This window comes from Coptis chinensis, chromosome 5 (genome assembly GCF_015680905.1).
Source record: "Coptis chinensis isolate HL-2020 chromosome 5, ASM1568090v1, whole genome shotgun sequence".
In the NCBI taxonomy this organism is placed as follows: Eukaryota; Viridiplantae; Streptophyta; class Magnoliopsida; order Ranunculales; family Ranunculaceae; genus Coptis; species Coptis chinensis.
In genome coordinates, this window is record NC_141460.1 from 74,387,450 (window position 1) to 74,448,397 (window position 60,948).

A 60,948-nucleotide genomic window follows, 5' to 3' on the forward strand; every position below is an offset into this window, starting at 1 on the left:
TGAGCAAATAGGGAGATTTCAATTTGCCTACTCGATAGTGGAGAGTGGGTTCCTGAAAACCTTACTATCATATAGTGTAGAGATTATAGGAACACTAGCTTCCTGGCACGTGTGCAGTGGCAGAACAAAAAGTTAAAATTCGGTCAGTGGCATTATTGCAAATTATTGTAAAACCGAGGGCAATGTCTTAATTTCGGTCAAATGGTGTGTAGGGTAGAAGAAAAAGTTAAATTTCGATCAGTGGCAATATCATAATTGTTTGTAAAATTGAAGGCAATGTGCTAAAATGAAGAAGAAACGTTTGAATTTCACTGTAGAAATTGACAATTTTACCCCTCCATAATATATGTTATTACACAATACTAATTTGAACGAAATCGTAATAATGGAACCCATTTAGGGATATAATCAGAAAACGACATTGTTCACGAAGTCATTCTCTTTAAAGTGGTAAGATAATTTGAAATAGGAGCATAATTGAAATACTAAATGAAATTTGTTTGAAAATTTTATGGTTCTAATAAATTTGGTTTATATCTTATTATATTATTAGTTGATGCCTGTGCCAGTCGGCACTCAAGACGCAATGCTTTTACTTGTACTTCTTTTTCATGAAATAACTCATTTGCATAGTGAACGATTTTGATTTTGTATAGGTAAGTGTAGAAAATCAAGTCGCTGGACTTGTGCTTTTCTGTTAAGAATGCTCACTTTTTAGTTTGTACTGAGCCTTAAGCTTACACAGGTTAGGCAGACAGAAAGATCAAGCAGACCAAAAGGTTAAAATATCAGGGTGAAAAAGTTTAATTGTCCAGCTATTTCCCCAACATGCAGACCTGGCATATCTTTCTAGGCATCCGAATATGAAATGTTGTGAAGAAAAGGAAATATAATCAACTGATAAAGCAACTAATTAAGCTCAAACCCCAATTCATTTATTTTTTTTTTGGCTCCCAGGGTGTTTTATAAGAAAGCTTCAATGAATAATACATATAATCTTTCAACGTTCACTTTAATAACCCAAGACTTTAAAAAAAAGTTCAAATGATAAAAAGAGTTTTCTCCATTCCAGTTTGATGCAGCCAACCTGCATAGAATTATCACCGCAAATAAAAACCTTAAGCATAATGTAGGTACCCTCATATTCAACAGCACACTAAATACACAAAACTACCTGAAACATGCTACTTGCCTGTACTTTTCAAGCAAGGTAGCTAGAATTTCTTACCTAGTTTGCTTGTGAGCGAGCAATGTCCAGTTGTACGGATGAAATGAATAAAGTTGATTCCTAACAATCTCACAAACTATATGCACGGTCTCAGGTTTGGCCTGCCAATCAACCCAATATACACATATGCAGTTTTATTAGACAAACATTATCTTGTGAACATCAAAGGAAGAAAAAGAAGTAAGAAAAATCGCAAAGTAAATTATTTACCGAGTAAGACACGCAGAAACCAGTGCTCCTTAGAGAAAGAAAACTCTTACTTTTCTAACCTGCATGAGTAAGCTTTACAGTGGATGTCCTCCCATTTACCTGGACACATTTTCAGGTTCACGACTTCATTATGTTGTCCTCCATGCATTTTTAGGTTTAGAACTTGAGACACATTTCAAAAGTTATATTCAAACAAACATTTTATGCATAATTTTTATTCCCATGCTTGTGATCAGGGGTGGGCGAGTGGCTCAAGATAATTTGCAGTACCACGCGAAAACAAAAAAAGCTTGGTTCCACTTCAATGTCTCAACAAAGAAAAGACATGCATAAATTTCTTTACACATTGACTGAGAATCATATGTGAGCAACTTATACCCAAATAGAGAAACGAAGCACTTGAAATAAACTTACAATAAAGCTTGGTTCCACTTCAATGGAGTTGTAGGAAAACCACTATCTCTTTTTCAATAGCCTTTTAGCACACCAAATATATGTACGTCAGATGTCCACTCAAGAGTCTTTATCTGTCTTCAACTGTGATGTTATATGAAAAAACTACTTTACGACAACTTTAGAGATATGCATGACATGTTACCACTGTGAAGAAAAATGTAGCGGATGCATACTTTAGCATTGTTCTCCAATTCAAAGGATCCTGCCAAGGGGGGTTCCCCCCTTTCCTTTTCCTGCAACATTTTCAACATGGTAAAGTTAGAATAAAATATTAACAAAGTGTTATATGTTTGGAGAAACAAAGTTAGCATTTTCTAACACAACTTGCTCGAGAATTGAACTGAATTGCAACCCAAGCTCAATGTTATACATTAACAAAGTGAACATTCTATGATTGGATAACAGAGGATAGCATAACATAGAGGTAGATAACAACTACCCACGCATCAATTTCATCAGAATTTCCACTAAGCACATCACAATTTGGAGCAACTGTTGTGATACATCACGTCTATAACACGTATAATCAAGAAGTGGAAGGGTGTCAATAGGGAGGCACAGATCAAAGCTTGTTGGTTGAAACCAATAGGTGAAAGATTAGTGATCAAAACACAAAGCTACTCATGAATCAAAATATGTCAAATCTATGTTTAAGGATGCGTCAAGTAGCCCCTTAACAATAAAACTTCTAAACATTTTCAAATTAGAACAATCACTTAACAAATCACAATATGCAAGCAGTACAATGTATCAACTAACACTAAGAAAAACAATCTAAAGTTAACAAATCTCAGATATGGTAGAACATCCTTCTTAATACCAATGCAAAGATCCAAACAAAATAACCAAATAATACAACAATAATTCAAACAAAAGATGTAAAATTTCAACCATTTTCAAATAACTCACATCAAAACACCCAAATCTAACAATGAAACAGCAACCAGCTCATTTTAATCCAACCAATCAAACATTAAACAACAAAAACCAAGCTAAATTACAATCTAATCCAAATTTCCAATATCAAATCAGATCCAAATAGAGATTGTAATCGTACCTCTAAAATGCCGAAATAATTATATTTCAAATTCATGATCAAATTAGATCCGGTTTAAGAAGAGAGAGAATTGATAGTGGGAAATTGAAAGATGAAAAATAAAATAATGAATAGAGAATCGAGGTGAATGCCAAAATCACAATCAGCTTCTTCTTCTCCCAAGTTTGGTGAGTGAATTTGAAAAAGATTTAAAAAAAAAAAAATGAAATTTAAACTAACATCTAGCTCGAACTTGCGACCCGATGGAAACTAAGAGCATCTCTAGGTGGTGGTAGTATACTCTTCAAATTTGGAGAATCTAGTCGCAAATTTTGACCAACTCTAAGTGGTCGCAAATATCGACCGCAAAACTAATTGTAGACCCCACCACGTGCGCCATTAGTAATGTCGTGCACCAATACCACTGTCGCGCGTCATTACTAATATCGCGTGCTATCGAGTAAAACGTCGGGAATTTCACAAATTGCTTCATTCTCACCCAACACTCCAAAACTATCTCCACAACCATTTTATTTTACATGACTTCTTCTTCATCATTGCAAAAAAACTAGCCAGCATACTGACGTTGGCGAATCAACTCAACAATCATGTTATTTTGATACACTCGATCAAGAGAGGTGCAAATTGAGGTGCCAAATTTGCACCTCAAGAAAATACCTTGCGTTATCATGCAAGTATCTGAATGGAAGGTGTCCTAAAGCACCACATTGCCAAGGTTATATGCTCATACATAGCATTTGTAACGAAGATGGTGAAGAAGTAAGATTTTTGAAATGCATGTATAATATATGTCCTGGTATGGAATATATATATATGGAGACAATTTGTTGATATGTACGTGTTGTGGCGAGAATAATCATTGGTATAGGTATTGCCCCTATGCACAGATACTATGCCCAAATGGTTGTGATGGTGTTAGAGAGCTGAAAAAGTTCGCGAACCTTGAAAGAAAAGGTCTTGATCTATTGAAGTGTTTAGTGTGTGGAAAATGTGAGTGGTTGGGTGCTGTAATGGAAAAGGGTAAGAGTGGTTAATCATTTTATTTTCTATAACTATGTAACGTAATATGTTTTTTTAATATGAATAAACTTTTATTTTATATAAATATATGTTAGTTTAAATTAAAATATATATATATAATAAAATAAAAATTGATTAACATTGTTTATTGATGATTAATAATAAATATGCATCTACAAAATTAAATTAAATTACAACAATCAACGTCAATCACCCCTAATGCTCCATAGATGCTTGACAAGGTCGTTTTTAAGTCTATCATGTATAGTCTTTGATTGAACTCGTAGAGTCCCCTCAATGTAGTGTTCCCGAGTAGGTAAGATCTATGGTTGCCCTTCTGGATTAGGAATGTACCTCCTCATTTCATAATTTTTATTCTTAGCTCCGATTATCATATTGTGCAATATGATATATGCTCTCATAACAGTACCCATTGTCTCCACATGCCATAATTTGCAAGGTTTTGCTAAAATTCCAAATTTAGATTGCAAAACCCCAAAAGCTCTTTCAATATCTTTCCTTGCAGCTTCTTGCATCGTTGCGGGCAACTTCGTCTTTAGAGTATTAGGGTTTTAAATTGTTTGTATAAATGCTGCATAGTTAGGATAGATACCATCAGCTAAATAATAACCCATATTATAGCTATGCTGATTTACATCAAAATAAACAGGTGGAGAAGTACCGTTGATCACGTGCTCAAATACCGGTGAGTTGTCCAACACGTTGATGTCATTGTGTGACCCTGGCATCCCAAAGAAAGAATGCCATATCCATAGGTCTTCAGTTGCAACAGCTTCAAGAATAACAGATGGTTTTCCAGAACGACCACTGTAAGCACCTCACCATCTAGTTGGACAATTATGTCATTCCCAGTGCATACAATCAATGTTTCCCAACATACACGGTCATCCACATATGGTAGAATGTGCAAGCAAGCTTTCTGTATCTGCAATATTTGGCCTTCACAAGTAAACTGAACCGTACAATTTGATAATTGCATCACTGATAAAACGCTTTTTACACACGTTATTTGGTTTTCAGTTACTTATTTCCTTAAGTCCGAGGTCCACAGTCCAAAGTCCGAGGTCCACAGTCCAAGTCCAAGTCCAAAGTCCAACGTCCGTGATAAATGACGTTTTAGTCAAGTTACCTTACTCACGTGGGATTGGTAGGATAGGTCGAGTAAGGGATCGTCCAAACCTTAGGGCTCGATCGGATAGGTTCACAACTGGAGTTACACTTTAAGTGAGTAGGATTTTAGGTTTCTTTTTAGTTGGTTTTAATTAAATTAACGGTAATGTAAATTACTACGGTGATTAAATATAGGTAAACGAAATATAGAGAAACAGGGAGAGAGTTAATCATGCTCATGCAAGAATCATTTTTCAACAGTTTTTATTACCAAATCACTACATCTCTAGTTCGTCTCGTTTCGGAGACGACGTCGAGTATTGATCCCTAGTGCATGCCCACATCTCTAGGTCGCGATTGCACTAGCATAAGGAGTTTTAATAATACCGTATCTACGGTATATTATCTCCGCCCCGCACAAGTTCACATCAATTTGGGCCGAATTGGAGAGTCGACACACGTAGAGTCGCGTGCGAGACATTTTAGGTCGTCTTGAGACCGTTTCGAGCATCACACTCCAACTTTCAGATCCTCGATCATTTTGGGACCGGATGTTAATTCTATGCCTAATTCTAAGTAGTGATTCTAGAATATTAACGAAGTCAATCCGGATTTTCACACGAAGCAAAGATAACCCTCCCCGGAGGGGAATTAGCTCATCATCATAGCAGAATAATAAAACTTGTCTTTGTATACATTAAGTAAATAAATGCAGGGGACAGAAATTAACAAGAAAAGAAATGATCATTATTAAGGGTAAAATAACTTCACGTATTAAGTCTGCTTTGAAATAAAATGGCGAAGGTAAGTCATCGGAAGAAAGAAAACTAAAACGTAGCTAAAAAGCATTAAATATCGAAGACCTTATAATGAAGGCGAACCCTCATATATATAAGCGGATGTCCCTTCACATGAATTCCTAACAATTAAATCAGGTTTGTTTGTTTCTTATTTGAAACGTTCAAAACTTTGAGAATCAAAGTTTTGTTTCACCTGTATTTAAAGTTTTGTCCTTTAGCTGTTTAAGATTTTGTTTCGTAGCTTATTTCAATTCAAACCACCTGGTTTGAATTGGTACGTGTCTTCTCTCTTGCCAGGTGGTATCAAATTTAAACCATCCTTTGCCACCTACCTATGCTGACTTATCATGCCTTCTGGGCCCGCAGAGGGTGTCCACTTAGTGTGTCCAGTGGCGGCGCTGATTTTGGCATTTTTACGACTTTTTGTCCTTGCGCAGAGTTCATCGCCCGGGTCGCTATAGCAGCTTCACTAGCCAACGCGTCGGCACCTAGATTTATCCGATTTGAGCCGGAAGTTTCCGCCTCTTTATATGTGGGCCCGCGATCGCGACCGGTTCTCGTTCTTTTGGAAACTTCGGCTCTAGTCGGGCTTTTGTTGGCTTTTACGGGGATTGAGCGGAAATTCCAAATATTCCCGTGATTCTTGTACTTGGCGGCTTCACTAGCCAACATCGGCACCTAGATTTATCCGATTTGAGCATCGGAAGTTTCACTCGCTTCTTTATATGTGGGCCCGCTTGATCGGGTTCTCGTTTTTTGGGAACCGGCTCTAGTCGGGCTTTGTTGGGCTTCCGCGGGGATCGAGTGTGAATTCCCAATATTCCCAGTATTCTTGTACTTGGCGCCTTCACTAGCCAACGTCGGCACCTAGATTTATCCGATTTGAGCATCGGAAATTCTTTCGCTTCTTCATATGTGGGCCCCGTTCAGACCGGGTTCTCGTTCTTTTGGAAACTTCGGCTTCCGGGTCGAGTGGGAAACTCCAAATGTTCCCGTATTCTCGTACTTTGATGTATGTTTATCACTATCTTCATTTTAATTGCGAAACCTGCAAAAAACGAAAATATAATTAGTACATGATTATTAAACACATAATCGACCAAAATGCTATGTCCCTCGGGGTTTAATATTACAGTTTTGGGTGCTTATCACACCACCCCAAACAAAGACACTTTGCTTGTCCTCAAGCAAAGAAGAGACATTAAAACGATAAGTGATAAAAAATGTGTTGTCCTAAGCTAAATCTCATTTCGCAGAGTGCGGTTGCATTGACCGTATGCAACAAGGCCTTGAACCACTAGGAATTTCCTAGTAGACGAGTTATAGCCTCGTGAGAATTTTCCAGAGAAGATACTCACAAACTTCATTTATACTACAACGACTCAGTAACAAATGCTTGTTTCCTTAATTAGTCTCAAATATTTAGACATCTCACTAGCAAGGGAAACAAGGATTTTATTCTTTCGAAATTCAAGTTAATATACATACAATAATCGAAACATCTACGTATGAGTATGCATGCAGTGATCTAATAATTAAATGTACGAAAGCGGGGCCGTTTCGGATCCTTTGGATAGCGTCCTTAAGTAGGTTCTCGGTGTATGTGTCGAAACACAATTTCTCTCTTATTTTTCTACTCAAGCTTTGCTATCTCCAAATTAATGCGGTGGGCACACGTTTCCTCACATACTCAATGACAGTCAGAGGAGCCGAGGTCGAGAAGTCACAACTACTACTTATTATCACACTATCCTATTCCTAATTGAGCTAGAGGTCTTTATTAGGTGTTATGGGGCTTAGGTGGTAGTGTAAAAGAAACTGGAATGGAAAATTCAAAAAATGATAAGTATGAGAGAATAAGGTCTTCGAGATATTTATACTAGAGAAATCTTTTTTTTCTTTCTTGCTTCTAACATGGTTTCCACACTTGGATTTTTCAAGCTTTTGTATTCCCTTTTTATTTGATCTTTGGGGGAAATTCTAACCTTGATATTTCTTTTGATTTTTGGAAACATATTTCTATTTTCTTTTTTTTCTTTTCTTAAGCGCAGTAACCGATTTTGATTTGTGACAAGGTTTTTCTCTTCATTTTTCTCGCAGACTTCATCCTATTTCTCATACTCATCATCTAGGTAGGCTTATTTATTTGTAGTTACTAGATGGGTAATGATTTTATTGGTGAAGTAGAAAGGATTAATGAAAGGTTCAGTGGGCTTAATTAAAAAAAAAAAAAAATTAAGTCGCGAATTTTTGGCTATATCGATCCAAAGAAGGCCTAAATTTCGCCTAGATTTGGGTAGTGATCAAGTAAGTAGGCGTGTGAACTTCTCTATGAGGAAGAACTACTCCTCCGTGGTCATTACTCATATATCATACATTTTGAGGCTTTTGGTTAGATTCTTACGGGGATATGGAAACTTACTTGTCTAACCGTGGGTCCTTAAACTTCATCTTTGTGTACATTTAATGATAGTCAGTGCATGAATGCTCATGAAAAGATGTAAAAACTATTGCATACGTATTAAATTAAGTTTCTAAGAACAAGTCCTAATTTTGATGCTAGGGTGAGATTTCTAAATATTTTTCATCATAGAAGGAGAAACGAGAATTTGTCACTAAATACGTTTATTTAGACATTAAGTAACTATGTACAACTATGCATGCCTAATTTTTGCAAAAGGTTCTCACCACCCCCAAACAGTCGGACACTGTGTCCTCAAAGTGTTTAGAGGAAGAAAGATTATACCTGAGAGTCTTTGGGCAAAAATAAAGCTGACGTCATCCACATAAATTTATTGTACCACACTATATATTATACATCATAAAAGTAGAAGCACACTGTTAGAGTAGCACACTGTTAGGTCACTTATTTATTTCACATCAAAACATAAAACAAATATGTACAAGCATCAACTCACATTGCCCCAACCTTGAACTGGGGGATAGTCCTTCCTTGCCTCGTCCCTGTAGAAATGCCATTCCTTCGCATCCCGCCAATCTATCATAGCTTTCCAGACTTCACTCCACTTCCTTTCTTTGCATTGTCTAGATGAGCTATCATTTTTTTCATCATTAGGGGAAAGAACGAACTTTCTTAAGATACCTTGCCGGGCGTGTCCATGTCCGAAATCGCAAGGAACGAATTATCTTGTTTCTTTGGACACATAAAGTCGACCTTTACCGGTCTTGAAAGGTGGCTGCAAACTCAGGAAGTGCGTCCTCACTATCCCGCATCTTTATGCTTGAATCGGCGGGGTGATATAGTCTTGCCGAAAAGACCGAGCCTTCTTAAGATTCTCAATTACTAGTTTGTAATGTCGAAGGTGGTGCGTTCTTTGGGCCAATGCATGGAATGTCTTACACGCTTCCTTTGATGCCGTGGAAAAATGCCAATCTCCCATGATGTTCGGAAGAATAAATAACATGGCGGTCCCACATTCATGGTCATACTGGCTAGTGGAATAGTGAATTCTGGCCATCGGCCAGCTTCGGCACGTTCTTTGACGTGGGCAAGGCCATCGCCATAGCGGGCAGCAAAATCCTCCCTGGGGAGTATGTCTGCTCCGGGTGTAGAATGAGAGAGTTCCACCCACTTTGAGTGATGTAGTCTCTGAAAAGATGTCCATATGTCGGAGAATTCAACAATGAATGGAAGGATTGTTCTGGAATCATCTTTGGAGCTTCCATTGTGTGAAAAAAATGTGACCTGTTTAGACAAGGATAAACAAATATTAGAGCATGATGAGAATAATTACGTAAAAACAATTTACCATACGAAAATTAAAAAATAATATAAAATTGCAAAATTTTAAATGGTTTCATTGGCCCAAGTAACGGCGAGGATCCTGTTGTGGAAGGGATCCGTTTATAAGATTTTCTATGCCGTCAATCCTTGCAACAGCCTGTTGCAACATTTTGCTTTCTGTCTGGTAAATCTTGGCGTGGTTTTCCATTATGAGAGTGTGATTTGCCAAGAACTGGTTGTGGCTGTGCAAAAATTGTGCTTGTTCCTCTTCGTTTATTGTCCGCAGGTCCTGAAATTCAAGAAGGCTGGTGATAATAATGTTCTGACGTTTGAATAATGTCATCAGTCCTTGTTGAATTAAGCGAAGCCCTTCCATTGGATTAAATACGTTGCATAATGCATTTTCAGTAAAATGTTGTCGATTGGAACAATCGTCGTTTGGTCTGTGATCGACATGGTTCTTTGCAACGTCGGGGTTCGAATCCGTTTCTACATACTGAGTGAATGGTAAGAATGTTAGCTGTTCGAAGAGGTGTATGAGGAGAACTGCTAGAAAAACCCCAATGTATCATGATAAGTGTTACAATGGTTGGTAAAGGAGCTGCCTTTTTCCGCACGTCGCGATCGCGATTCCAGAGAAATTTAATAATGCCAAAATCATTGCAGTTAGTCCGGAAACACCCGTGAGTAAATGGAGGAGTGGTTTGGTTATTTCCGGAAGTCTTAGATGTGCCTAGGACATTATGAGCTACCCATTGGATCACAGATAATTGGTTCTTTTGTAAAGATCGCTGATAAACAATACAGTTTTTCGGTTGTATTCGGCCGTGGAAGGATAGTTGCAAACATCGGATGCGGATATTATCGAAAAGGTGAATCGAAGGTGTACTCCTTGGTTTGTAATAGGAATTTGAAGTACCTCAGAGATGATTTCCATAGTTAATTCATGCTCGCATCCGTTAGCACGGACAAAAGAATTGTCCGTTTTGGAAATAACCGCTTTTATAAAATAACAAGACCAATTCTCCGGAATAAAATGTTTGCTTATGGTGTAAAAGAGGGTACCATCCTCGGCGTAATATTTCGAGTGTCAAAAAGGATGAAAAAGACCATTTTGAAAATTTTCCATAAAATTTTGCTCGAAAAACCTAAACTTCGAGTGAGGGCCATTAAAGATGGAGTGGTGAAAAATTATTTTGGAAAAAGGAAAGTTAAATATTTTGAGGTGTCTATCCTTGGTATAAATAGCCACCCATCCGAAAATGTAAAAGATACGTTTCGAGGTGTCACAGGGTAGTTAGACCACGTGTATCTTCTAAGATGTGCGCAAAAGTGGATGAAGTGTAGATGAGAAGAATGGGGCATGTGACAAGGAGTGCCTTTTTTTTTTTTTTTTTTTTTTTTTTTTTTTTTTTTTTTTTTAAGGGTAAAATAGAAGGACAAGGAAAATGTAGATATACTATCACAATAGGATGTAAGAACGTACAATGGTATGGAAACACAACATAATGTTACGATGACTTAACTACAAACCTAAATATTAGATAGAATTATATGCCACATTAACAACATGACTATAACAAAAACCGAAAGCATGAAAACTTGAGTAGCATATTCAAGTCCGCCGCTACTCAAACTTTTCTAGTGCATCCATGAATCTTGAACTTGGAGTGATCTAAAAACGTTTTTTAGAATAAGAAGTGTAGAGGGAAGAATAAGAAATGAGTTAATAGGGAGGAAGAGTTGAACTTATTTATAGGAAGAAAATTTCCGTTTTCTCAACCGTTTTCAACCGTTTTTTAGATGTGGTTCATGACCGTTTTCTGACCGTTTTTTTAGATGTGGTTCATGACCGTTTTCTGACCGTTTTTTAGATGCGTTTTCATTATCGGTTTATGAACATTTTATAAAACGTTAGTTTACGTTAAAATTTGTTGTTTAAGTATGACATTTAAAATATATTTATATATATAATTTATTATTACCAATATATGTTCCTACCTATATACTAAAATATTAGATATAGCTAATATGTTAAGATAGAAATATTTAGGAACCATGTACTATTAAGCTAGAAAATTCAAACACGTAAATAAAGTATCTAATAAAAATATTATACAAGACCGTAGAATAAAAACTAGCTACCGATGATCCTCTCGGTGTCAGAAGAGTCCTCGAGGGGCTGCGAAGAAGAACCAGAGTCTGCGACGCCGCGGCAAAGACGAGCTCCCGTGGAGGCTAACCGCTCCTGGATATCACCAAGAGTATCCATCACCCGAGCCGGAATCGATCTTTGGCTCGCCATGAACATTATTTGAAACTAGTTCCGCGAGTAAGCATCTTTAATCTGAAATGTAGTCATGGAGGCTCTCATTTCTGTTGGAATTCACCCATCCGCTCCTCATCATCGACCTTTCGGCGAAAGTGGTCATATCGGTCCTTAACTCGCCCAAGGTGCGCGCCTCATCGATACCGGGCGAAAGTGTACATGTCTCTCGGACCAATCGTTCACCGCACGTAGGGCCTCTATGGGTTGGGTGATCTTACTCATGGCGCTCTCATCAAAGTATGGTGGGTGAGAGGATCCTACGCTTAGCGTGCTTTCGGCAGCCCTAGGTGCCGTGGGTTCCCAAGGGTCTTGTATGCATTTCTTAAAGACAAAGATATTCTCATATTGTGGTATGGGGAGTAGTGGGGTGGCGGATATAAATCCCAGATTAATCATGACTTGCGTTACTAGAGCGGCAAGGGGGCTGACCTAAGAGTGGCATGTGTGATAATATCAAAAGAAAGGTAACGATGCGAAGTTACCCTTTCGGCTCTGAAGGATCAAGAAGGTGGAGGAAGGTCTTGTTGATGTCGGAAGGCTTCGAGGTGCCAATGACGTTGATCCCCACCATTGAGTCAGCGCTAGCTGGTTACGCCGCGACCGTGCCGATACGCCGCGCATTTCCGTCGATGTTGTACTCTCCCTCGATAAGCGTGTCGAGCATTAGGTCGTAAGTCCGTGGGTACCGGAGTTTCTTCTGCCGAAGTCGACCGTGGTCGACCCGATTGGAATGCCCGTGATCGGGAGAGCAACACCGGTGTGACTTCGTGTCGCACACCCTCGACGGTGACCCAAAAATGGTCGCCATTAAAGCTCCCATTGTCGTAGAATTTCATCACCAAATCCTTGGAATAAAGCCCTCCATTTGTATATAACAAACTCTCCCATCCTCTAGAGTGAATTTCATGATCAAAGAATGGAGCAAACATCCCGTTTTCAAACAAATTTCCAAAAAAAATTTCCACACAAATCCGTCTGTTTCCAGCCATTGCTGATCTAAGAGGGAGGATGGCTATGGATTATTGATGAGGGGGAGAATTGGGATGATCTGACGGAAGGAAATTTTGATCGGAGCTGTGAGGGTCTCGCGCGAGACCTGGTTTTAGTGTGGGCCTTGTCTCGCGAGGACCGATTCGAGAGGGGCAAGATCCGGTTTTGAGGAAGACGAATCGTGGATTTGTGACGCGTGTGATCGGGTATTTCGGGTTTAAATGGACTGAGAAATCGATTTTTGGGTTGGGCCAAAAATTTTCTCGAAGCCCAAATCAAGCCTAAAGCCCGATTTAACCCTAAAAATCTAAATGCGCATTACCACGACTTTCGTTTGGACTCGAATTGGACGAATGAGATATCGAAATGATCGGCACAAAAAATTCTATCCAATTGTATGAGTCATTCTTGAAAGTCACATTTTTTATTTTTTTTTTTTTTAGAGAAGGAAAGTGTAAGGGTTTTATTTACATACAAGGGAAATATCGTGAAAAACATGAATGTCTAGGTGGGAGTCACCATCTTAAATCATAGACAAATGTCATGTCGGCTCGAGGCGAACCCAATCCAGCCGGTGTGGCTTCACCTCTATGTATTATGGGGTTAAGGGGCGGGGACGGTACCATCCTGGACCGTGCGCGCTACGGTCTATTAAAATTGCCCTTTTTACATACGGCTATCCTCAAACCGCCCCAAGGGACTCAAAGTAACCAATTCTAGGGTTGGTCTGGTGGAATCCATTGCCCGTTTGTGTTCCAAGTATGCAACATCTGAGGTTTGACACGCATCCCTTGTGCAAAACTTAATGCAAAGGGAAAAAGGTAACAAAATAAACATATTTACAAGGTGAGTCTTTTAACGTCAGATCCTCAAGACGAATTGAGTCTTTTAACGTCAGATTCTCAAGACGAATCGAGTCTTTTAACGTCAGATTCTCAAGACGAATCGAGTCTTTTATCGTCAGATTCTCAAGACGAATCCCAACCTGTGGGAGAAACGGCGCGGCGACGGAGATTATCCTGCGCAGCTGGTGTTAGACAAAAGTATACCTTAAACTGGCTAGTATCGGATAGGAAGTCAGAGCCTAGACAGAAGGGTGTTTGGCAATGCATACACCAGCCCATCCTTCGCGCACGTCGTTTACGAGCAAAAGAACTACGACCATTCCCTATTCGTGATGAGTGAGACTTACACCAAATGATTAGCTGAAGTTCGCGAGGTAGAGAGTAGAAAAGGGAAGAAAAGGAAGGAGGTGAAATTTTAGGTACCCATCGTTTCGAAAAGCACGCGTTTGCTTTCGTGTTGCAGAATACATTTATACTCCGTTCTGTAAAAGAGTTTTCGTGGACTAAGGTTCCGGCGCTTGCAACCACACACTTCAAAGAACTTTGGAGATCATAAGATAGAAGATGGCCCGGCTACCAAAATGGCGTACTCTCTATAGAAACAAGATTGAGCGCCAAACTAAAACATCTAGTCCGGTGGTATCTTTGGATTCTCGAAGAAGAGTCCGTTCAACATCGGTGTAATTGCGTGGTAATGTTTTAGGCGTTGTCCATTGACTTGAAATTCACTGTTATCTTTTGGATTAAGCAAAGAGATTGCCCCATAATGTTTCACAGCGGTGACACAATGAAAGGGCGGACCATCGTGTTTTCAATTTACGGGGAAAGATGTGTAACTGGAGTTGACAAGAAAACTTTTTGGCCAATTTTGAAATCCTACGCAAAATGTGCTTGTCGTGCACTCTTTTCATATTAGCTTTTGTAGGATTTCGAGAGATCATAAGCATCACTCGAATCTCCTCTAGCTCATTTAATTGCAGTTTTCGGCTTCGCTGCCTCGATGATATTGTAATTGAGGCTTTTGATGGCCCAAAAAGCACGGTGCTCAAGTTCATTTGGAAGATGACAAGGTTTTCCAAAAACAATGCGGTAAGGAGACATCCCTATAGGTGTCTTAAATGTTGCTCGGTATGCCCACAAGGCATCCGATAAGCGGAGAGACCCGATCCTTTCTTGATGGGTTGGCAGTTTTTCCGAATAGACTTTTATCTCTGTTGGAGACTTCCACTTGGCCACTCGTTTGTGGGTGGTATGGAGTAGCAACCTTGTGAGTAACTCCATATTTCTTCATTAAAACCCAAAAATTTTGTTACAAAATGTGTACCCCATCATCGATGATAGCTTTGGGAACACCAAAAGCGAGAAAATGTTTTCTTTTACAAATCTCACAAATGTCTTATGGTCATTCGAAGGCGACATGTGAGTGCCTCAATCCATTTGGACACATAGTCTACAGCGACTAAAATGTATAGAAAACCTTGAGAAATAGGGAAGGGTCCCATAAAATCAATGCCCCAAACATCAAAAATTTCCACAATCAAGATAGGATTTAGGGGCATCATATTTCGTTTGGTAATTCGACCTAGGTGTTGACAACGAATGCAAGCTACGCAATGTTCGTGTGCATCGCTAAAAAGGGTAGGCCAGTAAAAACCACATTGTAACACCTTGGCCTCAGTTTTCTTTCCACTGAAATGACCTCCGCAAAGATTGTTCATGGCAAAGGATAATCGTCGGTGTGTTCCCAGTCGGGAATGCAGCGACGAATGAGTTGGTCGGAACAATACTTAAAGAGGTAGGGTTCATCCCAGAAATAATATTTTACAGTGGATAAGAACTTTTTATGATCGGGGCGACCAAAAGGAGGGACTTCCTCGGTAACTAGGTAGTTAACGATATCCGCGTACCATGGAGATGAAAATAGAGTACAAGTATTCCGTCTAGGAAGGAGTCACCGATAGCTTGAGAATCACTATCGATGTCACCAACCCGGTCTTGATAAATGGTCGGCTCACGACATTTTCGGTTCCTTTCTTGTCTTTGATTTCGGGGTGAATTCTTGTAAGAGAAGGATCCAAGCGTAACAATCGTTGTTTCGCGTCCTTTTCGCGAGTAAGTACCGAATTGCGGCCGATTATATACTATGGTCGATGTTCCAACTAGGTAGGGCTTAAACTTATCCAAAGCATAGACAACAGCTAGGAACTCTTTCTCGGTTGTGTGGTATAATTACGTTGAAGCGTCGTTAAGAGTTTTACTAAGCGTAATAAATGACAACGGGTTTGTCGTCGTCGCGTCGTTTGCCCTAGCACGGCACCAATAGCAAAGTCGCTAGCGTCACACATCAGTTCGAATGGTTGAGACCAATCAGGGGGTTGAATAATAGGAGCGGTAGTCAGAGCGGTTTTTAGTGTATCAAAAGCTTGTTTGCAATTGAAATTGAAGTCGAATACTGCATCCTTAAGCAGGAGATTGGTTAAGGGTCGAGCAACTTTAGAGAAATCCTGAATGAATCTCCTGTAAAACCCAGCGTGGCCTAAAAAGGCACGGATATCCCGAACTGTGCGTGGGAAGGGTAGCGAAGAAATCTTAACAATTTTAGCTTTATCAACCTCTATCCCGTCTTTTGAAACAATATGACCTAGAACAAGTCCTTTGGTAACCATGAAATGACACTTCTCCCAATTGAGTACCAGATTTTTCTCCTCGCAACGCGTTAAGACTTTGGAAAGGTTGGATAAACAGTCGTTAAAGGAATTTCCGTAAATGGAAAAGTCGTCCATGAAGACTTCCATATAACGTTCCACCATATCACTAAAAATGTGAAGCATGCAGCGTTGGAAAGTGCCTGGGGCATTACAAAGACCAAAAGGCATTCGTCTGTAAGCAAAGGTTCCAAAGGGACACGTGAAAGTTGTCTTTTCTTGATCGGCGGGATCGATGACAATTTGGAAGTATCCGGAATAGCCATCAAGAAAACAGTAGTAAGCATGACCGGCTAAACGTTCTAGCATCTGGTCAATGAATGGGAGAGGAAAATGATCTTTACGGGTTCTGGCATTAAGTTTGCGATAGTCAATGCAAATTCTCCATTTCAAAGGAATGCGAGTGGAGATGCATTCACCATTTTCATTTTGCACAACTTGAATGCGGACTTTTGGGAACAACGTGATTGGGAGGACTAACCTGGGCCACTATCCGAGATAGGGTATATGATACCCGCGATCAAGTAAACGTAGAACTTCCTCTCTTTTTTGCTAAAGGTAATTGATTAATAAAAGAATAATGGTTACATGGAATCGAAAGTGACAAGACAGAAAAGAAAAAGGAATACAAGGTCATTACTAGATTATGTTTATCTAGTTAACAAAGCGATAATATGTAGTATAGTGGTTCTCATTTTTTTTTCATGAAAGAGGGTCTAGATGCCCACCATATACTATCTCCCTCGAGATAGAGCAGCCCCTGTTTATGAAAACCGTCCTTTCATAACCTCCCAAATTAGTCTCTCTCCAAGATGGAGTGACATTTATCCATTGCGCTTTTGTCCATAAGAGATTTCCATATTTCCTTCACTCTCCAATGCATTTTGTTATTCTGGAAAGCGTGAACAACAGATGAGGAGTCGTGATTCCACCCAAATATATCTCCATCCCAATTCGAAGCTTGCTTTACGTACCGCACAATTGCCATTGTTTACGCCATGTAGTTTGTGGGCGTACCCATTCCTCCAAATTGCTCCCGTGAATTCTCCTTTGTAGTTGAACACAAACCCCCATCCCGATCATCTGGGTTTCCCCTTGAGCACCCATCAAGTATTTATCTTGAGAAACCCGGAGGGGTAAGAGCAAAAGCATTCAAGATTTTGGGACTCTTCAAGTTTGTCTTTGGAGCTTGAAATGTCCGAGAATCCGGAGATCATGTACTGAATTTTCCATATGTCCCGAGGACTTATGATGAGCTCTTATATGATTCCTCCCCGACGAGGGAAGCACACTTGTGGATAGCTTGAAACTCTATATCGTACATGACTTTGTTTCTATTTTTCCACAAACTTCCTTCTCTCACTACTTCCTTCATAGCGGGATTAAGCCGGCGTTGTGGTTCTCGTGATGTCTTTGTGCCGTCATCAAGATGTATACGATGCGTGCATATGCTAGGGTCTATTCCCTTGATATCATCTAAGGACCATCCGATAGCGGGCGGTGTTCACTGAATGACATGAATCAAAGCGTGTCTCTTTCGATGCGTGGTCAAATGAGCAGAAATTATTATAGGGTGACTACCATCGGAATCGAGATATGCGTACTTCAAATCAGGGGTAGAGGTTTTAAATCCGGAGTTGGAGGATTGGGGATCAAGGATTCGTGAGGGATCATCTCTTCAATGGGAAAAGTGAATCCGGTCCTTCGAATTAGTTTGCAATCGAAGCATTAGGGTCAAATAGTGAATGCCGACTCTAATAATGCATGGACATCCCTTATAATGAAGTCATCGTCAAACTCGGATTATCAAAGAAAGAAATTGGTGTATCTCGTGCGGGGAAAAGAGTTTGTGAAATAATCATGCTCCGGACTATCAACCAAGCTAATCTAAGCCCTCCATTATAGGATCGGAAACTGTTTCATTAATTTGAACACGTTGAGTTAAATGAAAGGGTTCGAAAAGACAATGTCATTGAACCGTCCCGACAATTTATGAGAGCGTTGGCAGTTGCAAGGAAAGGACGTCCCAAGATGATAGGGATGGAGTCACAGGCTACTTCAGTATCTAGAATGACAAAATCAACTGGGTAGTAAAAATCTTGGACCTTTACTATAACGTTCTCTACTATGCCTTTTGGGTACTTGATGGAGCGATCCGCGAGTTGCAGAGTCATATTGGTAGGTTTCAATTCATGAAGACCTAACTGCTTAAATAAGTAGTAGGGAAGTAGGTTAACACTGGCACCTAGGTCTAAAAAAAGCGATAGCGGTATACTTGTCATGGCGTGCATACGTGCGGTTAATTGGTCGACACAGGTCTGTGCTTTACCACACCATTGGTAGTGGTAATCGGTGGAAACCGCTTTCGATGAGGAGCGCTGTTGAGGTACATTCGTGCGTCGTTTGGTGGTGCACATGTCCTTCAAAAACTTGGCATGCTTGGGCAAATGCTTTAGCGCATCTAGGAAAGGTAAGTTTATGGTCAAATTTTGAAGGTTTCACGGATCTCATCAAAATGTTAGGTCATGTTTGTTCTTTACCAAAGCGGGCAGGAGCGAGACTTTTTGGGAATCGGCATATAAGGATCGGTGGTGTCTTTTCCTAGGGGCGTAGGTGTAGATTTTGATGGCACAACTTCGTCCGTTATAGGTTGCGAGGTAGGAGTTGGAAGGGCGTTAGTAATCGTGGCTTCCGTCGATTCCTCGTCGGCATCGATATATTATTGTCGATGGTTCGGCGAAGCGAAGAGTGGTAATGGCATTTACCTCACCACGGCTTGGATTACTAGGTCACGGTGCATTGTTGAGTTCAAAGGCGGTGTTTGTAGGCTTAGGGTTTGGAAGCTGCTTGGCGGGGAACACGCCCTTTTGACTTTTATCCTGAGCTAACAGCTGAAGAGACTGTTGGATAGAAGCTAGGATCTGATTCTGTTGATTCATGTATGTCAGGAAAGTTTCAGCCGTTTTATCGGCTGTGGATTGTGCTAAGGGAGCAGCAGGAACTAGTTCTCGGTTATTATTCACGGTTTGATTTTGGTAGCCATATCCTTGGTTAGCGGGAACAAGGTTGCGGTTGTTTTGGTATCCCATATTTGCGTTGTTGGGAAAATTACTTTGCCCTTGCTGAAATTGTGGCGGATTTCCTTGACGATAGGAATTGTAGTTCGTGGGTGGGTGATGCAGAACGTTGTTGCCACGAAGTAGCTTGTTGTTGGACGGGGAGGTGCCCAAGCTAAATTCGGATGTTGTCGCCAAAGGTGCGTTAGGGATGTTGAAAGCACAAACCTCTTGAAGGTTGGGGAGGACACTTTCGTATACCAAAGGACAATAAGAATCGGCGCTTTCGGGACTTAAGCAAAGAGGGCATGGGAAGCGTTGGCGGCCATGACTGTTTGGGTTTTGTTCATTTACTTGTACCGAAAGAGCATCAACCTTTTTGTTTAGGGACTCGATTAGAGTTTTAATTCGGATCGGGTTTGACCTCGAACATAGGCGTAACTTTGGTAGGAGTGTCTTTAGAAGACCTAGAAGAATCGGTGTTTCCCCGATGGGTGCCATTGAGGTCTGTCTCTCAAAGAAAAGTGTATGCTTGATGGCGACCTTGTCCATGAAACAACCGCCGTTCATGATATCTAATGTTTCCTTTTGATGGTCGAGAGACCATTAAAGAATGAACGGACTAATACTGGCGGTGTCGAGTTGATGATGGGGACATTAGAAGTAGATCGATAAATCTGCTCCACGCTTCCGAAAAGGATTCACGGGGGTCTTTGGCGAAAAGAATTGAATCTTTTGAAGCATTTCTGTAGTTTTCTTCGAGTATAGAACTTTATCATGAATGCTTGAACAAGTTTGGCCCATGTGTCAATGGATTGCGGGCTTGACCGGCGAGCCAAACTGAAGCTTTATCGACTAAGGTGAAGGGAAACAACCAAAAGCAAGACTTGTTCGTTGGTAGCGGTCGGATGGCGAAAAGTGGTGACTACTTGTTGCATCCGGCGAAGATGATTATCTTGTTTTTCATGGTCTAAACCATGGTAAGCGGTAACAAACCGAAAATGTTTGGCGGAATCTGAAAATCACCTACAATGCGATCGAGTTTAATACAGAAGCGAGGTCCTTCTGTAAAGGCGATATAGAAATCGAAAAGGGTTCTCATTTGTGAGATTTTCTTCACCATAATTAAAGGAGATAATGGAAAGCGGAGATGTTTGACGAGGTTGATTTTACGGAGGAGGAGGAACTATGCCTAGGAGATAACATAAGCAGTTGTTTCTTGTATTTTCGACGATGATATGTAAGTTCTAATTCCTTATGTTTACGGACCGTAGTCTCATACAAATATGAATTTTAATTTGGTGCTCATAAGGAGCGAATAATGGTGGAGTTTTTAGAAGTTAGGAAGGAGGAAGTTAAAGCACGTCTTCACGAAACATTGCTAACTTTCGAGCAAGGAAGCTAGGATAGCGTGTGAATATTCAGCAACCCGAGGTTACACGAGAGAATTGAGGGAGGTTGTTCGTGCTAGCACGTTCCTTAATTAGGCAACCTCATTTTTTTTTTCAGTTTCCTAGGCAGCGATGGAATAGGATGATGATTTATGATGGTGTATTATGCGGGGTGTTATTAAGATGATTTAGATGAAATTTTTAATTACTATGATTTTAATTTTTTTTTTAATTTTTTTATTTTTTTTTTAATTTTTTTTTATTTTAATTTCGTGATTAGTGTATTATGGAGACTTGATTACGAAATATGCCATTAAAAGCGATAGATGCCAAAATAGAACTAACTAACATATACTAGTTTACTGAGAAAGTCTACCCATGCAAATCTATATTACCTATCGTGCAACTATGTGTGAGTTAGGGGAATGTCAAAACGAACTCATGCAATTGAATACGCGTATGTGAATTGATGTAACATACACATACAAAAATATTCTAAGCAAGTGGTTTGGTGCTACGATATATCAAAATATATACGAATCATATTAATTGTGTTACGTGAATATGTGATGGCGAACCACCTTTACATGCCGCGAGTTCTCATTCAACATACAAATATCACGAGGTAAAACAGGTTATAGCAAATAATATCCTCGACAAAGTTTGAGGAGTTTAAGAGTTTGAAACACGGCGCCCCGCGATTCCTCGTATAGCGATCGACTACTCCCAAGCTTATGCTTACTAGAAAAACAGGGACCAAAGAGCCCAAAAGAGTCTTGAAAAGGAAAGTGGCACGTGCACGAAAACCGAAGTGTTGATACTCGAGGTTAGTTTGGCGTGCTTACTAATTGGTCTCGTCGAGAGACTCTTTTGTGCGTTTAGTACTTCAAATTCCTCTGAGTACTTAGGCTGTGCTAATGAAAATAAACAAAACTTGGCTCCACGGTTATTTGTTAGTAGAAAAAAATTACGGTAAAAGAGTTAGTATTGTAAATGTAAAATGAAAATTAAAAAGATGATGAGTAAAGGGAGGGTTTTATGGATGTATTCCGGTTATTACGTTAAGTCGAGTCCTTGATTGTCTTGTGGCGCCATTTGATAAAATGCTTTTTACACACGTTATTTGGTTTTCAGTTACTTATTTCCTTAAGTCCGAGGTCCACAGTCCAAAGTCCGAGGTCCACAGTCCAAGTCCAAGTCCAAAGTCCAACGTCCGTATAGTAAATGCGTTTTAGTCAAGTTACCTTACTCACGTGGGATTGGTAGGATAGGTCGAGTAAGGGATCGTCCAAACCTTAGGGCTCGGATAGGTTCACAACTGGAGTTACACTTTAAGTGAGTAGGATTTTAGGTTTCTTTTTAGTTGGTTTTAATTAAATTAACGGTAATGTAAATTACTACGGTGATTAAATATAGGTAAACAAAATGTAGAAGCGAGGGAGAGAGTTAATCATGCTCATGCAAGAATCATTTTTCAACAGTTTTTATTACCAAATCACTACATCTCTAGTTCGTCTCGTTTCGGAGACGACGTCGAGTATTGATCCCTAGTGCATGCCCACATCTCTAGGTCGCATTTCACTAGCATAAGGAGTTTTAATAATACCGCATCTCTGGTATATTATCTCCGCTCCCGCACAAGTTCACATCGGTTGGGCTAATTGGAGAGTCATTTCGACACTGAGAGAGTCGCTACGAGACATTTTTTCGGTGCGAGAAGGCTGATATGGAGCATCTCGATCTAACTTTGATCTCGATCATTTTGGGACCGGATGTTAATTCTATGCCTAATTCTAAGTAGTGATTCTAGAATATTAACGAAGTCAATCCGGATTTTCACACACGCAAACATAACCCTCCCAATTTGGGGGGAATTAGCTCATCATCATAGCAGGAATAATAAAACTTCTTTGTATACATTAAGTAAATAAATGCGGGACGAAATTAACAAGAAAAGAAATGATGTTATTAAGGGTAAAAATAACTTCATCGTATTAATTTCTTTGAAATAAAATGGCGTATGAAGGTAATCTTGAAGAAAGAAAACTAAACGTAGCTAAAGCATTAATATCTTTGAAGACCTTATAATGGGCGCGAACCCCCATATATATAGGCGGATGTCCCTTCCGTGAATTCTAACAATATATTAAATCAGGTTTGTTTGTTTCTTATTTGAAACGTTCAAAACTTTGAGAATCAAAGTTTTGTTTCACCTATTTAAAGTTTTGTCCTTTATTTGTTTAAGATTTTGTTTTAGTAGCTTATTTCAATTCAAACCACCTGGTTTGAATTGGTACGTGTCTTCTCTCTTGCCAGGTGGTATCAAATTTAAACCATCCTTTGCCACCTACCTATGCTGACTTATCATGCCTTCTGGGCCCGCAGAGGGTGTCCACTTAGTGTGTCCATTGCATACCGATTTTGGCATTTTCGACTTTTGTCCTTAGCAGAGTTAAGTTCATCGAATTATTTATAGCGGCTTTCACTAGCCAACGTCGGCACCTAGATTTATCCGATTTGAGCTTCGGAAGTTTCCTGCCTCTTTATATGTGGGCCCGTCCTGCACTGGTTCTGTTCTTTTGGAAACTTCGGCTCTAGTCGGGCTTTTGTTGGGCTTTACGGGGATTGGCGGGAATTCCAAATATTCCCGTATTCTTGTACTTGGCAGCTTCACTAGCCAACGTCGGCACCTAGATTTATCCGATTTGAGCTTCGGAAGTTTCCTGCTTCTTTATATGTGGGCCCGTTCTTATTTGGTTACGTTCTTTTGGGAACTTCGGCTCTAGTCGGGCTTTGTTGGGCTTCGCGGGGGATTGAGTGTGAATTCCCAATATTCAGTATTCTTGTACTTGGCGGCTTCACTAGCCAACGCGTCGGCACCTAGATTTATCCGATTTGAGCATCGAAATTTCTTCGCTTCTTCATATGTGGGCCGTTCGCCGGTTACGTTTCTTTTGGAAACCCGGCTTCGCGGGGGTCGAGTGGGAAACTCAAATGTTCCCGTATTCACGTACTTTGATGTATGTTTATCACTATCTTCATTTTAATGCGGAAACCCGCAAAAGTACGAAAATATAATTAGTACATGATTATTAAACACATAATCGACCAAAATGCTATGTCCCTCGGGGTTTAATATTACAGTTTTGGGTGCTTATCAATCACAAAAATGCATCATCGCCTGGTTTCCACTTTGCTCAGAAATGTATCATTGATCGTCAATTTGATCAACCACCGTACCATAACCAAGAATACGCAAAGCTGCAGCCACCTTGACCAGAGGATCTATACCAGGTTTACCAGCATTGTTAAATTTAGGCTGAAAGTACTTAAAATAAGTCTGAATATCATTGAAGATGTGAGGGAATAAAGATTTTTTCAAACAAAAGCGTCGTTTGAAATCCTCTTTCAGAAAAACAGGACGATTGACGAAGTAGTTGGCCTTCAAGATTTTCAAAGTCAAAGCATAGTTTTTATGTTTCACTTTTCGACCCTTCTTTAAACCACCATGTGGTGCCTTCGGAGCATGTACTTGTGCTTGTGCAAGTACAGTCAAATGGTGCTTCATAAGGGGAATGGCGGTAACAAATTCTTCATCAAGACTATCTGCCGAGTCTTCCGCTGGAGAAGATGAAGATGAAGACGACGATGAAGATGAAGATGAAGATTGAAGGGGGAAAATCTCATACACTTCATGATCCATTTTTTGGCAATGTGTGTGTGTTGTTTGTTAAGAATTGATGTGAAATGGTTGAGTTTTTTTATAAGAATGTTTAAGTTGAGGGTATGTAAAATAAATAAGGAGATGAGTGTAGATATATGGATGTAGAATTCCGGCCGTTTTTTGCCCATTTTTTTTCCGTTGGAGTACGCGACATTGGCAATGGCGCGCGACAATACCACTGGTCGTGGTGCTGATCAAAGTTAAAAAAAAAATCGGTGACATTTGCAATGGCGCGCGACATTACCACTGTCGCTCCACATCCGCATCCAAATTGCCAAATTTGCGGACAAGAATGTGGCTGGACAGATGATGCGACCGAATTTGCTTCTACCTAGAGTTGGAATTACGAAATATTTCGAGTTTTGGAAGCAAATATGAAGAATTTGAGAGATGATACTACCACCTATAGATGCTCTAAACTCGTAAAAACCAAGTGGGATCCGTTCGCGGCCATCAGTGTCCCATTTCAAAATTATAATTGGAACTTGTATCTTGAGGTTAATCGACTACTCAATAGCCGTTAGATGGTGCTCAAAAAACCTTGGAAGGGGTAACACAACTGGTCTGGCCTTGGGTTTTCTCTCCAATGGTTACTAGTTCGATTCCCCTCAAGGCCACTGGCGAGGCAGTACCCGGTCAAATTTCCAACTAGGGCCCCGGGATTAGTCGAGGTGCGCGTAAGCTGGCCTAGACACTCGGTTAGCGGAAAAAAAGGATGGTGCTCAAAATGATCCGGACCGTCTTTATTATAATTTTGTCCTGTAGCGAAAAAAAATCATATCTTATTAGATAGATACACATAAATTGCAAGATATACCACATAAGAGATTATCTGATTGCTCAAAATCAAATGCACGTATATATTACATATGTCATTCTTATAGTTGAAAGCTGAATTTCAGAAATACTCTTTACAGCATAGTACAAAATATCAAGATATGACAAAATATCGATCCCTAATTTATGGATATGTATCGTGGATATATCCCCCTCTTTGGGGATATTTGACATTGTTTCATATGCAAATATCGTGGATATATCCAAAATATTGATAAATATCGTAGATATTATAGATATTTTTTTATATATCATGATATATAATTTATATTTATTTGAAATATAATGGTAAATATTAAATAAAATTATTACATACACAAATTATCACCAAATATCCACAAATATCGCAATATATCATAAAATATCAATAATATCGTCAAAATATCACCGATATTTGTAGTTGTAAATATCTCTAAATATATCACAATATTTACTTATCTTTTGTTGAAATCTTGATATATATCGCGATATTTTGTACTATGCTTTACAGTATAAAAGTATTAGTGAATTACAAACTCAAAATCTTCACGGTAAAACAGTCTCAAGTCTTTCAAGAAACAATGAACAATGATCAAGACTAATAATGTATTTGATCCCGTTGACAAACATTATCCCAATACCACTATATTGTGTCACAATACCACTATATTGTGGATCTAGCACACTGGCATTTTGGGGGCATTTAGCCAATTAGTCGTTGACGCAACAAGTGAATCAATACACCAACTTCAAATAAAGCCTAAAACCTCCACGTTTGAAACTTCAAGCCTAAAAGTTCAAAATCTAGCATTACAAAATAATTAATTTATGTAAGGGAAGGATCTTCAAACAATTTCAACCAATCTGGTTAGGGTGGACTGATAAAAGTGGGTAGGGACACTTGTTTCTAGTTGGTATCCTCCAATATCCTAATTTATGCGCATAATGAAGTGTTTTGTTTTTTTAAATTCATTTTGAGAAAAAGTGAAAGACATTCCTTGGAAAGTAAGAGAGTTATATTTTGTATACTACATATATAAGGAAGAAACCAGGGCTAACCAGCACCAAAAGAAAGGGATGAATATTAAAGTATCACAGGCATTCCATGTATCATGGATACTGTTTAAATTCAATCAATTCCATGACATTTAAATTTCATGTATGAGTCACACTTTACTCGAGCAAATCCCATTAGCTACTACTTCAAGATGATTTATTGGTGTGAATCAAATGATGTACCAAAGCAAATCCATAAGCAAAACGCATGTAGATGTATGTAGTAAACCTACAAACTATGCCACCTAAAGCAATTACAGACAGTATACTTATAAATGCTACAATTGTCTATTCTGTATATATATATTATAGCTCCACCCTCTTCAATTGAGGAAGCGTTTCTAGGGTGTCCACGTGTCATGGCTAATTAAGAAAAAGTAGGAAATAAAATAGGAAACAAATATTTATTTTTATCCTTAGATATATATTATAGTTATATCTTCACCCATCTATTTTTTGGCAAAGACTCCAGTTTTTTCTAAACTCTATTATTAATTATAAAAAAGTATGATATAAATAAGGAAACAATCCCAAGAGTTTCACAGAGTCTCTAACTTTTCCTAAATACTATAGCTAATTACGAAAAAACAACCCCATCTAGAGTTTCACAGTCTCTAACTTTTCCTAAACAATATAGCTAATTAAAAGGAAAAAAATTAGACAAAAAACTAAATTGCTAAAAACAATAGTTTCCACCGAATACGATTTTCCTAAAACCCTTTCGATTTGATGCGCCATCCACTGTGGGATTTAGATATTTATTCATAGTTAAGAATTCCAAAAATCACAATTCTGACCACAATAATTATGACATATTCCAATTCCTTAAATATATATTATAGTTATACCCTCACCAATCTATTTTTTGGAGCACTCGGAGAGACTCCGGTTTTTTCTTAACTTTATTATTAATTATAAAAAATGTATGATATAAATAAGGAAACAATCCCATTTAGAGTTTCACAGAGTCTCTAACTTTTCCTAAACACTATAGCTAAATACTAACGAAAAAAAAAAATCTCATCTAGAGTTTCACAGAGTCTCCAATTTTTCCTAAACAATATAGCTAATTACAAAAAAAAATATGAGACAAACAATTAAATTGCTAAAAACAATAGTTTCTACCGAAAACAATTTTCCTAAAAGCTTTTTGATTTGATGCGTCATCCACTGTGGGATTTAGACATTTATTCATAGTTAAGGATTCCAAAAATCACAATTCTGGCCACAATAATTATGACATATTCCAATTAAATTTATGAATTTATAATTTTTCAACACTATAATATAATTTTTCAACTCTATAATGTTATATATTCAGCGGAATAACGAGATTAAGTTAAAGTGGACATTGGATTTAAATAAATTATATACCAAATCAAAACAAATTACATGTGAAAAATTAAATTATACAAAAATAACATCACAAAATATATAATAGAAAATGAAAAAAAAATAACGGCAAAACAATAATGACAAATATTTTAAAATATATATATAATACTGAATGAAAATAACTTCAAAGAACAATTAATGGGGAACCGAAAACTGGATACAAATACATCGAACTAAACCTCAAATAATATTTAACATGAAATCGGAAACTGGATGCAAATACAAGTATTAAACTAATCTTAAAAAGTAATTAATAGAAAATTGGAATATGGATACAACTGCATTAAACTAACCTCAAAGAATAATTATCGGGAAATCAAAACTCGGATGCAAATACATCAAACTAACATAAAAAAATAATTGTCGGAAAATCAGAAATTGGATGCAAATACATTGAATTACCCTCAAAGATTTAATTAATGGGAAATCGGAAATTAGATGCAACTCTATTGAACTAACCTCAAAGAAAAATTAATTGTAAATTGGAAACATGATGCAAATGCGTAGAACTAATCTTAAAGAATAATTAAGATTAATCGGAAAATCGGAAACCGGATGCAACTGCACTGAACTAATCTCAAAAAATAAACTGGATGCAAATATATTGAACTAATCTCAAGAATAATTAACGAAAAATCGGAAACTAGATGCAAATTCATTGAACTAACTTCAAACAATAGTTAACAGGAAATCGAAAACTAGATGTAAATGCAACATTATCAAATAATAAACGAAAAATCGAAAATCGGAAACTGGATGCAAATGCATTAAACTAATCTCACATAATAATTAACGGAAAATCAGAAACTGGATGCAAATGCATTGAACTTACTTTAAAGAAATAATTAACAGAAAATTGGAAACTGGATGCAGCTGTATTGAACTAACCTCAAAAACTAAATAATGAGAATCAGAAATCGGATGCACTTGCATTGAACTAGCCTCAAAATATAAATAACGGAAAATTAGAAACTGGATGCAAATGCATTGAACTAACCTCAAAACATAGTTGGGTTATATGTTGTGGGAATGTCTCGATAAGTACAGTTTTGCATTTAAAATGATGTTTATCTTATCTCTTTCCATATGATTGAGAACTCCTTGCTATTCAAGTAGCTTCAATATATATGAGCTTCGCCTTATTAGACAATCTCACAGAACTTCAATCAAACTTCTATTATTAAACAACAAAATGAAGTTGAATTGAAGGGTTTATCAAAAGTGATTTTTTTTTTAATGGAGAGTGAGATTTTCACATTATAAGAAATTTGGATGAGTGATCAATATAATATTAATATATAATAGTTCTGTATATTTGCAAATATTTTTCAGAATAATTAATATAACAACACCCATTCGTAGATAATCTTTGAAGATTCTACATAGTGAGTCATGCATATAATTTAAAGAATAATTGACGGGAAATCGGGAACTAGATAATCTTCGATGATCCCACATAGTAAATCAAGTATAATTTAATTTTTATGTCATGTTTGCAATGACACTACAGATGGATCAGTAGAAGTTGGTATTACAGACTACATTGGATAATTAAAAGAAAATCAGAAATTGCATTCAAATACATAACTAAGCTCAAAGAGTAATTAACGGGAAATTGGAAACTTTATGCAAATGCAATAAACTAAACTCAAAAAGTAATTAACTAGAAATCGGAAACTGGATGCAATTGCATTAAACTAACGTCAGAGAATAACTAACGGGAAATTAGAGATTGGATGCAAATCCTTGAAAAATATTTAACGGAAAATTGGAAATAGGATGCAAATACATCAAACAAACCTCAAATAATAGCTAATGGGAAACTGGATGCAAATGCATTGAACTAAACTCAAAAAATAATTAACAAAAAATAAAAAACTGAATGTAACTGCATTGAACTAACCCCATAGAATAATTGGTGGGAAATCAGAACTAAATACAAATGCATTAAAATAACTTCAAAGAATCGGATGTAATTGCAGCGAACTAACCTCAAAACATAAATAATCATAAACTAGATGCAGATGTATTGAACTAACCTTAAAGAGTTATTAACGGGAAATTAAAAATTGGATGCAAATGCAATGAACTAATCTCAAAGACTAAGTAACGAAACATTGAAAAATGGATAAAACTGCACTGAACTAACCTAAATGAATAATTAACGGGAAATTATAAATTTAATGTAACTGCATTGAACTAACCTAAAAAAATGAACTAACCTCAAAAAATAATTAACAGAAAATCGAAAACTTGATGCAAAAACATTGAACTAACCTCAAAGAACAATTAACATGAAATTGAAAATTGGATGCAAATGTATTGAACTAACCACAAATAATAATTAACGGGAAATCGGAAGCTGGATGCAACTGCATTGAACTAACCTCAAAAATTAAATAACGGGAATTGGAAATTGGATACAACTGCATTCAACTAACCTCAAAATATAAATAACGGAAAATCAGAAACTGGATGCAGATGTATTGAACTAATCTCAAAGAGTAATTAACGGGAGATTGGAACCTGGATGGCATTGAACTAATCTCAAAGACTAATTAACGAAACATCAAAAACTGGATGCAACTGTACTGAATTAACCTTAATGAATAACTAACGGGAAATTATAAAGTGGATGCAATTGCACTAAATTAACCTCAAATAATAATTAACGGGAAATCGGAAACTTGATGCAACTGCATTGAACTAACCTCAAAGTATAATTAATGAGAAATTGGAAACTGAATGCAATGTACTACATTGAACTAACCTCAAAGAATAATTAATAAAAAATCATAAATTTGATGTAAATGCATTGAACTAATAACCTTAAAACATGTTTGTATTATATGTAGGGGGAATAAATGTCTCGATAAATATAGTTTTGCATTTTAAGTAGTGTTTATCATAATTTTGTTATTATGATTAATAATGTCATGATATTCAAGTAGCTTCAATATTATCTTCGTCACATTGAGAATTCTCACAAAAACTTTAATCAAACTTCTATTATTAAATCTAACAACAAAAAAAAGTCGATAACTTTTATCAAGATTTTATGCTTCCTTTTTATAGAGAGTGGTGCAAAAAATTTGAATGACTGATTAATATAATTTTCATATTTCATAGCTATGCATAGTTGTTAGTATTTTTTACAATAATTTAATATAACGGCACCCGTTCGTAGGACGGGTTCGAAAGCTAGTTAAGTTCTAATGCCTATAACACCCCGTGTATTTCTTTTATTTTTGCTTGTATCATAATAATAATAATAATAATAGATAATAAAGATAGATATTAGTTAAGAATAGAAAACCCGTAGGTAAAAAGATAAACCTTCATTCTTGTTTTTAGGGGGTTTGAAAACAAAAAGGAGTTGACACGTAGAATTTAATGGACACACAGAGAAGAAAATAAAAATGAAGTTTTTCACATAACGGAGAAAGGAGGATTCTTACTGAAAATCTACTGATAGATAGCTGTCGGAGCGTATCACGGGTGAGTAGATACTGTATCTTTCACTGAAATTATCGACACCTATGATAGTCTATTTAAAATTTGTGTATTCTGTCCAAACTATAAGTTTATTTATAAATTACAACTTTTGTCGAAATCATGAGGTTATGTTTTTATTCTTGAGTAACAGTTGAAACAAATATTTAATTATGAAAATAAAAAGAATTCGAATATTAACAGACTTAAATTGTGTATATACATATTGTTAATTACTATTGATTGGGGGTTTAAAAGTTTGAATAGGTTGATTTTTATTGGATTGATTGTATTGGATTGTGCTGAGTGTAAGGTGTTGAGTGTTTTGTGTTGAGTGGATACTGCCGAGTGGTGGTGAGTGGTCTGTTGAAGCTCTGAAAGGGTCGAACTCGGTTTTGGGAAAGTGAGGGGAAGCAAATTTTGATAATATCAGAGTGTGGGGTTTTTGTTAGTAACCAAACCCGAACTGTTTCGGTGGTGTGTAGAGTTGCTATTGAAGCTCCTAAGGGTTGTTAATGGGTCCAGGTTGTTTTTTTTGAAGTGATGGAATTGGGTTTTGAAGATAGCCGAAAGTTGGGTTTTTGAGGGGGACCAAAACCGAATGGTTTTGGTGTGGTGGTGAGTGAGAGGAGTGGTGGTTGATTCGGTGAATGATAGCAGTTGGTGAGTAAGGGTGGAATTCGAGCTAAACAAGCCGAGCTTTACCATGCTCAAGCTCGTCTCACTAATTACATGAGCTTTAAATTGAGCTCGAGCTTGGCTCATATAGTAAACGAGCGAGCTCGAGCCGAGCTTAAACGAGCCAAGTCCAAGCCGAGCCCGAGCCGCTCGGTTATTTTACACTATAAATATGCTATTTGAGCTAAACGAGCCGAGCTTCATCAAGCTCATTTGTTACACGAGCTTTAATTTGAGCTCGAGTTCGGCTCATATAGTTAAACGAGCGAGCTCGAGCCGAGCTTAAATGAGCCAAGCCCAAGCCGAGCTCCGAGCCCTCGGCTCAAATTCCACCCTTACTGGTGAGGAAGATGAAGGAGGTGATTTTGTTTTTTTTTCCTTTTGTTGGGCTTGGGCCGAAAAAAAAGAAATAGAATTTGTGGGCTTAAGTTTGTTTAGACTTTTGGGCTTGGGCCGGAGTAAAAGTTTTTTGTTTCTTTGGGCCAGTTTTAAGTTTTGTGAGCTGGGTCTTTTTCTATTTTAAGTGGACCAGATTCTATTAATTTAGATGAGCTTTGGGTTAGAGTTTGTTTTTGGGCCAAATCTGTGTCTGGTTTGGAATCGAGTTTTCGCCTAGTTAGGGTCAGATTTAAACTCTCGCCAAAACATAAAAAAGCGAGTTTTATGTGTCTTCTTTCCAACCCAGTTGGCCTCATCGCATTCGAGGTCTATGGTGGTAGATATGATGTCTGGAAGTTTGGTTGACAGAAAACAGTGCATCAGAAATCAGTTTTTACACTCTGTGTTCAAGTCCAGTTTTAAAATAGTTAGGGTGAGAGTTAGAATTTTTATAAAACATAAAAGAGTAAGATCTGGAAGTCTGATTTCTATTCTAATTGGCCTCATCGCATTCGAAGGCCTATGGAATTAATTATGACGTTTGGAAGTTTAACTGGCAGAAAATAGTGCGTCAGAAATCAGTTTCTTCGCACTGTGTTCGAGCCTAGTTTTGGCACATTTAGAATGAGATTGGGTATTTTTGTAAAACATAAGAAAGTAAGTTATGTGTGTCAGATTTTCAACACAAAAAGCCTCGATGCGTTTGGATACCTATGGAAAAAGTTGTGTCATTCGAAAGATAGTCCGTCAGAAATCTAGTTTGCTGAATATTAGGATTTTTACCGTTTTCGACCTAAGTTTTCTTCTAGATGGGCTGAGGTTGGGACTTTAAGTTCTACATAAAAAAGTATATCTACATAACTTAGTTTCTAAATAATTAAGTTGCATGTCATTTGGATGAATGTAGGAAAAACTATAGCATTGACTATGTGGCTGATAAGAACTACGAAGGCTTGATTCCAATCTTGAAAGATTTGGATTCGTAGGCAACTTTGAGCAAAAGTGCAGCCACTACACTATACTATATTATATATTAGTTATTAGTTATTAGTTATTGTAATAACTATATGTGTACAATGTTAGTACTTAATGGTGTACGTAATTGTGGTTGTTTAAAATATATTCACGAGACATTTAACTAATATGTTATTCCTAATTGAACCTTTTGATATATATGATTTATATAATTGATAATGAGGTGAATTGATTAGTTATTGTGTTTGGAATCTTTAGTAATGAATTATTGTTTGAGACGATATTTGTTTTGTAATAAAAATATTATAATAAATGAGAACTCTTGAGTGTTATAATCCGATGTAAAAGTGTCCGGTGAAAATTTAATGTGTTGCCCACATCTTTAGATCTCTCCACGCCTTTTTGATGAAAAGAAATGTTTATGACTAATGATGTCATGTGAAAAGCTGCCTTAGAGAGGAACTAAGGCATTCGCCTTGCGGGTTGGCTGTATTCCTTGAATGTACGGGAATGTAGGTGAGTATTCCTTGAATGTGGCGGGAATGATCCAAGGTATTCATTGAATGTGCCATGAATGACCTGTTAGTGTTATGATGGATATTCTTTGAATGTGGCAGGAATAACCCAAAATATTCATTGAATGTGTTATGAATGGCCTATAGTGTTATGATGGGTATTCCTTGAATGTGGCGGAAATTACCTAAGGTATTCATTGAATGTGCCATGAATGACCTGTTAGTATTATGATGGGTATTCCTTGAATGTGGCAGGAATGACCCAAGGTATTCATTGAATGTGTCATGAATGACCTGATATTATGTTATGCCCAAATGAGGTTTTGTGATTATGTGTATAGAAAGCCCGGAGATGGCTGTGACTCACAAGTTACGAGTTTACAAGATAAAAATATGTTTTCTGGAGGCGATATCCCCGCTTGGGACATATGTCTTGTAGTGGTACTCGGTGTGAGTGAGGCACACGGATATGTGTGATTTGGCAAATGTGTGTAGTGCAAATCGTGGAGTAGGAACTAAAGATTGGGCTGTGTCTTTTAATAAATGAGTCAACGAGATAATTAATAAGCAAAGTAAAATATTGATTTTTCGTGTGATGGAGTTATTGCATATGATGTATATGATTTCTTATGAGAAATGTTTATGTGGTTTGTGTGAGTTGATACTCACGAGGGATGAATGTACTTCCTGGTTATGACTTTTATTTCGTTCTCATAAGTAGACGAGTGATATTAAAGTAAAATATTGATTTTTCGTGTGATTGAGTATTGCATATAAATATTTATGTATTATGATGTACATGATATCTTATGAGAAATGTATATGTGGTTTGTGTGAGTTAATACTCACGAGGGATGAATGTACTCCCTAGTTATGATATATTTCCTCGTTCTCATAAGTAGACAAGTGGTTTTTAAGAAAAATATTGTATTTAAGTATGAGCGAGTTGTTGGACATGATTGGAAATATATTATGGTATGATGCATATAATTTCTTATGAAGGAATGTGAATATAGTTAGCGTGATATGAATATTAGTTAATATAGTGGTGTGATATGAATATTAGTTAATATTGGCAATATATTATGTCAAATTATATATACCCATGATGGTTGCAGTGAGAGTGAAATAGATGTATACTATAAATGATTACGTTTGGAAAATCTAACTTTGTTTTGCAGGAGGGTAGGACTTATTAACTTTTTATGCAGAGACGTTGTGCTACCCTAAGACGACGTGCTGGCTTAAAGGTAAAGTGTACCAAACTCATATTGAAATAAGTTATCATATGTATATGTAATAAGTTGAATGTAAGTAGAAATTATATTGTGAGTTATTTTGGAAAATGAGCATGATGAATACTGTTATCTGAGATTTTTTGGAAATGTATATTAGGGGTTGAAATTTTATTTGGGAAGAAATTGCATGCCGTTTTGAGAATACGGAACTAACTTGTCTTCCAAGTTGAAATGATTGAATAGTATACTTCTTTATTCGAAAGATATGAACATATTGCTATTTTATATTTAGTCTTATTCATACCAACAAATTCAATTTGCTGACCCATATTTGCTTTGTTTTATAATGTGGGTGTATTTTTGGAAACATAGATGGTAGAGTGCAGTAGATGAGGACACGTGATTTGGAGTTGCTCTTGGAGTCTTCTGATTTAAGTTTTTCTGAAGTGTACAGATTTGTTTTGAGACAAATGTAATAGAGTTGGTTAGTTTCTTTATAGTTTAATAATGTGATGAAGAGTTGTTCTTTTTAGTTTTCTTTTGTTTTCAATTTTTTTATATCATGTTTGATAACAGGATATTGGGTTTTGTTTCACTCTGGATTTCTAGATGATTAAATATCATTGTTTTAATTATTGTCTGGAAGAGGTGTGACAATGCCCTTCTCCAAAATTCTTTCAAAACATAAGGAAAGAGACAGCAGATTAGGATTTGGAGTGTAACCTGAACTGCATATATGGAACTTGTGATTCTATACGGGACGGATGAACAATTGGGAAATCGCTTAAGAAACAACTCCCAAAGAACAAGGATATGATTTCCAATTCCGATTGACCAAGTTTGGACTATTAAACTTTGTCCAATTTTGTAAAGGAAAAACAGAGCTTGTTTGGATGGCAAACAAGCACAGATCGTCACAAAAGTATGATAGATGTCTACTGACAAATTGGCAACACAATCAAATCCAAAATCCGAAGAAAAATAAAATAAAAAATATATATATTCACAAAAAAAAAATAAAAATAAAAACCCAATTGGCACGCAGCAACAATTCACACCCTACCCATAAGGTAATTGGAAACATGGAGGAAAAGTGTTTGAAGCTGCGCTAAGGGGAAAAAAAACAAAAAATAAACATATTACTTTAGCACCTATATTTCGGTGGTTACTTGCAACATTAACATTGTGCGGCATTTTCGGTAAATTGGAAATTTTGATATTACAAAATGAAACAGCAGACAGGAAGGAAGTACTTTCATTGGTAAAAACCACCTGTAATCCCTAGAGCAGTAAAGGGTATTGAACTATAGTTGCCTTGCCAAGAAAATGTCAATGTCTAGCACCAAAGCCATTTTAGTCTAGTTATTGGTAAAATTTAACAAAATGCATCTCAACTAGAGAAACAATAACATTCTTATTCTACTGAAAAAGAATGTCTTGCTGAATTGAAATTGAATGAAGTAATATGGACGAGGATCAACACTGTCCTGATTGTCAGTGGAAGTCATTCTTCAGTCTTTCTGTGTGTGTGCCTCCATTGGAGGAAGGAATTTTGCGTATCGCTCCGTCTTTGCTCCTGACTTGTGGTCATAGTACTCAACAACGGCACAGCCAGCTAATGCAGCCAGTGTGAGAGCCTGAGCATGCAGCCTGTTTTCAATCAAAAAAATAATTCAGCGGCACTGCTAAAACTTAGAAGAAAAGGACAGGGCATAACAATCCTATGACTACTTCTATTCAAATAGAAAAAATAACCATAGTTCCGATGGTGCCACACAGAAAAGTATACAAGTGTTAAATAATATCCAAACCTAAGACACTGTGTCACACATGAAAATCTGTTCAATTCAATTCAATGAAAACTACATACTTGTTGAGTAACCCCGAAGCACATACTGGGAGTAGATGGACGCGCACCATATGCAAGTGTAGGAAAAAGGATATACAATTGGTGAACTACGATGACGTAACAAGTAGGCATTTGGCTATTACAGTGCAACTATGCAACATTACACTTTATTTACATCTGACTATCTCTTGATAAGTATGAGTTGTAGTTGATGTATATCTTTTACCCCCATAAAGGTAAACAACTGTGCCAACTAAGCCCAAGTATTAGAAACAATGCAATGTTGTCATAGATCCTAGATCGTCAAATGCGCAATTGCAAATTTTTACTGGATAAAACACTACATAACAGGGCCAGTGCCTCCTTCTTTCTCTTTCCATTTGGAAACTAAATTAGTGTAATAATCAACAAACTGTGAAAAACATGTCATCGCTTCCAAAAACTTATCTCAAACCCTAATTTTTTAGCTCAATTTCACAAAATTTACCTAGCATGGATGAGCTTGACACTAGTTTTCATATTGGGTCGAGACCAATTGTACGCGATCGAACCCGATATTCCACTCAACCATAAACACCCTGATAATCATAATCATAATCATAACCATAACCAACAAATTAAATCATTAGTCAAATCAAAATTAATTAACAAACATAAATAATAATTAATTTACCTACGGCACGAAGCTTGTGTTCCACAACCCAATGCCTGACTTGTTCTAAACTGGTTTTTTTTGTTTCCGCCATTCGGTTTTTTATTTGTCGGTTTCCTAATGAGAGTTTAGCTTTAGATAGGGGAGTTGGAAAAAGGAAGGAACGGTGGTCTTTTCTAAACGTGGGCCTAATTTTTGTGTTTTCAGACGCTGGTTGACAAGTTTGACGGTATTTTGTTTACGTGGGGTTATTAGGTGTGTGACACGTGCTATGTTTGTGCTGCCGCCAAACAACTGATTTAGCTGTGTGCCGTGTTTGATTTGATTTATTGAAAATTATACTCCAAACATTTTTTATTTTATCACATTATTTCAGGAAAGTTTTCTCACGGGTAAATGAAAATATGAAAATCTACTATCTATATCTAAAAAATACAAAGGATTTTTTCTTTTCCCAGACTCTAATATGAGAAGTTAGTTTTTCTCCATGTGAGACTTTAATATATAAAAAAGATAGTTTTTTAATATCTACAATCTCAACCTCTTAGGAAGTTTGAGTGTATTTAATTATTATATTTGGAGAGTTTGAGTGTATTTTTTTCATATATTTGATCAAATAAAAAAATTCTTAAAAAAATAAGTGATTTGTAAAAGGTAATTTCCTATTATGAATCAAACACTTTTAGTGTCCAATTCTTATATATTTGATCAAATAAAAAAAATAGATAATTTGTAGAATTCCTTATTACAAATCATACAATTTTAGTAATACATGATAAAGCATAAATTTATTTGAATATATTCTTAACACGGCCTCAAAACATAGTTAAAAACAATTATACAAAAAATAACATCACAAAATATATAATCGAAAATGAAAAAAAAAATAACGGCAAAGCAATAATGACAAATATTTTTAAAAATTGCTAAAAAATAGGTGATTTGTAAAAAGTAATTTTCTATTACGAATCAAACACTTTTAGTGTTCCAATTCTTATATATTTGATCAAATAAAAAAAATTGCTAAAAAATATGTAATTTGTACAAACTAATTCTTTACTACAAATCATACAATTTTAGTGTCTATGATAAAACACCGACTTATTTCGAATATATCATTAACATGGCCTCAAAACATAGTTAAAAATAATTATATAAAAAAAATAACATCACAAAATATATAATAGAAAAAAAAAAAAAAAAAAAAAAAAAAAAAAAAAAAAAAAAGCAATAATGATAAATATTTTAAAAATATATAATATTGAATGAAACTAACGAAAAAACAATTAATGGGGAAGAAAACCTGGATGCAAATGTATCGAACTAACCTCAAATAATATTTAACGGAAAATCAAACTGGATGCAAATGCAAACATTAAACTAATCTTAAAAAGTAATTAATAGAAAATTGGAATATATATGGATGGATACTTTGTATTAAACTAACCTCAAAAGAATAATTAACGGAAAATCAAAACTTGGATGCAAATACATCAAACTAACATAAAAAAAAAAAATAATTGTAAAAATCAAAACTAGATGCAAATGCATTGAGCTAACCCTCAAAGATTAAATTAATAGAAAATCGTAAACTGGATGCAACTGCATTGAATTAACATCAAAGAAAAATTAATTATTAATTGGAAACATGATGCAAATCGTGGAACTAATATTAAAAAATAATTAATGGGAAATCGGAAACCGGATGGAGCTGACTTATTTGAACTAATCTCAAAAATAAACTTGATGCAAATGCATTGAACTAACCTCAAGAAATAATTAATGGTAAATAGGAAACTGGATGCAAATTCATTGAACTAATCTCAAACAACAATTAATGAGAAATCGGAAACTAGATGCAAATATAACTTTATCAAATAATAAACGAAATCAAACCTGGATGCAAATGCATTAAACTAATCTGTGAGAATAATTAATGGGAAATCGAAACCTGGATGCAAATGTATTGAACTGACCTCAAAGAACAATTAACGGGGAATTGGAAATTAGATGCAAATGTATTGAACTAATCAAAAAGAATAATTAACGAGAAATAAAACTGGATGCAAATTGCATTGAACCGATCTCAAAAATAAATAACGGAACTAACCTCAAAATATAAATAACGGAAAATCGAAACCGGATACAAATACATTAAACTAACCTCAAAACATAGTTGAGTTATATGTTGTGGGAATGTCTACCGGTAAAGTATAGTTTTGCATTTAAAATGATGTTTATCTTATCTCTTTCCGTATGATTGGGAACTCTTTTTGCTATTCAAGTAGCTACAATATTTATGAACTTCACCTTATTAGGCAATCTCACAAAACTTCAATCAAACTTCTATTATTAAACAACAAAAAATGAAGTTGAAGGGTTTTATTAAAAGGTACATGAGTTATTTTTTTTTTTAATGGAGAATAAGGTTTTCACGTTATAAGAAATTTGGTTGAGCGATCAATATAATATTAATATATAAAAGTTTTGCATATTTACAAATATTTTTCAAAATAATTAATATAACAACACCCGTTCGTAGATAATCTTTGAAGATTCTACATAGTAAGTCATGCATAATTTAAAGAATAATTAATGAGAAATCGGGAACTGGATAATCTTCAATGATCCCACATAGTAAATCAAACATAATTTACTTTTTATGTCATGTTTGTAAGGACACTACAGATAGATCAGTAGAAGTTGGTATTATACACCACATTGGATAATTAAAAGAAAATCGGAAATGGATTCAAATGCATAACCGAGCTCAAAAGTAATTAACGGAAATTGGAAACTTTATGCAAATGCAATAAACTAAACTAAAAAAGTAATTAACTATAAATTGAAAACTGGGTGCAATTGCATTAAACTAACGTCAGATAATAACTAAAGGGAAATTAGAAATTGTATACAAATCCTTGAAAAATATTTAATGGGAAATCGGAAACGGTATGCAAATACATCAAACAAACCTCAGATAATAATTAATGGGCCGAGAAATCGGAAACTGGATGCAAATGCATTGAACTAAACTCAAAAAATAATTAACATAAAATAAAAAATCGAATGCAACTGCATTAAACTAACCTCATAGAATAATTGGTGGGAAATCGGAAACTAAATGCAAATGCATTGAAATAATCTCAAAAAATAATTAACGGGAAATCAGAAACCAGATATAATTGCATCGAACTAACCTCAAAGCATAAATAATCAGAGACTAGATGCAGATGTATTGAACTAACCTTAAAGACTTATTAGCGGGAAATCGAAAACTAGATCCAAATGCAATGAACTAATCTCAAAGACTAATTAACGAAACATTGAAAAATGGATGAAACTACATTGAACTAACCTAAATGAATAATTATCGGGAAATTATAAATGTGATGTAACTGCATTGAACTAACCTCAAAAAATAATTAACGGGAAATCGAAAACTTGATGCAAATGCATTGAACTAACCTCAAAGAACAATTAACATAAATTCGGAAATTGGATGCAACTGCATTGAACTAACCTCAAAGAATAATTAACAAAAAACCAAAAACTAGATGCAACTGCATTAAACTAAAATAAGATATTAACTAACGGGAAATCATAAATTGGATGCAAATGCATTGAAATATCTTCAAAAATAGTTAACTGAAAATCGAAAGTCGAATGTAACTGCATCGCACTAACCTCAAAGTATAAATGTCGGCTTTTTTAGCCTTCTCACATGAGTAATTACGAGTAATTAGGAACCCAAAATGAAAGTGAGTTTAAAAAAACAGACTCTTACATGTATGCAAACTGTATAGAAATTGTAAACTATCGAACTAACCTAGAAAAACAATTAACAGGAAATCAAAAATTGGATGCAGATGTATTGAACTAACCTCAAAGAGTAATTAACGAGAGATTAGAACCTGGATGCAAATTCAATAAACTAATCTCAAATACTAATTAACGAAACATAAAAAACTGGATGCAACTGTACTGAATTAACCTTAATGAATAAGTAACGGGATATTATAAAATGGATGCAATTGCACTGAACTAACCTTAAATAATAATTGATGGGAAATCGGAAACTTGATGCAACTGCATTGAACTAACCTCAAAAAATAATTAATGAGAATTTGGAAACTGGATGCAACGTACTACATTAAACTAACCTCAAAGAATAATTCATGAAAAATCATAAACTTGATGCAAATGCATTCAACTAATAACCCTAAAATATATTTGTATTATATGTAAGGGGAATAAATGTCTCGACAAATATAGTTTTGCATTTTAAGTAATGTTTATTATACTTCTTTTATTGTGATTGGGAATGTCTTGCTATTCAAGTAGCTTCAATATTATCTTCACAAAATTGGACATTCTAAAAAAACTCCAATCAAACTTCTATTGTAAAAACTAACAATGAAAAGAAGTCGATGAGTTTTATCAAAGTTTGATGCTTCCTTTTTATAGAGAGTGGTGCAAGAAATTTAATTGAGTAATTAATATAATTTTCATATCTCATAGCTATGCATAGTTGCTAATATTTTTTAGAATAATTTAATATAATGGCACTCATTCGTAGGACACGTTCATGTGATAAATCTTTTCAAGTGGGAGTAGTGTATTCTTTGAGGATATGGAAACAATCAATCTATTTTAGTGATTTGTACACATTAGTACGTAGTAAAGCGAAAGCGGTGATGATTTTACCGTTAAATCACCATAAATCTAATAAAACTATTATACAAGCTAGATCGAGTTTAAGATAATTCTATTTGAAAATTACGAATTAATATCCTAAACCACAAAGTGAAGAGGCTATCTCAATTTGATCCCTTAGTTTCCAAGTACTTATACACCATAATTGCTCCTCGGCTATCTCAATTTGATCCCTTAGTTTCCAAGTACTTATGCACCATAATCGCTGCTCATTAACGTATTTCGGTTTATTTTCAATAAAAAATATATTTTGATTCGAAAATTTGCTACTAAATCACCATAAATCTAAAAAAACTATTATACAAGCTAGATCGAGTTTAAGATAATTTTATTTGAAAATTATGGATTAATATCCTAAACCATAAAATGAAGATGTTATCTCAATTTGATCTCTTAGTTTCTAAGTACTTATGCACCATAATCGCTGCTCATTAACATATTTCGATTTATTTTCAATAAAATATAAAAAATTTGTGTGAGACATTTTATAAAGCCTTTTCAGCACACAAAATATTTAATAGATCCCGGGCGTATGCCCGGGTCCAAAATCTAGTTCTAATCTAATACAAAACTCCAGCTTGAGAAACAAAGGCCGCAAATTTTCAATCTCAAATTTCAATCTATATTTTTCATGCCAAATATTTCCAATTAGTTTTTATTCATAAAAATTTTATAAACAATCAAACAATAATACATTAGGACAATGTATACCCGTACGTGATTGGCGGAGCCACGTACAGGCCAGGTAGGGCGCAGGCCCCTCCTGAACTTGTAAAAAAAAAAAGTTTTAGTACTACACTCTACCCAACAAGCACATGACGGACAAAAGCTGAGAAGATAAGAAGCACGAACTCTAAAGCTTCGAAATATTATTGCTTGCGGTTCGTAGCCCACAATGAAATAGGGACAAAAAAAAAACTAATTGTTTAGGCAAATTAGGCCCACTACCCGTCTGCGGTCTGCCCCACATGTTTCTGGTTTCTTCACTCGACCAAAAATCAACATCAACGTCTTACACTCAACTTCTCAACTTCAACTCAGCAACTCTCCAAATTAAACTACCCGTTGGCCATTGATATTTGATACAGTCATACAGGCATACTGCGTACATGATACATCACCTAATCAGTTAAACCAGTGAATCATTCAAGGTTAGACATTTTAATACATTCAAACCCTCAATTTCTCTATGTAAAATTAAATTAAATTCCTAATTTATTATTTTTCGAAACTCAACTAGAAAATATGTTATTGCTTTATTTGTTTTTATTATTGATTGTTCTTTGATAATGGGTCGTAACTTAATTTGTTTGATAATTCAAATTTGTAGGGTTCTAAATTTCTAGTATAGTAGTATAAAAAAAATATTTGGATAGTCTTTAATATGCTATTCATTTTTCACCAGCTATGGATAAATTCTTTATAAAGAAGCCGAATCCTAATCAATTACCAACGACACCAACGATATTAGAAAACACTCCCCTCAATCAAGTCATTAAGTCATTGAAGAGCAGCCTATCTTAAAGCGAAGCCATGCAGAAGTTGATCATACAAATCTTCTTTCGGATCCTAGGTTACGACATCAAATCACATATTATCCTCATAATAAGCAAGAATTTGTACGACGAGCATATCTACAAAAGGGTCCTTTTCAGCCTAAAGAGCACATATACCCAGTTACACGAACGAACAATAAAAATCGCAAGTTCTGTGCTACTTGGTTTTGTGAAGGTGATTGGGTAGAGTACAACATACATGAGGATGCAGTTTTTTGCTTGCATTGTTATCTATTCAGACCATACCATGGGGAGCAAAGAGGTAGTGATTCTTTTGTGATTAAGGGTTATAGAAATTGGAAAGATAAACATGCATTGCAGAAACATGTTGGGGGACCTAATAGTGCTCACAATGTCGCATATAGGAAAGGGCAAGCTTTACTAAATCAGAAACAAGAAATTCAAACTTTTATTGATAGGTAGTCAAAGAAAGCTCGATGGGACTACCGAGTTCATTTGCAAGCAGTGATTGATTGCTGTCGATTTATTCTACGACAAGGATTAACATTCAGAGGTCATGACGAGAAACCTATCTCAAGTAATCCTTGAATTTTTCTTGGGCTCTTAAACTACGCATCCAATCACAATGATGCCATTAAGACTGCTATATGAGATTCTCCTAAGAATGTCACCTTGACTTCTCTTGATATTCAGAAAGATATTGTCAACTCCGCTGCAGTGGAAACCTCAAATGTCATCCTTAAAAAGCTTGGAGATTCTTTTTTTGCTCTGTTAGTTGATGAATCTCGAGACATATCAATTAAAGAACAAATGACTGTTGTTTTGCGCTTTGTAGAAACTCATGGATGTTTGGTTGAACATTTTTTAGGAATTGTTCATGTTCAAGAAACTAGTGCCATATCTCTAAAAGTGGCCTTTGAATCACTTTTTTTTTAATCACTTTTTTGCAAGCATGGACTGTGTATATCAAGATTGCGTGGTCAGGGTTATGACGGAGCTAGTAATATGCGAGCTGAGGTGAGTTCAACGGTCTCAAAGCCCTCATCTTGAAGGATAATGGATCTTTCTTCTATGTTCATTGTTTCGCCCATCATCTTCAATTAGCACTAGTTGTTGTTGATAAAAATAACACCCACATTGCTTTGTTCTTTAACTTGGTTTCTAGTGTTGTGAATACTTATGTAGCTTCATGTAAACATCGAGAAATTCTTACTAAAAGCCACAATAACAAAGTTCTTGAAGAAGTAGAATCTGGTGAACTCCCAAGTAGACAGGGTCTTAATCAAGAGATTAATTTGAAACGGCCTGGTGACACACGCTGGGGTTCGCATTATGCTACACTTGTCCGCTTTCTTGTCATGTTTCCTTCAGTTATTGAAGTTCTTGAGGTTGTGGTAGAAGATGGTCTAAATTCAGAACAAAGAGAAGAAGCATTCACTTTGTTAGGCTCTTTTGCAACATTTTGATTTCATTTTCATCTTACACTTAATGAAAAAGATACTGGGAATTACTCATGATTTATCAAAAGCATTGCAAAGAAGTGATCAAGATATTATCAATGCAATGGCACTAGTTAAGTATCCAAGGAAAGACTACAAAGGATAAGATATGATGAATGGGTTATGCTTATGGCTGATGTATCTTCTTTTTCCAGTAAAAATGTTATCTCCATACCTAATGATCAGCTCCTAAATGTGCGCTTTATTACCCATATATTGTTGCATTACAGTCTCTCTTACGCTTAACGAAAAGACAACTCATAGCTTTTACTGTCTTTTTCAGGTTAATAAGTATTTCAGATCACTTATCATAAAAGCTGCGTCTTTATAACACCCCGTGTTTTTCTTTTACTTTTCCTATTACCACAATAATAATAATAATAATAGATAATAGATAAAATATAAATAGGATAGATATTAGTAAGGATAGGAAACCCAGTAGGGTTAGGAGATAAACCTTCCTTCCTTGTTTTTAGGGGGGTTTGAAAACAAAAAGGAGTTCACACAGAGTTTTTGAAAACACAGAGAGTTTTACACAGGAAAAAAAAAGGGTGAGTTTTACTAAGAGAGGAAAAGGAAGTTTTTATGGAAATCTACTGATAGCTAGCTGATAGTCGGAGCGTACTACCGGTGAGTAGATTTTTTTTACCATTTATTGAACTATTGGATTTTCCGGTGGCTTACAATCTATACTATAATATACTAGACTTCTGTCGAGAATACAAATTTTATATTCTGTTTTGTTCTGTTTATTCTCGAACCATACTGCATATTGTTATAACGCTAAGCAAAACTTTAGTGATAAAAGATTTCGAATATAATTAATTAACCTAACCATTTAGTTATTCATATATACTGTCAAGATACAAGGGGTATCATTATAATTGTTGATTCTTTGTTTGAGTGTGGTGTGTTAAATTTATTGTTTGGATAGGACTGTCGGTGGTTGAATTGGGTTCTGGTTGAACTATGGTTGGTGTCTGTCGGGTTAATTTGTGTTGATGTTTGAATGGGATAGGGTGGCTGTTGAAGTGGTGAGTGAGTGGGGTATATTGAGATTTGTTTGGATGGGTACTGTGGAGGCTTGGAATGGTTATTAATGGCGTCGAGATCCAGTTTTTGGAAAGTGATGGATTTGTGTTTTGGTTATGTCATAAGATTGGGTTTTTGATGGAGAAAAAAACCGAACTGTTTCGGTGGTCTGAGATGGGCATACTGTCTCGGTAGTGGAAGAGAGGTCTGAGGGAGGAGATGACTGTGAGGATTATCCAGCACTCTCGTTTCTAGTTTTCCTTACTTGGGTCGGGTTGAGTTGGGCCTGATATATGTTGGGCATGGGCTTGAGTTTATGTTTAAAGGTTTGGTACGGTCATAAGTTATGAGTCTAATATAATTTCATTTGTTTGGGCGGTTTTTTTTTTTTCTATTTATTTGATCTGTCTCATTTAAGTTGATTTGAGCCGGTTTCTATTTTTGTTATGGGCTGGGTCATTATTTGTTTTAAGTGGATTTGTTTCTTTTAGATATTTCTAGTTGGGTTAAATCTGTTATTGGGCTGGTTTCTGGTTTGGCTTTTCTGTTTAGTTATGTGGATTCGGCTAGTTTGAGTCATGGGCTTGGCTAGTTGGGTCCGAACCATGAGCTTAGCCATGAGCCATGCACCTTGACCTTAGCCATGAACCATGGCTATGACCATGAACCTGTTGAAAATGGAAATGACGTGTTGACTTTGACATTGACCACTGACCATTGACCGTTGCTGTGGAATGTTGACTTTTTCCAGCTTTTCACAGATTGAACTTTGTGGACAAATCCAATAATAGGATGTTGTCGAAACTTGTATAAACATGTTTATAATTATCTAATAAAGATTTGACGTGGTATTATATATATATATATTGTCACTAATGGATTTTGACTTTGACAATATGGCTGATAAGAACTACGAAGGCTTGATTCCAATCTTGGACCTGGATACGTAGGCAGCTTTGAGCAAAAGTGCAGCCACTACCCTATACTATATTATATATTATTTATTAGTTATTGTGATAACTATATGTGAACAATGTTAATACTTAATTGTGTACGTGTATTAACTACTATGTGATATTTCAGTCTTTTATGATATACGACGCTATGACACTTAGACATCGATATATTAATAACCCGTAAACAATAATACAAGAAATAAGATACTCCTCCGTTCTCTGAAATAATATATGCAATAAAGTTCAATAATGCGTAAACAAATTTACCACACCCTTTTAGAATCTCTCCACACCTCAAGTTTTGGAAATGAGATTTTATAACTGAAGATGTCATGTGATAGGTGGGCATTTATTGAATGTGTCATAAATGGTCCGTTAACGTTATAACTGTGTATTCATTGATTGTGCCATGAATGACCCGGGTATTCATTGAATGTGGCGGAAATGACCTAAGGTACATAGGTACTAAAGGGTGGGTGTATAAGAAAAGTAATCGATTAATTAATAAGAGAAATTAATTTGATTGTACGGTGTGCTTAGACTTACATTTGAATACTGATAGGATATTTACATATGTTTATCTAGAATTTCTAACTTCTGTTTGCAGGAGGGTAGGACTTAATAATATTTTGTGCAGGGACGTTGTCCTACCCTTATACAGAAGTGGATATCGGTAAGATTTAATTCAATTACTAAGTTATTATAATGAGTTAATAGAATGGAAGTCTTGCTTGGAAAGAAACTGTGCCGGTTGAAATGACAGAATTACCTGTCTTCCAAGCTAAGAAAGATTAAGTTATGGGTACATATAAAGTGTGGTTTGGATAATTAAAGTCTGAAAATGTTTTTATGTTGTTAGTCTACTCATACCAGCAAATTCCATTTTGCTGACCCATGTTTGCTTTGTTTTGGCAACGTGGGTGTGTTCTTGGGAACATAGGTGGAAGGTAGTGGCACCACGACATTTGATTTGGATTCTTTCCTGGAGCAATTCGTTAGTTCTTTCATTAGGTCCGATTCTTTTTGGAAGTATGTAATAACATAGTTTCATATTCATATGACATGAGAATACAATGTTGAAGACTTTTATTCTTAGAGTTTGTTTTGAGGATTTTTTTTGGACGGAAGATAGTCTTTTAATAAAGTAATGGTTGAGAAATTTTGGTGTTAAGTTGATTCTTTTATGATGTGGGTTTTCGGTTTTGGCATGAGTTGTATCCACCCCGTCATAGCCTTAGTGATGTTTGTGATATTTATATTTCAAATATTCACTTTGTAATTGTTTAGAAATTCGGGTTGTGACAGTCTTAGCACCAAAAGGAGCCTTAATCATGCTTATTATGAAGACCAGTAGATGCTGTGGAAAAGTGCTGAAAAAGTCAACAGTCAACAATCAAATGACTCAAATCAGAAGACCAAAGATGGAGGCCCTTATTTCAAATTATGAAGACTTATCCCTAAACCTACCTTGGTCAATAAGGCACCAAAAAGCAAAAGCAAAAGTGAAAGGGGTGAGGTATCTAGTTTGTAATGGAGAAGGGCAAATCTGTAAATGGCGAAAATAGGGGTATATAAACAAAAAGCAAGGGAGAGAGAACTCATCCATTGTCTTAGGATCCAAACCATTTGGTTTGTTTATTTTCTTGTCTTGTTTTTCAATTCATGTTTTCAATTTCTTGTTGTTTTATTTCATTTTATTTCAATCAACTTGTTACTTGTTCATTGTTTCAATCTTTCCTCTTGTTTGCTTGTTTTATTTCAATGTTTTAATCAAACTTTCCCTTTCATGTTTTCAAGTTATTTCAATACAACAATCAAAGCTTTCAAGTTCATTAGCTTAGAACCATTCTAATCTCTAAGAGTCTACCTTTCTTCTTCATATCTCCTTCACTCAAACTCTAAACAATTTAGGATGAACCTCAACTTCTAATCTAAACTATTTTGAAGTATACTCACTACAATATTAAAGCTTCACCTAACATGGAAGAAAAGTTCATATATAGCAAGGGGACGATCACAACGTAATGTTGAAGATATGACAAATCTTCATTATTATCGTGTGGACTTATTCTACAAATGTATAGACTGGCAGCTTCATAAGTTAAATAGTCAGTTTGACAAAGTGAATACAGAATTGCTTCTTTGTGTTGCTTGCTTGAATCCAAGTGGTTCCTTCCTTTCTTTTGATAAGAAGAGTTTAATACGTCTAGCTGAATTTTATCCTAGTGATTTTTCACTTATTGATCTCATGACCCTTCAAGATCAGCTAGATAATTATGTTGTCGATGTGTGCTCTAACCATCTATTTTCACAGTTGAAAGGGATTAGTGAACTTGCTAAGAAGATGGTAGATATGAAGAAAAATATTGTCTATCCACTAGTGTTCTTGCTGATGACATTGTCACTAATTCTGTATGTTGCTACTGTCACTGTAGAGAGAGCATATTTTGATATGCACATGATAAAAAAATCAGTTATGTAACCAAATGGGAGATGAATTGTTGAACGATTGTCTGGTTACACATATAGAACGAGACATATTTGATAGCATTGATGATGAAGCAATCGTTCATCGCTTCCAAAAGATGGGTCCTTCACATTGTCGAGGGCAGTTGTGAATTGTTAGCTTAATAGAGTTGAAAAACGTTTTTTATTTTTATTTATTTTGCATTTATACTATTTATATACAATCGATACTCATTTTAGCGATCATTTGTTAGGTGATCATTTCTAATACAAAGTATTGATAAGTTGTTAATGTTGTTACATTTGTTCTTTTTTTACTTATTTGTCAACTTGTTTTTACTAGTGGTCGCACTAGGCCCCCCCCCCGGAAGGAATTCCTAGCTCCGCCACTGTGTGTGTATATATATATATATATATATATATGGAGGGATCTGTTTACCATGGTTTTTTATACCATGGTTTATACCACACCCCTTTACAAGATGAGTTAAAAGTTACTATTTTGTGGATATGATATTCTAACTATGGATAGATTTTCTACAAAAATTCGACTAATTTGGAAATTTCTAACCTAATTAAAAATTATTGACAACTTTAAATTTTTTTAACGGCCCCGATTTTTCAATTTTGCAATTATCTTTTGATATTGTTAAACATCATCAAATGAGCTGAAATTTTGTGGATGTGATCTTCAAGGTTTGTTGGACATATCCACAAAAAATTAGGCTCTAGTTCATCTTGTGGGTGAAGTTGTGGGCCATGGTATAAACCATGGTATGAAAACCATGGTATATTGATCCCTCCCCTATATATACCCTATAAATATAATTTAATGTCTGTTACAGAATCCAGAATGCTCCAATTTGGTTCATTGGAGAATCCATTATATGGACAGCTCTCAGAGCAACCACCAGTGGCCTCTGAATCCTTACAGGATACTGCTGATGTTAAAATTATCAACAACTTTGAGGACAATTTAGGCCTCCCTAACTGGGATTATTCCCAGGAATCTGTTAGTAAACCTAACAGCACCAACAAGGGTAAAACCTTGGAGTCTGATTATATCAGCACCATTGCGAGTTCTTCGCATAATATTTCTAGAAAGTCTAACTGTACTGGTAAAAGAAAAGTACAATTTGATAATCTAGAGTTACTTTATGTCTATGATAACAGACATAAGTTCTTTACACATCAGAAGCTTCACAGCTTTCAGAAGTCCATTTTGGACAATGTTATCAATTCTTTTGACCAAAATAACATTGTCCAAAATAATAAAAAGAGTCTTCTCCAGATTCTCAAGATTACTGCTAAATATTTTAGCAAGATAAACCAGAATTCAATCAAGCTTTGGCCTGACTTCAAAAGAAAGTATAATAAAGTCAGTAACCTAAAAAGATCTCTTGATTGTATGTCTTGGAGTACTCTCTCCAAAGACTTTTCATAATCCTTTTTAAATAAAGCCAAAATATCCCTTCCAGCATCATTACCATAATGAATTCAAAATCTCCCTCCACATTTTCAGAAATGGATTAATAATTGGAATTCAATAGTTTTGGGAACTTGTCCTTTAATTGTTAAAGGTATTACCCACATCACTGAAGGCACCCACAGCATGCATCCAAATCTCCATATCCTCCTTCCTGCCACATTTTGGCAATATTTTCATCCTGGAGATATGTATTTAATTGATAAATAGTTAGAAATGGGATTTATTAAATCCATCACCATCAGTATAGAAGTATCCTTGGAAGCAGGAACTAGTAACAAAACATTCCTGGCCACTCCTTTGGTCCAAGCCATAGAAAATACTATGATGAAATGGCATGGAACTGTTTACTGTGAATTTACCACAGCTTGCCCTGAATATACATAATATGAAACTTATCCTTCAGTATATTTGGTCTGAATCCACAAACAGAGACCTTATCAAAAGCTCTTACTCTTTCGGAATCTAAGGAGAAATTTTATACTATTATAGCAGAAGACATAATTAGAGAAATTGAAATTCGTGCTATTGGTCTTCATCAGATTAAGTGGTTTATAAGATATAATTTTATGCAAAAGTATCCAAAGTTCACTCTTTTGTTTGAATCTGATAGATTCTTAATCCTTATAGAATCTTTGGACAATTCTAATAGAATCATGCAAATTTTATGAACAATTCAGCAGAGTGAGTTCTTTGGCTCTTAGCCCATCTGCTATGGAAAGTTTCAAGCTTATTAATGAAGAAGGACCATATGAGTTCCTTAATCATCTTGGGTACCTTTCCTCTGAGTCAGAACCAGAAGATGTAGATAATGATATCCTTGTCCAAGTTGCTGAGAATCTACGTACCCAACTTGGCACTCCTGAACATAATGGCAGACATTATGGCCCATGATAAGGACCAGAAACAGAATCAACATTATTTTGCTTTGGATTTTTAGCCTTACAGCTGGAAAGATAATGCTTTGTCCAAGTGGGACCCTTGAGAGGGACATCCTACCTTTTGCTTTTCTCCAAAGTCAAAAGTTAAGCATTATAAGGATTCTTATCATTTCAAGACAGAAGTAAAAGACAAGTATGTCTTGTCATGGTGGCCGAATCGACTGCGACTCTTTTAGCACACGTAGCCACTTCCTATGCGAACTCCAAATTATATTTTGAGATCCGACTAGTATAAAAGGGATATCTCACCCTTGCTGAGGGATATCTTTCATTTTATCTTTCAATTTTCTTTGTATTAAATCCAGTGTGCTCTCTCACTTCCCCCTGTAACATAAATATCCATCTATATAAATAAAAGTTCAGTTTGTTTATCAAGTGTTCTTGCTACTGACTGATTACTTCTGCATTAATCAGGTGTTTTACATGATCTCTCTTTTCTTTGGTATATATATATCGGTCAGGCTACGTCGACCCCCTAAATGACACCCCAAACTGACACCCCTACCAAAAGTGCACTTCTACGATGAATTGATGACTGATTTTTGGTGAAAATGACCCTCTTACCGTGTTGATCATGTATGCAAAATTTCAATTTATTTCGACATCTCTAGCCTTGTCAAATTTATTTACAAAACTGAAAAAATATAGACTGTTAATAAAATTGCAAACTTCAACACAACTTTTAACAAGGTTACACATATTGAAATGAGCTGATTTTTTTTATTGAGATCATATCTATAGTGGGGAGATCATATCTACCAAAAATCAGCTATTAAATCATGGGAGGGTTCTAGGGACATATCTTATCTTAACACATAAACAAACTCAAAATTGTTAGGGCATTTATAAGTTTTGGATTAGGCTAATTTTTTGTAGATATAATTTCCTAACTATTCTAAATATTGTCATAAATAATCAAAAAAATCAAAAATTTCTAAACTTGCCAAATATAGTATCAAAAATGGTGAAAATGAACGGTTTACAATTAGCCAAATTTTGTAAATTGTTAACTACATTTGGCAAGTTTAAATTTTTTTGATTATTTGTGACAATGTTTAGAATAGTTAGGAGATCATATCTACAAAAAAATTAGCCTAATCTAAAACTTATATATATTTTTTTACACGCAAGTAAGGAAATTTATTAATGAAAGGAGTTGTCAAAGACAATACAAGTTACATGCTTTATCATCCAAATCGATAATAGGTCCTAAAAGGACTTTCTATCTTAGAGACAAAGTCTGGTCTTCTAGTGCACCATACTGAAGTGTCAGGCAATAAGGTGGATCCCTTCCTTGCTGCTGCATCCGCGCTGAAGTTGCCTTCTCTCCAAACATGTGAGAGCTTCCAGTGTTGTAATAGTGCAATTACTCGCTTCCATCTCGCTCTAAACCGCCATGGAATTGCATCTCCATTGAAGGCCTTTACAGCAGCTTCAGAGTCGGCTTCAATCCATATGTAGCCCCAATTCATCTCCACCGCTTTCTCGGCTGCCATGACTATGGTTGTGCATTCGGCATGATAACTATCTACCCGACCCAAACCCACAGCCAGAACCCCAACCACAACTAAATCCTTATTCCGGCATACCATACCAGCTCCGCCATTGCTAGGAACTCCTTGGGCTGATCCATTGGTATTACATTTGATGACATTGCCCACTGGAGTGACCCAGTGTACTTCTTGGATCAACTGCGCTGGTGCACTTTTCACATGTACATCAAGCCTTTCAAGAATGCAAAATTCTTTCATGTCATTGCGTTTTTTGCCTTGTGACAACCAGCCCGAAACCTTGATCCCCTTCAGAACTTCTCTCGTAATCTAAAACTTATAAATGTCCTAACGATTTTGAGTTTGTTTACATGTTAAGATGAAATATGTCCCTAGAACCCCTCCCTTAAATCATTGTGTTTAGTAGGAGTGCCAATTCGGGGATAGAGCCACAGACACTGTAGCCACATTATAACCACATTCTATCCCAGCCCTCTACTCACTTAAGATCTACCATATCCAGTTTTAACTCATAAATAAGGGATAGGCACTATAGCTACAATAATTTTCGGAAACTTGTTTGACCGCAACCAAAAAAGATATTGAACAAAATTTAGATCAGAAACACCTTCTTCTCCATTGAAACACTCCTCTCTCTCCAAAATTAAAATACACCACCACTCCAAAATATTAAAGGAATGGACGACTCCTTTATTAGATCGACCTAAAATTAGATTTGACCGCAACCTAAAACACATTCTCCCCAAAATTAGATTGACCCCATTTCTAAACAGTTTCTTCTTCACTGAAAAACACCGACTCTACTCTCTCCAAAATTAGACGTCTCACATAGATAATTGTCAAGCTCCCACTTCTCTCTCCCTCTCTTAATTTCTCTCTTAAATCGATATGAATCCACATAAAAAATTAGTTGATTTCAATTTTGTTGGGTTGATTAAATCGATATGAATCCGCATAAAAAATTAGTTGATTTCAATTTTGTTGGGTTGATTAAATCGATAGGATTTGTTGCAACCTTTTGCAAATGGAGATGAGTTTGGTTGGTTTTTTATACTTTTTGTAATTGTTGCAACTGTTTCTACATTTGGTTGGTTGGATTTGTGTTACTGTAGATGAAAAGAACTATGTGCAATAGGTGTGGTGATAACACTCATTCATCAGAGAAATATTGTTGGTTGTCCACACCTTGTTGCATTCAAAATTGTTGCGGAAGTAGGATCCTGAAACAGTCGGGCCAAACTCGATCTCTTAGGAAAAAAAAATTGACCTGCCGCGTTTGCAGAGACTTCCAATGGTTAGAAGACACGAGAGCATCGTCAATAATACCTCTGGAGAATATAAGATGTAGACAGGTGAATTGTGCGAGGTTTAGAAATATTAACACAACAAAGAAGAAAAATGAGCAGGTGCCGACTAGCAAAGTCGATAAAACCTTTGGGTGATGATACTAGAGGTCTGGGGCTCGAACCCCGCCAGCATCAAAGAGTTACTGATCTCATTTAAAACAGGCTTACCAATCAAAAAAATAAATAAATAAATAAATAATAAAAATGAAGGCAAAAATTCTTGAATTGCACCGAGTGTGGGAAGGATTTCGAATGGTTAGTTGGATACGTTGTTAGCTTTGTTAAGGAGCAATATTGAGTTGGCAGCGAATTCAAGCTCTTCTACAGTCACCTCTTCCTCGTCCTAAAAAAAAGATAAAAAAGTCAAAATTAGAGTTGAAATTGAGGACGATGGTTTATCGAAAAAATTCGAGCTTCATTGTAAAATTAGATGAGTGGTTGATTTCAAGTTCTTTGTATTGCATTTTTTTTGTGAACTTGCGTGTTATAGAGACTAAGAGACTTGCATTCTGTTATGTGAACTTGCATTTCCCCTTTATAAATGTATTTTTGTGATGCTTGTACCATTTCTTTTATTTATATGATTAATTAGTGTTAGTGTTTTGACATTTGGGCTTAGACTAACTTCTACCCCTGTTAAGTAATGGGTTAAGTATGTTTTTTTCTTATTTTTCGTAGGCACTGCATATGGAGGTTTGGAGAACCCAAAATTAACATTTAATGGAAATGTTAAGCTGAGAGCTGGAATCAACAATATTTCTCTTTTAAGCATTGATGTTGGCTTTCCAGTTTGTTCTTTATCCCATTGAATTGTTTTTTTATTCTATGGAGCATTGTGGTCAGAGATGTATCAAAATCTGACTATACTACATTTTTTGTTGTTTATGATTGAGTTTAGAATGTTGGTCCTCATTTTGAGACATGGAACACTAGGGTTCTTGGTCCAGTTATGTTAAATGGTCTCAACGAGGGTAGAAGAGATTTGACATGGCATAAATGGTCTTACAAGGTTTGGTTTTCACTATTCTCTTCTTTGGGGTTTTACTTCCATTGCCATCACTGTGGAGAGTAAGCCTTTACTTGTTCACGCATATTGGCTTAGAGGGCAAAACTTTGAGTCTTCATACAATAAGTGGTAGTTGATATGGGTAGCATGGGAAAGGGTCATGTGTGGATCAATGGACAAAGCATTGGACGTTATTTGGTTGCATACAAAGCATGTAGATCTTGTGGTGAATGTAATTATGCTGGTTACTATGATGAGAAGAAGTGCGAAAGTAATTGTGGAGAAGCATCCCAAAGATGGTTGAGAAAACTTTCTTATTTCGGCAATAAAGATTGTATATAGTCAGGAATTTGTGAACTAATGATTACTATGTACAAGGGAGTTGTTGAATTTAACTCTTAGATTCTTCTATGTAACAAGGCTTTCTATGCATTTCATTGGTGGTTTGTATGCATTTTGATTTTGTCATGTTCTTTCACCCAAATCAGTTTCAGTTTGCAGAACAGTTTTAGCTCAGCTCAGTTTCAATTATGAGAATACTGAGAATCAGTTTCAGTTCTGTCACACCCCGAATTTCGACAAAATCGGAAAAATAATATTTGTTCACAACTCTTCGATTTTCGAGGTGTGATGCACTCTCAACTTCCAAAAACTCATTATCCATTTAATTATTCTAATAATTTGAAACCAATAAAATTTTTAAATAAACAAAAGTTCTCTTCATTACAAAAATTCACAAATATGATTAAGTTACAAATTTCCTTTTAACAACTCTTTAATTATAATTACAACTGAATATATAAAAACATTGTCCCAATTGAAAATCTATTGCACCTCAAGGGAAAACAAAACATATCCTGCAATGCGACGCTAACGCAAACCACAAGCAGCGACCAACCGTCTTCAACACTAATCCTGTCAAGACTTATCAACTGGGTTCATTTTATGAACACACCCGATAAGCAAACATGCAAATCGGGTCAACATTATAAACAATGCTGGTATGAGTAGCTCTAAAATACAAAATATACTTATACATATATATACACAATCCATAAGGTAGTTAGTTTCCTCCACCGAGGCGGCTTAATTTTCAAGGCCAACGAATAATACAACATTCTTAAACACAATAATTAAGGCAGGTAGTTCCTCCACTGAGGCGCCTTAGCTTCAAATTCAATAATAATAAGGCATTTAGTTCCTCCACTGAGGCGCCTTAGCTTTAAACCGTACTAAATCAACTATATCTAATAATAGAATAACCAAACTAAAACTTACTCTATACTTACACTAGTGTAAGCCAAATCACAGAGTAGGTCACACCTGTATAAATAATCAATTCAACCCACCCTTCTGCAAAACCATTGTAAATGCAACCTAAATTACAATAAATCATTTATTATAAATTTAACGTACACTTTGATATATCATCACCATTATTGTTTAGAGTTTTTTCAAATGTCCCTAGAATCACGTCGTCTCTATGTTTTACCTAGTTTCCCTGACTACCACAACCACTCCCCAACGCCAAACATGTACATCTACATGCCTCCCCTCACGTAATGAACCACTCTGTGCGTAATTACCCTAAGCGGGATATCGCATACCAGGTAACCCCCACACGACCGTCATTACATGGATACTGCCACTATTCGGCATAAATTATCGCGCTTCTCGTTCTAATTTTGCGAACAAGAACAATCAAGCCATTATTCGGCTACGCCAGAAAGGCCATTCAGATTCACTGAAACGCCAGAAGGGTCAATCAAATCACATACGCCCATCATAAGGGCCAAATCATATGAGTTGTGGTAGCTATGTTCTAGGATTTTCGTTACGTAATTTATTCAGGTGTCATACATTTATATCTCATAACCATTTCACTCTATCAAGTGCATGCCAAAATACATTATTTCACTAAGCCACAATATTTAGAAATATCTCAATACATCTCATAACAACTTTCATTCTTTCACGTGCCAATATATTATTGCACTAAGCCACAATCCCTTTTGAAAATATCCACAAATATTATACCACCTCATAGTAGCATCTCACAGATTTAATAATAGAGCGTTTATATTTATTTCTCAAAGATATTGCATTTAATAGATATCCTAACATATGATATCATTTAACAGAACAACAATTTCAACCTACCACAAAATTTCACAATTGCTCCAAACATATCGCATAACCTTTTTTATAGCATTTTAGGAATATCATGTCTTTTAAGAATTTCACTCTCATCACGTGTCAATAAATACACAACATCAACGTCAAATCTTTCTTAGATAATGAGAAACAAGTTTATACCGGCTTCCACAATATTCTACCATTGGACTTGTCCATACAATTTATAACATAAAAAGTAACGTAATTAAACAATCAATAGTCCACAATCAAGGTCCAAAACCAAACCCATGTTTAAAACAGTTCAACCCATTGTCCTATAATCCAATTAAACAAGACAATCCCCAAAACCAAGGCCCAAAAGTCTAAACCCTTAAAGACCAAATTGGACCCATTTTAAGTCCATATGGACCCAGCCCAAACAAAAATAGAACTGGCCCAAACCAAAGAAATGAAACTGGCCCAAAACACTAATTGGTTCGGCCCAAAACAAAAGAAATAGAAACTGGCCCAACACAACTAATTAGTTTTGGCCCAAAGAAACAAACTAAGATTTCAACCCAATAACAAAACCGAAATTTCGGCCCAAGGCCCAACAGAGAGGTCGTCTTCCTCACCTAGTGAGCAGCTCTCCTCCACCACCAGCCACCACTCGTTCGCCACTCTCATCCCAGCGGTTTGACTCCTGATGAAAACCCCTAACACTTTAACAAACCCAAAAATCAATTTCCTCACATCACTCACTCTTTCCTCAACTAAATCGCGCCGCCATTAACGCGTCTTCAAGCTCCCAACAGCCCCCATTCGACAGCCCTCACACACAGTACACTACCCCATCACCAACAATCTATTCAAGTACTCAACCAAAAACCACAACAACAAAGTTCAAATAATAACCTAGGCGATTTCTTTCCATCGCCATTAATGCCCTCTTAAAACTTCGACAACACCCATTCTCCAGCACCAAATCATCCCCACTACCCCCAATCATAAACCAACACAATAACACAATAAACATAATAAAAGTTCAAATAAATACTGGGCGATTTCTTCTTTGCCTTGTGCCACCATTACCGACCTCTTCCGAGTTCCAACAGTTCAATAAATTTCAATAATTAAGAACAACAAACAATATATAACAGGTTTTAACAATACGCCAAGTTTTAACCATACGACAGGACGCAGAATAACAACAGGAGAATGAGCAGAAAACAAAAGCGGAAACCTTGGACAGTACAGTTATCTCTGTATAAACGTGAAATAGAAAAGCTAATTAAACTACTCACCTTCATATCACGAAAAAGTGTATATATAGAATCACGCGAGAAAACCAATCCCAAGCTAGCTAGAAGAAGCACGAATCCGCCCCTTCTCCTTCTTCTTTCTTTTAGTTAAAATAGTTTAATTCTTAAGAAAACCTTGTTTTTTTAAAACCCTGAATTTATGATAAATTCTTCCATTCTTAAGAATTTATATTATGTTTAATATTTTAAAAACTTCATATTTTACCAAATATTTCTATTCCTAATATAGAATATTAGTTTCTATTAAAAATATTCTATTTATTACATACCTTATATTAACATCTCTTTTGAAAACTTTCCAACTATTAAAAATCTCTACATAAAATTCAAAATTCAAAATACTTGTTTTCCCCCTTTTCTTTTTCTACCAAAAAGTCAAGCCCACATTTACTAGCCCGTTGACCCATAAATATATATCGAATTCTGAAATACTAAATATTGTTACGAAATAATGTAAAAATAATTTGGGGTCTTACAAGTTCTTTGTCAGTTTCAATTTGCAGAACATTAATTTTCAGTAACGCTAGAATGCTGTATCAGTATCAGTAACAAACTCAGTAATGACTTTCCAAGCACTAATAGCTATCAGTATCAGTATAAGTATCAGTATCAAATTCTCAAAGTATTAGTAACAAATTATGCACTAATAGCTAACCTAGCAACGACTTTCCAAGCAGCTTGCAATCCATAATTTGACTCAAATAGGTACAACCAAAAACTATCCAAAATAAATTAACAAAATGGACTTAACAAATGGGGAAATGTTTATTGTTTAATTACTACCTTTTGACATGTCCCAAATGGACTTAACATAAGATAAACAACTTCTTTCTGACAGGTTCCAAAAGTTAAACAAAGCCAAAAAAAAACACAAAAGATAAACAATCAAATGGACTTAACATAACTTGCTTCCAATGGACTTAACAGAACTTGCTTCATCAGTCCTCTTCCTTATCCTCGTCTTCGTTCTCCTCCTCATCTTCGTCATCTAACTCGACATCTACTACTGTAAATAAAAAAGAATGGAAAATGTCAAGTTTGAAAGGCAATTGCGATAAGATAGGATAAGTTTAAGGAAACATCATACTTGTGCCCTTCTTTTTGTTTGGATTCTCAGGACAATTTCGTCTATCATGATTAACACCAACTTTGTTACAACATGTCTTTATCATGCTTGACTCCATTTTATTAACACCAACTTTGTTACAACATGTACATCTCCTTTCCGTCTTTGCTTTGGATTTTGCGCATGCTTGTTCAAGACTCCATTTTATTCTACCACTGTCCTTAGTTTTCTTATAAAT

The 60,948-nt window shown here is 35.9% G+C and overlaps 3 protein-coding genes across 3 annotated transcripts; 1 reads left to right on the forward strand and 2 right to left on the reverse strand.

The window, feature by feature from the left end:
* Positions 1-36,471: 36,471 nt before the first annotated feature.
* Positions 36,472-37,911, reverse strand: LOC147498857 (uncharacterized). The gene is made up of 3 exons (XM_086560730.1): positions 37,753-37,911; positions 37,567-37,657; positions 36,472-36,880 (listed from the first exon to the last, which is right to left on the reverse strand). The coding sequence occupies exons 1-3, from the start codon at positions 37,823-37,825 to the stop codon at positions 36,742-36,744; spliced, it is 303 nt and encodes a 100-aa protein (XP_086416856.1). The 5' UTR covers positions 37,826-37,911; the 3' UTR covers positions 36,472-36,741.
* An 11,575-nt stretch (positions 37,912-49,486) lies between these two features.
* LOC147498858 (uncharacterized) lies at positions 49,487-49,933 on the forward strand. Its single transcript, XM_086563357.1, has one exon. The coding sequence runs from the start codon at positions 49,487-49,489 to the stop codon at positions 49,931-49,933; it is 447 nt and encodes a 148-aa protein (XP_086419483.1).
* A 3,598-nt stretch (positions 49,934-53,531) lies between these two features.
* On the reverse strand, positions 53,532-54,095 carry LOC147498859 (uncharacterized). Its single transcript, XM_086563358.1, has one exon. It carries the CDS (start codon positions 54,093-54,095, stop codon positions 53,532-53,534), a length of 564 nt encoding a protein of 187 aa, XP_086419484.1.
* Between the last annotated feature and the right edge of the window lie 6,853 nt (positions 54,096-60,948).

Bases quoted from the DNA above. Each gene is read 5' to 3' on its own strand.
- LOC147498858 (XM_086563357.1), top strand. From the start codon at position 49,487: ATGACAAATCTTCATTATTATCGTGTGGACTTATTCTACAAATGTATA.
- LOC147498859 (XM_086563358.1), bottom strand. From the start codon at position 54,095: ATGAAAGAATTTTGCATTCTTGAAAGGCTTGATGTACATGTGAAAAGT.
- LOC147498857 (XM_086560730.1), bottom strand. From the start codon at position 37,825: ATGGCGGAAACAAAAAAAACCAGTTTAGAACAAGTCAGGCATTGGGTT. The intron at 37,658-37,752 runs GTAAATTAATTA...TATGATTATCAG, and splicing joins ACACAAGCTTCGTGCCGTAG to GGTGTTTATGGTTGAGTGGA. The intron at 36,881-37,566 runs GTAAATTTTGTG...GATTGAAAACAG, and splicing joins GTCAAGCTCATCCATGCTAG to GCTGCATGCTCAGGCTCTCA.